Here is a 72,089-nt window from a genome sequence, read left to right as displayed (position 1 = left end):
ACCCAGAATTCCACCGAATAATCCCGGACAGACAAATGGAATTCCTCGAAAAATATAATTATCCTGATGGTACTGAGCTAACAAGGTTGTTCTGTTCAGTTATAACACATTGCCTTGCACATTACACTGCAACCTGGCAACTAAGAGTCCTGCGAGCCATAAACTGCTAGTGACCATGAAGACCCCATCCATCCACAGATATCCAATATCAGCTATTGGTACTGGTAATGGTTCCCAAGAACCTTCACTTTTTGATTGATGATTGATGAAGCATGAATAGCCCGTAAGTGGTCATTTTGGTCCGGGAGACATCTCCCGTCACGCAGGGTGCAGTCGCACCTCCACAGATCTCCAGTATCATCTATTGATACTGGTGATGGCTCAAAAGGGCCACCACTTACGAGCTATTCATGCCTGTGCCACCTTTTGGGTGGCTTCATCTTCATCTTAACACATTCACAAGGGAGACATCTCCCGTCATGCAGGGTGCATTCGCACCTCCACAGATCTCCAGTATCAGCTCCTGATACTGGTAATGGCTTAAAATGGCCACCACTTACGGGCTATTTATGCCCGTGCCACCTTTTGGGTTGCTTCATCTTCATCTTAACACATTCACAAAGGAGACATCTCCCGTCATGCAGGGTGCATTTGCACCTCCACAGATCTCCAGTATCAGCTCTTGATACTGGTAATGGCTTAAAATGGCCACCACTTACGGGCTATTTATGCCCGTGCCACCTTTTGGGTTGCTTCATCTTCATCTTAAACACATTCATAAGGGAGACATCTCCCGTCATGCAGGGTGCATTCGCACCTCCACAGATCTCCAGTATCAGCTCTTGATACTGGTAATGGCATGAAAAGGCCACCACTTACGGGCTATTCATGCCCGTGCCACCTTTTGGGTGGCTTAATCTTCATCAATCATCAATCAAACATTTACACCATCTGGTCACCACTTGGTCCGGGAGACATCTCCCGTCACGCAGGGTGCAATCGCGCCTCCACAGATCTCCAGTATCAGCTCTTGATACTGGTAATGGCTCAAAAGGGCCACCACTTACGAGCTATTCATGCCCGTGCCACCTTTTGGGTGGCTTCATCTTCATCTTAACACAATCACAAGGGAGACATCTCCCGTCACGCAGGGTGCATTCGCACCTCCACAGATCTCCAGTATCAGCTCTTGATACTGGTAATGGCTCAAAAGGGCCACCACTTACGGGCTATTCATGCCCGTGCCACCTTTTGGGTGGCTTCATCTTCATCTTAACACATTCACAAGGGAGACATCTCCCGTCACGCAGGGTGCATTCGCACCTCCACAGATCTCCAGTATCATCTATTGATACTGGTGATGGCTCAAAAGGGCCACCACTTACGGGCTATTCATGCCCGTGCCACCTTTTGGGTGGCTTAATCTTCATCAATCAATCATCAATCGTAAGTGGTGGTCCTTTTGAGCCATTACCAGTATCAAGAGCTGATACTGGAGATCTGTGGAGGTGCGACTGCACCCTGCTTGACGGGAGATGTCTCCCAAGTGGACCAAATGATTGATGAAGATTAAGCCACCCAAAAGGTGGCACGGGCATGAATAGCCTGTAAGGGACCAAATGGATTGATGATTGATGAAGATTAAGCCACCCAAAAGGTGGCAGGTTTAGCTGGGTGGCCAGAGTCGGCCACCTCGAACAGGAATTAAGCTCTCTTCAGATCTCGGTTACTAACTTTAAACCAGCAGAAACCTCTAAGAAGCAAGAAGAGATGCTACAAAAGTTAGAGAACCATTTTAACTCACTACAACAGCAACACACTGCAAACCAAGACGAATCAGACCAACTTAAGCTCCTTGATTCTGTCATCATCTTATCACATGATTTTCCCCATGAAACTGACAGAGAAGACTGTCAGTTTTCCAGGAATTGCGTACTAAGTTGAATTATTCAATCGAAGCAAGAGACATTAAGTCAGCTTATAGAGTGGGTACCAAATCATCTGGTACAAACAACAGAAAGATAAGGGTGAAGTTAGATAGCTGCTCCCGCAAGTCAGACCTTATCACTACTGCAGTCGCTAGGAAATCCAATGTTTATGTGAACGAATGTCTTAGCAGATTCAGACAAAATCTCTTATTTAAACTACGTGGAATTTGCAATAGATCCACTGCTATTAAACATTGTTTTGTGCGCGATGGTAAAATAATAGCTAGGAAGACTGACTCTGGAAAAACTTGTGTCATAACCACTGAAGCACACCTCACTTCTTTCCTGGATGACTGTGGGATATCAGCTGAATAACCAGAACATAATTTGTAGTCTCACATACAACCAAAGTGTACTTAAGCTCTGCCTTTCCTTTCCAAAGGTGTTTATTTTTATTTATATTTTATTTATTTATTTTTTTTTGTTTGTCATCTTTGCCTGTTTTATACTCTTAATTATTTGTTCTTAGTTAATCCCCTTGTCACTAAACCTAGGGCTTTTTATTACCCTGTTAATTAACCATTACTAAGCTAATTATCTTCAAGATCATTTTTTTTTATGATTATTATTTTTCTTATTATTTTTTATTTTACATTTATATTGTCAGTCTCTACTGATTTTTTGTTTTTTATTTTATGTAACTTCTGTGTCCTTCCTGGCTATCTATTGGATCTTTATTTTACTTCTAAATTGTTACTATTTTATTGTATTTGCTTTTATTCTTGTGTTTTGCTTTATCGTGTATCTTGTATCGTGATCCCTCTGCATCTCTATGCACACTGATATTGATCCTGATCAAAATCTTCTGTCTCATATCTACACCAACCAGCACATTGATCATCATTATTGCAAGTATTTCACAGCACACCAGGCTAAAAACAAACTTCAAAATAGCACCTGTCTATCAGTTTATAACCAAAATGTTAGATCACTTGGTAAACATTTTGACGATTTAAATGCATTACTCACAGCAATAGGTACTAACCTATCGTTCATTATTTTAACAGAAACTTGGCTAAATAAAGACTATACCCAACTCTACAACTTAGCTCGTTATAAAGTCATTCATAACTGTAGGCCTAATAAACAGTGTTATTAGTGACAGAGATGACTACTGTGAATATACTTTTGCTCAGTTTACAATTAAATCCCTTAAATCCTCTTTGACTATTGGAGCCATCTATAGATTTCCCAATACTAACATAGCTTCTTTCTCAGACAACCTAAGGAATCTTATTATAAACAACAATCTCAACAAAAACCACATCATTCTGGGAGGAGATTTTAATATTGACCTGGGTCAACAAAATTGCTCTCAAGTTGACTATTTCCTTAACAGCATGAACTCCTGTATGCTAATCCCCACAATCACCAAACCTACCCGAGTCACTCAAACATCAGCCACTACCTTGGACCACATATGGACAAACATAACAGCTCCCCTTGTATCTGGTATAATCTACGACAGAACAACTGACCACTATCCTACCTTTCTCATAGCGAACATGGACATAACACCACCAAAAAGCAAGAAACTTTCATTTAGGCTACTCAGTGAATCAGCTTTAGACAATCTTACAGAGGCACTTTACAATATTAACTGGGATTCTGAATTCAATAATACCCATGATATAAATTCATTAGTTAACCTCTTCCTCTCCAAAACTCTAAGCCTCTACAACCTTCATTGTCCCCTTCTTACCAAGCAAGTAACTGACAAAAGATTAAACAATCCATGGCTCACAAGTGGCATTCTCAACTCAATCAACAAGAAACATGAATATGAAAAGAAAGTTAGGATTGGCCTAGTTTCAGAGGAAGTAGCTAAAAGGTACTCATCAATGCTTACCAGTATCATAAGAAAGGCAAAACTTGCATATTATGTGAATAGATTCAATGAAGCAAAAGGCAACATGAAAAGCACTTGGAAAACTATCTCTAGTATCCTAGGAACTAAACAACACTCACATAACCAAATAAAACTCTACAAGGATGGGGATATACCGTCAACTGATTTAGAAATGGCAAATGAATTTAATAGTTTCTTTTCATCGGTTGGTGCTAATCTTGCCAGTAAAATCCCACAGACTCAGACACATATTAACACATATCTCTCAGGCAGCTATCCAAACTCTCTTCTCCTTTCACCAATCAGCCCGGCAGATGTTGTGTCCATCATACATTCTCTAAAAACCAAGGCAGGGAACACCAGTGAAATTCCGTCCATTGTGTACAAGAGAGCCTCCCATGCCCTTGCCCCACCCATAGCACTACTGTTCAACAAATCTATAGAGTATCACACCTTCCCTGATATCCTCAAAAAAGCAAGAGTAACGCCAGTCCATAAAGGAGGCAATCCGGCGGACATAAACAATTATAGACCAATATCAAATCTACCCATTCTATCAAAAATATTTGAAAAAATTATTTACAAACAGCTCTATTCCTACCTCGTAAAATTCGACATACTCAGCCCCTGCCAGTTTGGCTTCCGGTCCCAAAAGAGCACCAACGATGCAATCATTAGTCTCTTTGACATTATCTACTCAGCCCTTGACAAAAATGAGTTTCCGATTGGACTCTTCATTGACCTAAGAAAAGCCTTTGATACTGTTAATCACAAGTACCTCTTACTTAAACTCCAGCATTATGGAATCCGAGGCCTTGCCCTTGACTACATCCGATCCTATCTTAGTGACAGACACCAATATGTAACCATCAATGATACAACTTCTTCCACTCTACCAATTACCGTTGGAGTGCCACAGGGCAGCATCTTAGGACCTCTTCTATTTCTTATATATATAAACGATCTGCCTAATGTCTCTAATATTCTCAAACCTATATTGTTTGCTGACGATACTACCCTTATCTACTCAAACCTCAACCCACATACACTAAATAATGTTGTGAATAATGAATTAAAAAAAGTCCACTTATGGATGTCAACGAACAAACTAACATTAAACATCGAAAAGACTTACTACATCTTATTTGGAAGCAAATCATCAAATGCAATTCAGCTACAGATAGACAACATTAACATCAGTAATAAAAATGATGGCAAGTTTCTTGGCCTATTCCTAGACAAGAGACTCAACTTCAGCACCCACATTCAACACATAACTAAGAAAGTCTCTAAGACAGTTGGTATACTCTCCAAAATCAGATATTATGTTCCTAACTCTGCTCTCCTCTCACTATATTATGCACTAATCTACCCCTATCTTAATTATGGTATCTGTGCATGGGGGTCTACCACTGCAAACCACCTTAAGCCCATCATCACACAGCAAAAATCTGCTATCAGAATAATAACTAACTCTGCTTTCAGACAACACTCAGCTCCCTTGTTTAAATCCCTAAACTTGCTAAATATTAACTCCCTCCACACATTCTCTTGTGTCAACTACATTTACAAAACCCTGTTCTTAAATGCAAACCATGCTCTGAAACTCTCCCTGGACAGATGTAATAGGACCCATTATCACCACACCAGAAATAAATATCTCTTTGATATCCCCAGGGTCAAACTTAATCTGTGTAAACACTCTATGCAAATTAAGGGACCTAGTCTATGGAACTCACTCCCTAGTGAATTGAAAAACTGTAAAACTTTTGCCTTATTTAAAAGCAAAACCAAAAAGTACCTAACTTCATCTTCTTAGTTTCCTACACTGAGCTTTAAATTTGCTCTGTACCTAGTGTTACATAATCTCCTAATTTTTATGTAATATCAAACAACCTTATCATTGTGTTCATTGCTGTCTTCTTTTATGTGCTAGCCATATGCTGTATTGTGACTACCAATTTTTGTCAACTACCATTCAAGCTGTCATTGCAATCAATCTTATATTGTTTCTGTTGTATTGTGCCTACCAATTTGTTGTCATCTACCATTTTAAGCTGTCATTGCAATCAATCTTAGCTACTATTGTGCTTTAATATACTGTACCTACAATTTTCTCTCATCTTTTTTTTTTTTTTTCATTTCATATAATCTGTTATCATTTTTTTGTCTATAAATTTTGCAAGTATTTACCTCCTTAAAATTTTCTTAGATTAAGGACCTGCCCGAAACGCTGCGCGTGCTAGTGGCTTTACAAGACTGTAATTACCATATTTGTATCCTCACATTCCTTATGTACATTCTTGTATATGCATAAATAAATAAATAAATAAATAAATAAATAAATAAATAAATAAATAAATAAATAAATAAATAAATAAATAAATAAATAAATAAATAAATAAATGGGTCGAGGGAGGGGAAGACGTATCGTGCGCGCTCCGTTAAAATCGTGACATTAACCGGGATTTCTTAGGACTACAGTCATGGATTACTGATTATAGACATAACAAAGTGCATTGTGACCCGCTGGAAAATTGAACAATTTTAACAATTGTTCAATTTTCATTAACAATTGGAACTTTGTGTTAAATAGAGAATAAACAGTAGACCACGTGTGAGCCAGTGCACGAGGCTGTGTACAAGCGTGTATGAGGAAAAAATAGTGAACGGAGATTCGTGGAACAGTGAAGTGGAACGGGTATCACAACAACATATAAGTTGGAAGTGAAGGAAAATCGTGCATAGAATATTTTAATTATAGAATACTAGAAATATAGAATAGTGACAAGAGGCGGCATCAGTAGGCTGTGTATACACAAGCCACGAGGCCCCCGTCGAAAAGCAGAGGTGCAACAGGTACTCTGAGAGAGAACTCTATCAACATCAGAGGCCCGAGACTGTTCAACACGCTTCCACTACACATAAGGGGCATAACTGGCCGACCCCTCACAGTGTTTAAGAGAGAACTGGATAAGCACCTCCAAAGGATACCTGATCAACCAGGCTGTGACTCATACGTCAGGCTGCGAGCAGCCGCGTCCAACAGCCTGGTTGATCAGTCCAGCAACCGGGATGCCTGGTCGACGACCGGGCCGCGGGGACGCTAAGCCCCGGAAGCACCTCAAGGTAACCTCAAGGTAAGGTAACATTCTAATCGGGTAATTAATTGTTACAGATACTGCCATACTTGGAAACATCTTAATGATTATCTAACTTGTTGCATAAACTGACATGTCTCCGTCCTCCTAAGGTTTCCCAACTTCATGAAACTGTCGTACTAAAGTGTCCTAATCCTAACCTAATAGAACAGGAAATGGGATAGCATGTAAATTAAGCGATCCGTAATTATTTTCTAATTCGTCAATTTTCGCCCTTAGGAAAAGTATACGTCAAAAGGCGACGTTCTATTAGGTGGACAGTATGGACATATACCTAACAACATATTAATGATGTACTCAAGTGTTGCATAAACTTCAATTTACCAAAGAACATCCTAATGATATATTGAAGTGTTACAAATACTCCTATATATAATTAACAACATCCTAATGATATACTCAAGTGTTGCATATACAGCCCTAATGATATCCACAAACTTTACATATTCTGAATATACCTAACAGCAGCCTAATGGTATAATCAAGCGATGAAGATACTGCAATATACCTAGCAACATCCCAATGATATAACGAATTGTTGCATATACTGCCCTATACGTAACAACATCCTAATGATATACTAAAGTGTTGCATGTACTGTATATACAAAGCAACATCCTAATAATATACCCACGAGTTGCATAATTTGTCGTATACGTAGCAACATCCTAATAATATACTCAACTAGTAGCAGAAAATTATAAATAAAAAAGATAAAGTCAGCACGATTGTCCGAACAGGAATCTTAGATGAAATTTTTGCAAGCACAAAATTTTATTTTTTTGCAAAAACATGTATGACTTATTACGACGAAATAATTTGAGCAGATAATCAAAATATAGATTTCAGGATTTAAATTATTTCATGCTGATACAATACATAACATGAATAGGAAATGTTCAATATTAGATAAATATTAAAATGCAGATGAATATTAAAATGTGTCATAGCGGGAATCAAAACTTTGCAACACAAAATTTTGGATACCATGGTAATACTGTGTGTAAATCTGACACCCGATATACTTCAGTGCATCGCAGTGATTCACTGCGATGATATTCGCAGTGAATCACTGTAACAAAAATCGACATTTCTGCCCTTGTTTTTGTTGAAGAATTATACATAATAATTTGGGAAAAGATTCAGGAAAAAGACTTCACTTGTTTATAAAGTGAAATGAAGTGATTGAAATCAAGTGTTTGTTTATTTATATTCATACAAATGAAATCAAATACATTGTTTTTCACATTCAATGGATACACACACACAAAAAAAAGATTCCCAGTCTCGGAAACATACAAAACTCTCACTCAGACTATATAAGATGGCCTATAACACGTAATAACAACCATTCACCTTAAATTAATTTCTCGAAGAAAACTTTACAATATAATTTTGTCTGTTCATTAGTTATTACCAAGAAAATATACACCAAATTATTTTAAAGGGCTACTTCGCTACTTCTAGGGCTACTATCCCTACTTCGAAGGGCTGCAATAAATTTCAATTAACTAAAAATATAATATCAATTAAATGCATTGATTATATTGAGTTGCATCATAAATAACATATCCCTCTTGTATACAAACTCCTCGAGTGTGTATACAAGAGTCAGCAGTAGCAATGACAACCTTATTATTACGGTTGCCCATCTTCTTGATGTTGCCTTCATCACCCAGAATCAGTACCATCCTCTTCTTTAAAGTCAACGCTCCTGGGGGTGACCCTCATCATGTAGCTTAATGTAGGAGGAACTTTTGGACTGGTGATTAAACCTGAATTATTCTTTCCGGTACATATTGAAACCACCCAATGTTGACATGAATTCGTCTGGTAACTGCAGAAGACCTATTAGCCCATCTGAGGCAGCTCCTATTTATAACCACCCAATCCCACTCATATACATGTCCAACCCATGCTTGAAACAATCGAGGGACCCCACCTCCACCATGTTACGCGGCAATTGGTTCCACAAATCAACAACCGTTACTGAACCAGTATTTACCCAAGTCTTTCCTAAATCTAAACTTATCCAATTTATACCCATTGTTTCGTGTTCTGTCTTGTGTTGATACTTTTAATACCCTATTAATATTCCCTTTGTTATGTCCATTCACCCACTTGTAAACCTCTATCATGTCACCCCTAACTCTTCGCCTTTCCAGTGAATGCAACTTAAGCTTTGTTAATCTTTCTTCATATGAAAGATTTCTAATTTGGGGAATTAACTTAGTCATCCTACGCTGGACACGTTCAAGTGAATTTATATCCATTCTATAATATGGCGAACAAAACTAAACTGCATAATCTAAATGGGGCCTAACTAGAGCAAGATATAGCTTGAGAACCACACCAGGTGTCTTGTTACTAACGCTGCGATTAATAAATCCAAGTGTCCGATTTGCCTTATTACGAACATTTATGCATTGATCCTTTTGTTTTAAATTCTTACTAATCATAACTCCCAGATCCCCTTCGCAATTCGACTTCGCAATCTCAACACCATCTAGCTCATATCTTGTAACCCTATCATCATTACCTAACCTCAGAACTTTACATTTATCAGCATTAAACTGCATCTGCCAATCCTTCGACCATTTCAAAACCATATCTAGATCAACTTGAAGTGATAGTGAGTCCTCCTCCGAATTAATTTCCCTACCGATTTTCGTATCATCGGCAAATTTGCAAATGTTGCTACTCAAACCTGAATCTAAATCATTTATATATATTATAAACAACAGAGGTCCCAGGACAGAGCCCTGAGGCACCCCACTTACAACATTTTCCCACTCTGACTTGACTCCATTTATACTAACTCTCTGTTTCCTTTGGTATAGCCATGCCCTAATCCAGCTTAATATAGCACCCCCAATACCATGAGACTCTAACTTTTTAATCAGTCTTTCATGTGGCACTGTATCAAAAGCTTTGCTAAAGTCAAGGTACACAACATCGCAATCCTTACCACTATCAACTGCCTCAACAATGCTAGAATAAAAAGATAACAAATTTGTTAAACATGAACGGCCATTCATAAAACCATGTTGCGACTTAATTATTAATTTATGTTTTTCAAGATGAAGACGAATTTTATTTGCTATTATAGATTCGAGTAACTTTCCCACAATAGACGTTAGGCTAATTGGTCGATAGTTAGACGCAAGTGATCTATCTCCTTTCTTAAAAACTGGTATCACATTAGCAACTTTCCAAAACTCTGGCACTCTGCCTGACTCTATTGATTTATTAAATATGGTTGACAGTGGGTCACAAAACTCCTCTTTGCATTCTTTAAGCACCCTGGCAAACACTTCATCCGGCCCTGGGGATTTGTTTGGTACGAGTTTTACTATTTGTTTAAGAACATCCTCCCTGGTAACTGTTAATTTCGTCAACCTGTCCTCGTCCCCACCCACATAGACTTGCTCGGCTGAAGGCATATTGTTAAGTTCCTCTTTAGTAAATACAGATACAAAATATTTATTAAAAATACTACTCATCTCTTCATCACTATCTGTGATGAAGGTACACCAAGAAAGGTACACCATCAACGCAAAGCAAAGCCAAGAATGTTTCTGTTTTTTAACATTACACAAATATATCTGCTCGAAAAAGTAGCCAAATTATATTACCATAGTATGAATAAACTACACAATTAAATCATAATAACATGACAAATCTATGAGATCATCTTTGAACTAAAAAACTGTAGAAAAACGTGAATTAAATGAGCAAATATTTAATCTGTTTTAAAGTTTTGATGTTATGAGTGAGATCAAGATGCATACAATGTTAAATTACTTGAGGATCACCCTACTTACCATGTCACCAAACTTGTTCATCCTGAGGCTGTATGACTTACGCCTTGCTGCAAACAGCTTGTTGTGTGCATCAATCTTGTTTTTGTTCTCAATAAAGATTTTCATGCGGAATGAGTCTTCAGCATCAGTAGCATATTTCTTGCCATGTTCAAGCTAAACAAAACAGTTATCTATAAGATCATAATTAAGGCATATTGTTATCAAAGAGAACCCAAATCAGGTTCTTGTAAACCGTCTAAGAAATTGATGTAGGTATTCCAAGAGAACATGTTATATCAGACAACAGCGGTGGTGAGGACGCTGATGTAAAATATAAGCTGAGAGCACAGTCTCCCATGGCACATCACAAGAAGCATCCATCATCTTCGTCATGGCTCCTACTGAGCCATGATGGATGATGGCTATCATCCATCATCTAATCTCTCTCCATTGGGATTCGATGAATAAGTTGGGGTATGTTGACTGAATTAAGCCATCAGCATAGACAATCAAGTGACCAGTGCACAGAGAAATCACAGTAACGTGATGTATTAATGAGAAAATTAGTAGGAGTCGTGATGAGGATTCGAACCTATGCTCTGGGTGCTCACTAGCTGACGACATGGTCAAAAAGATTGCAACCTTCGAATCGACTGAGTCCCCGAGGGTTGCTGAGGCTTCCACTGACGCCAAACCAGGGCTTCACATAATCCCTATGCACTGTAGCTCTGTCTTCCAAGAATTTCACTACCACGATGTGAGAATTATTTTACCACCACGATGGTGGTGGTGAAATAATATATTTAAATTAGTGCATTTGTATCCCTTCCCCTTTAATTTACTTGCGTTACGGAACACACCCCGTGAAAGCCACTACTAACTTGCAGCCGGATACCTAAACTCTAATAAAATCAGAGAAGAACCCAGTTGCGACCCAATTGGGCCGTAACATAATTGGCATCCCCAGCGGGATCCGACCCTTTGTCAAGTATGTTTGACAGGGGTGGTGACGTAGCACAATCCCCTGTAAATAATTCCCCCTGTGTGTAACTATTAGGACGTTATACGTCCTGTGCGGTGCTCGGTGTGATTCAGTGCAATATTGTAAAGTGCGGTGCTCACTGTGATTAAGTGCAATATTGCGTAGTGCGGTGCCCGGTGTAATTACGTGCAACAGTGGCAAGTATAGTGCTCAGTGCGTTAAGTGCTAAAGTGAAGCAGTGTGTTAAGTGCTAGTGCTCCATCTCAGTGACAATGGCAGAAAAAGCGACCATCGACGATCTGGACGATGTTCAGGCCTTTCTGAACAAGGACTGTCTTGCCAGATTAAAATATCTGGGGAAACAGGAACTTGTACTAGTGAGTGCCTATCTGGAGATAAAGATACGTGCCAGTGATTCCCGTGTGGAGATCTTGTCAAAGGTTCACAAACTTACTTACAAACGAGACTTACTCGCATCTGGAACTTGTTCGCTCAACAAATTGATACACGGGAGATCAGGTCAACTGTTCACATGAAGACTCTGGCACACAGCTGGCTACAAGCTCATCCTGTTCCTTATATGATTGTTACTTAATGTTTTTTAATGAATAAAGGCTATTCCTTCTAAAGCAAATAATACCAGGCTCATGAAATAAATGGGCATCTAGGAGTAGGTTTCAACTTAGCTTACATAAGATAAATATATGATAGTTCCCAATGTGTTAGTTTCAAAGTATACTCTTATGTAATAAATGAGTTTCTAGGTGTAGGCTTCAGATGAGCTGAGGTAGGATAACAGCTCTTGCTTGCAGTTTCAGTAGGTATGTTATTAGGCATCCCTTATGAATCCTAGTCTTAGTTTAAAAAAAAAAACACTTGAAGGCCGAGGAGAAAAAGGAAAGCAAGGCACATAGTATAAAGGAAGGTGAGGAGATAGCTTCCACTGAAAAGGAAGGTAAGGGTAGTGATGTCGAGAGTGATGAGAGTGAACTGGATATAAGTTTACTTACTGTGAAAATACGTGAACTAGAGATCCACCATGAAATAGAATGGGAAAAGCTAGAAATCGCTAAAGAGAGAGAAGAGAAAGCGAGAGAGAGAGAGAGAAGATAAGAAATTAGAAATGGAAAGAGAGAGACTAGAAAAGAAATTGGAGATGAGGCGTTTAGAATTAGAAGAAAGGAAAGAAGAGCGAGAAAGAGAAGAAAGAAGAGAAGAGCGAGAAAGAGAAGAGAAACGAGAAAGAGAAGAACGAGAAAGAGAGAGAGAAGAGCGAGACAGGCAAGAACGACGAGACAGATAGGAAAAAGAGAAACAACATGAGTTAGAAGTATTGCGATTAGGTGGTCGGAGACAAACAACGGACACAAGTAATTTCGATCCGGTAAGGAACATCAAAATGGTCCCGAAGTTCAACGAGAAGGAAGTTTCGAAGTTCTTCGCGGCCTTCGAGAAAGTCGCAGCCTCTTTGGAGTGACCAAAGGAGAATTGGGCCATCATGATACAGTCCGTCTTGACTGGGAAGGCCCAAATCGCCTACTCCATGTTGTCCCTTGATGACTCCGGCGATTACGACAAGGTGAAGAAGGTCGTGCTCATGGCGTACCAATTGGTACCTGAGGCGTACAGGCAGAAGTTTAGAAACCTGAAAAATACCTCGGAGCACACTTTCACCGAATTCGCGACCATCAAGGAGCGGCTTTTCCAAGAATGGTGTGCTTCTCGGAAGGTGGAGACCAAAGAAGACCTCGAGCAGCTCATACTGTTAGAGGACTTCAAAGACTGTTTGTCTGGAGATCTGAAGACGTACCTAGAAGAGCAGCAGGTGGAGACCTTAAGTGCGGCAGCCACCATGGCTGAGGAATACATCTTGACACATAGGTCTTCCACTAGGTATGTCCCGAGGAATTACCCACGTCTGTTTGGCAAGCTTCGTCAGGAAGAGGAGAGACCCGTCCCACAAAGCGCTGCGAAGACGCCTCCAAGTAGCCCTCGAAGGACGAGTCCTAACAGTCCGAAACACCGTAGTCCGAGGAGGAATATGGTGTGCTGGACTTGTGGGCAGAAAGGGCATGTAGCTGCTATGTGCCGAGGCAGAAGAGGTAGCGGCCCACGTAGGGAGGTGATGTTGATGAGCTGTGTGACACCACCAGTAGGAAGCCAGTCTATGACTAGTCAGGAAGAACCAAGATTGTTTGCCCCACACACTTCAGGCGGGTATGTATCGAGTGATCAAACTGGTAGGTCAGTTGTAGTGCTCAGAGATAGTGGAGCAGCCCAGTCCCTGATCGTGAAAAACTCTTTACCCGAGGGAGTGAGTGTGGATGGGAGACAAAAGGTTGTCCTGGTCGGGTTTCCTAGGACGCGGTATGTTGCCCCCTTAGTGCCGGTACATCTAGACTCGCCTTACTTCAGCGGCACATGTGCGTTGGCAGTAGTTAATACCCTACCTATAGCTGGGATTGACGTGATACTAGCCAACGACTTGGTGACAGGTTGGGACTACAAACATCTCAAGGTTGTGGACGAGCCAGCCGGATCAGCAAGGTCCGAGGTAACAGCTGGAAATGGTAATACCCAGGTACAGACAGACACGGAATTAGATGACATGTTTAATCCTTCCTCTCACCTACAGATTGATAGCATTCTAGCAGTCTCCTGATTCTTCTCCCGACGAGGAACATGAGGTAAAGGAGGCAGAAGCGACTGAGCAAGAAGAGAGGCCTCATGTACAAACACCCACGGATACCAAAGAGTCTGGAGCGAAGGCGGATGAGTACTTGCGGTATGGCAAGGTACAGCGTTCATTGAACCGGCCAGAGATTCCCCAGATGTCAGAGGTATGTGAGGTATGTGCGAAAGTTCTAGTGCCCTCTTCGGTCCAAACCCGGCTAATGGATATAGCCGGCTATGGACATTACAGGCTCATGAAGCTTATCCCTCAGTTAACCAAATGTTTCCTAGCGGTATTTTTTGTTCTTATGTGTGTTCTCAGTAAGGACCAGTGGACGACCCGACAGATGATGGCTCCATGAACATTGTGAAGAGATCCCAGGGATTAGAGACGTGCACTGTGAGTGTTACAGTCAAAGAAGGGACCTGGAAGGTGATGGTAGATACAGGAGGTACGAGATGTGATATTATGAGTGACTGTTTCCGACAGGTTGACACCCCCCGCGTGATTGCTGAGCCTAGATGCAGCGTTATACGGAACGTTGGTCGACCTGACGGTGGCAGAGCAGACACCATCTGCGGTGTACAAGCAGCTCTGTTGGAACTAGGTGTGGGCCTAGTAGGCGAGTATGCAGTAAGTATTGACTTACCCACTGTCGCTGTCACTCTAAATTATCAGACCCCTGTATTCCAGGTTCCCGTCTCCCTGAAGGACTACCGGACCGGTACCAGAAATGCCGTCTGTGACCAGCCATCATCGGTGCCACGACACAGGGAAGTGTCGATTCACCCCAGATCGAGTCTATACCAATCCTTACTCGGGACACGCAAGATTATGCCCCTGCTTGACATCTTAGTGGAGGTGTGGAAGATCACATCAGGCAGGTCATTGCCTTACATCTTCTCATTAGAACAGTTCTGCGGACAAGACATCCTCGCGACTCTAGTTCGTAATGTACGTGAGTCCATTTGGAAGAGTACCTATGTACTAATTTGGTTTGTTTTTTTCTTTTATAGAAACCCAAACCAAATTCTTTTTGGTGGGGAGGTGTTACGGACCCGAGTCCAGCGTCCGAGCACGGAGCAGTGACGACATCGTTATCTGTGAGTCAGCTCCCGAAACCCCCTCCAAATGGACGACGCCATCTAGTGAGGACGAGATATACCGGCCACAGGGGGTGGTTTCCCATCTTAATCAGCTCGTGACATAGTGTTGTAATCCACAAGTTAGTAGGAATTATTAGCTAGAGGATCATTACTACAACACTTAACGAATGATGATTGGAAGTACATGTAAGTAGACAGACTATGGATCACGTATCTAAGAAAGGTCAATGGATTAAGACCGAAGCTGTTTAGCCAAATTAATAATTCCTGGAAAGAGGAATTATTCTTCGTCAGGCTTCTAGGATCAAGGTTACCGCTCTAGGGATAAGGTTAATCGGATTATACCTTCCTTGAGAGGCGGGGTGAAATGTTTGAGGCCATGGCTGACTGGAGTCAGTCAGTCTTGTTGTGGGAGTTGAACTGGCAAGTTCTCCGAGGTCTCCGTTTGTGGCAGCAGCGAAGTGTAGCAGATAGCTAGGCGAGAACCTGATGTGATCTTAGTGACCAAGTTAAGTCTGCAGTATGTGAGTATTGAATGAAAAACTAACTGGGTGTGGAGCGTTGTAGTAATCATTCCGTATTAGGGACTTAGGCGGAAGTTACGAGTGTGGGTGGTGATCGCGGAGGTCAAGTGGTCTATGGGTATTGGAAGTGTATTGACCTAATAGAGTATGTTAATTAATATAGTATGATTTGTCAGAGTCTATTCTTTGTAATTAAATGACAAAACCCGACGGCCTTTAAATACCTTCCATATGTTCATTCATTGTGTTCCAGTACAAACCTAGTGGTACGCCTCAAGGGTCTGGTGTGTGTAGGAGTATAGGTGGTAGTAACGATTGCTGAGGCAAGGTGTTATGTGTTGTGTAATCGCTGTGTTCGGAATGAACCGGGGTTCAGCGTCACGACAATAGCCGCTGCTGACCTCTGGTGAGGTTGCTTAGACAGCAACGCCATCTATGGAGTGGATAGGTGAACGTTTGTGTCTAAGCCTGTAAGTGAGGTGCCCTAGAGTGTAACCAGTACTAATGACGTGTCTGATTACAGAGTCGACCTGGGACTGCTGTAATGGATGATGAGGCAGTCTACCCAAGGCAGCCAAAGTCTCTCCACGTGTTTGCTGAAGAAGCTGTGAGTTGCCCCCGGACGAACACTGCTGAGAGTGTTAGTCTGCCTGTGACGTGGCAGAGTTGAGGAATCGTCGTACCCAGGGGTTGGCTGGTGGAAGAGACTAGCCACTGTGGTGCTATAGAGAGGAGAGTGATCAGCGGGATCACACGAGGCTCCTGCCTAGGGCTCGCAACCCTAGTATCGGTCGTGGAGTGGCCTACACAGCGGAGCTGATTGGAACCTGCCAGCTACAGGCTGGATTTGTGGTTGAAGGCGTCCACGACGGTGCACCCAGTGGGACTGTGATTTGGCTGGCCTGTGGCCAGGGTAGATTCGCCAAAGAAGAGAACCAGGGCTACTCATCGTGAGCACCGTGGAACATCCTATGTCTTCAGAGGAAGACAATGCTGTACATTAGAGTGTATTTATAACCCCGTGTGACTGACTGTTATTTATTTATTGTGGTGGTGAAACAATATATTTAAATTAGTGCATTTGTATCCCTTCCCCTTTAATATACTTGCATTACGGAACACACCCCTTGAAAGCCACTACTAACTTGGGGCCGGATACCTAAACTCTAATAACATCAGAGAAGAACCCAGTTGCTACCCAATAGGGCAGTAACAACCCCCTGTTGTGTCCATTCATCCACTTGTAAACCTCTATCATGTCACCCCTAACTCTTCGCCTTTCCAATGAATGCAACTTAAGCTTTGTTAATCTTCCTTCATATGAAAGATTTCTAATTTGGGGAATTAACTTCGTCATCCTATGTTGGACACGTTCAAGTGAATTTATATCCATTCTATAATACGGCGACCAAAACTGAACTGCATAATCTAAATGGGGCCTAACCAGAGCAAGATATAGCTTAAGAACCACACCAGGTGTCTTGTTACTAACGCTTCGATTAATAAATCCCAGTGTCCTATTCACCTTATTACGAACATTCATCCATTGATCCTTTTGTTTTAAATTCTTACTAATCATAACTCCCAGATCCCTTTCGCAATCCGACTTCGCAATCTCAACACCATCTAGCTCATATCTTGTAACTCTATCATCATTACCTAGCCTCAGAACTTTACATTTATCAGCATTAAACTGCATTTGCCAATCCTTTGACCATTTCAAAACCCTATCTAGATCAACTTGAAGTGATAGTGAGTCCTCCTCCGAATTAATTTCCCTACCGATTTTCTTATCATCGGCAAATTTGCAAATGTTGCTACTCAAACCTGAATCTAAATCATTTATATATATTATAAACAACAGAGGTCCCAGGACAGAGCCTTGAGGCACTCCACTTACAACATTTTCCCACTCTGACTTGATTCCATTTATACTAACTCTGTTTCCTTTGGAATAGCCATGCCCTAATCCAGCTTAATATAGCACCCCCAATACCATGAGACTATCTTTTTAATCAGTCTTTCATGTGGCACTGTATCAAAAGCTTTGCTAAAGTCAAGGTACACAACATCACAATCCTTACCACTATCAACTGCCTCAACTATGCTGGAATAAAAAGTTAGCAAATTTGATAAACATGAACGGCCATTTGTAAAACCATGTTGCGACTCATTTATTAATTTAAGTTTTTCAAGATGGAGACGAATTGTATTTGCAATTATTGATTCAAGTAACTTTCCCACAATAGAAGTTAAGCTAATTGGCCGATAGTTTGACGCAAGTGATCTATCTCCTTTCTTAAAAATTGGTACCACATTAGCTACCTTCCATGACTCTGGCACTCTGCCTGACTCTATTGATTTATTAAATATGGTAGACAGTGGCTCGGAAAGCTCTTCTTTGCATTCTTTAAGCACCCTGGCAAACACTTCATCCGGCCCTGGGGATTTGTTTGGTTTTAGTTTTTCTAATTGTTTAATTACATCCTCCCTGGTAACTACTAAACTAGTCAACCTGTCTTCATCCCCCACCCACACAGACTTGTTCGGCTGAAAGCATATTGTTTAGTTCTTCTTTAGTAAATACAGATATAAAATATTTGTTAAAAATACTACTCATCTCCTTGTCATTATCCATTATTTGACCTGTCTCAGATTTTAATGGACCTATCCTTTTCCTAGTCTTAGTTCGATATAACTGAAAAAAACCCTTTAGGATTTGACTTTGCTTGCTCTGCTATGCAAACTTCATAGTTTCTTTTTGCTTTCCTAATCTCTTTTTATCATTTCTAACCAGTTGTGTGAATTCCTCTTCTAAACTGGCTTCCCCATTCTTAATCCTTTTGTACCAAGCTCTCTTTTTACCTATAAGGTTCTTTAAATTATTTGTTATCCACTTTGGGTCATTAGTATTCGATCTATTCAATTTGTATGGTATACTACGTTTCTGTGCTTTGTTTAGAATATTCTTAAATAAGTTATATATTAAATCCACATCGAAATCCCCTTTTACGTCACCTATCGCTGGGTTCATGTCTCGCTCCAAGACCGGCCCACACCCCATACCCAAGACTTTCCAATCTATTTGACCCAAAAAATTTCTTAGGCTATTAAAATCAGCTTTTCGAAAATCTGGCACTCTAACAGAATTTTCTCCTACAGGTCTATTCCATTCTATGCTAAATCTGATTACTTTGTGATCACTGTTCCCTAGCTCACTCCCTATTTCGATGTCATTAATTTGTGTTTCCCTGTTAGTTAACACTAAATCTAAAATATTATTTTCCCTCGTTGGTTCCTTAATGTGTTGCGTAAGAAAGCAATCGTCAATTAATTCTAGAAAATCTTCTGCTTCACTATTCCCTGTTTTGTTCACCCAGTTTATTCCACTAAAATTAAAGTCACCCATGACATAAATACTGTTAGATCTAGATGCTCTAGATATTTCATCCCATAGATGCTTTGCTTCCATTCTGTCTAAATTTGGTGGCCTATATATAACTCCTATTATAATATTATTTGTTTTTTCGTTTAATTCTATCCAAATAGTGTCTGTGTGTGGCTCAGTTTTGATTTCCCTCTTTGAGACTACATTTCAAATTGTCCCTAACATATATGGCTACTCCCCCTCCTCGTCTAATATATCTATCTGTGTGAATTAGTTTAAATCTATTTATTTGATATTCAGCTAATAGTTCTCTATTTTCTACATTCATGCACGTTTCGGTAAGTGTAATAATATCTATTTTTTCTGTGCAGACAAGAGCTTTTAATTCGTTAATTTTATTTCGTAGACTTCTACTGTTAGTGTAATATACCCTAAGTGAATTGTTATTTTGAGGCTCTTTTCTTTCCCTGATCATTTTGCCAATTCTTTTCTCCCACGAACACATACTTTTATTACCTCCTTCCTCCAAATCAATTCCCATACCACTATCTACTAACAGTTTAAACCCAAACAAACACCTCTAACCACTGGTTCCAACGAATTTGCAACAGCAACAACCCCAGCCCTCGATAGATGCACCCCATCACGAGCATACATTTCATTTCTTCCATAGAAGTGTTCCCAGTTGTCTATGAAAGATATTGCATTTGATTTGCAATATCTTTCTAGCCGGCAATTGACACCAAGTGCCCTCGACATCCATTCATTTCCCACTCCCTTTCTTGGAAGAATGCCACATATGATCGAGATTCCTCCCTTGCTCCTAACTAATTCAATGGCTGTCCTGAATCTCTGTATTAGTTCCTCACTCCTAACTCGCCCAACATCATTACCCCCTGCACTAATACAAATAATGGGTTTGTTCCCATTTCCCGTCATAATATCATTCATGTTTCCAACAATGTCACCAATTCCAGCTCCCGGATAGCAAACCCTTAATCTGTTCCCCCTATCTCTGGCACCAAACGTTCTGTCTAAATACCTCACCTGGGAATCTCCCACAACCAAAATTCGCTTCGGTACCTTCTTAACTTTCTGAGCAACCTGAGGGGCCTGCGCTCCGCCGCTCCTCGCAGGTTTCCGTTCCGATTAGACTGGTAAGGAAACTACAGGCACATGGAATAAATGTCAGAATACTGAAATCGACAAAACAATGGTTAAAACAGAAAACAACGGGTCTTGCTAAATGGGAATGAATTTGACTGGGAAAATGTGCTAACTGGGATCCCAGGGGGTCCATTTTTGGGCTAACCCTGTTTGTCATATACATCAATGACATAGATGAGAATATTATAAATCACATCATCAAAGTTGCAGATGACACTAAGATCTGTGGTATAGTGGTTAGTGAGAGTGATATTGAAACCTTACAAAGAGATCTGCATGAATTCCATAAATAATCAGATGACTGATAAATGCTCTTTAATGTCGATAAATGCAAGATCTTACTTGTAGGGCATAACAATCCACGTCACAATTACCAACTTGACAACACTTCCTTACAGCAGATAGATGAAGAAAAGAACCTTGGAGTCAGAATCCATCACTCACTAAAAGTTGCACAACAAGTGGGAGCGATAGTAAAAAAAAGCAAACCAAACCCTGGGAATATTCAAGCATACCTTTACCTTCATGGAAAATAAAGTTGTCGTTCAATTGTATAAGTCTCTGGTGCGTCCACACCTGGATTATTGCATCCAGGTATGAAGACCTCATCTTCAGAAAAACATCGCTGCTCTGAAGAAGGTGCAACACCTGGCAACAAAAACCATACCAGAGCTTAATCATCTTTCGTATCAGGAACGGTTGAGGGTCACTGGGCTAACACCACTGCAGACCAGGCATGACAGGGCGGATCTCATAGAAACCTTCAAAATACTAAACAATTTGGACGATGTCGATCATGATACTTTCTGCAAAGGGTCAGACGAAAAACGAACGAGAATGCTGTGTCACCCATAGGGTTATAAACCATTGGAACCGCCTTTCCACCGAAGTCGTAAACGCCAAAACTCTACTGGGTTTTAAAATATAGATTGAAAAGATCATCAGGGCAAATAGGGGGATCTTTGACAAGCCGCCAGCTTCCTGTCTTCGTCGAGGCCACTAGTATTTGTGGCCATCAGGTAAATTCAGGTAAATACTGGCATAAACCATGCCATATCCTAATGATGTAGTCAAATGGTGCAAATACTGAAATAAAACTTGCAATATCCTAATGATGTAGTCAACTGGTGCAAATACTGGTATAAAACTTGCAACATCCTAAAGGTGTAGTCAACTGGTGCATAAATACTGGCATAAACCTTGCAAAACCCTAATGGTGTTTTAACTGACGCAGATACTTGCACAAACCTTGCAACATCCTAAAGGTGTAGTCAACTGGTACATATGCTGGTATAAACCTTACAATATCCTAATGGTGTAGTCAACTGGTGCATATACTGGCATAAACGTGCAACATCCTAATGGTGTAGTTAACTGGTGCATAAATACTGGCACAAACCTTGCAATTAGAGGGGCTGGTCCCAAACCTGCACACAGAAATAACATCACATGAGACCAGAAGACATGGCAGGATGTGCAGAATACCCCCGTTGAAAAACAAAGGTGCAACTGGTACTCTGAGAGAGAACTCTATCAACATCAGAGGCCCGAGACTGTTCAACACGCTTCCGCTACACATAAGGGGCATAACTGGCCGACCCCTCACAGTGTTCAAGAGAGAACTGGATAAGCACCTCCAAAGGATACCTGATCAACCAGGCTGTGACTCATACGTCAGGCTGCAAGCAGCCGCGTCCAACAGCCTGGTTGATCAGTTCGGCAACCAGGAGGCCTGGTCGACGACCGGGCCGCGGGGACGCTAAGCCCCGGAAGCACCTCAAGGTAACCTCAAGGTAAGGTAACATTCTAATCGGGTAATTAATTGTTACAGATACTGCCATACTTGGAAACATCTTAATGATTATCTAACTTGTTGCATAAACTGACATGTCTCCGTCCTCCTAAGGTTTCCCAACTTCATGAAACTGTCGTACTAAAGTGTCCTAATCCTAACCTACTAGAACAGGAAATGGGATAGCATGTAAATTAAGCGATCCGTAATTATTTTCTAATTCGTCAATTTTCGCCCTTAGGAAAAGTATACGTCAAAAGGCGACGTTCTATTAGGTGGACAGTATGGACATATACCTAACAACATATTAATGATGCTTTCGCTTTCCGCTTTGATGTCCAAAGAGCTTGGAAAGGATGAGGGAGGAAGAAGGATGGGGCGATGAAATTCTTGGAAGAGGATTTGGATGTGGAGAGAGGAGGCTTGAAAGTTCGGTGGCCCGTCCACCTTGGATTGGAGATGTTTTTTCAGTCAAAGCCTGTAGCTTAAGTTCTTCTTGGGCGGCAGGAGGCTAGTGGTGGGGCAGGGTGATGTCGTCCTGGTTCACTTGAGGTGGTCTGTCTGGCTTGGAGGAGGCGTCTTCCTTATTGAGGTGGTGAGAGGTAAGTTCACTGTTGCTTGGTGGTGTCTTTCTTGGCCAGGAGGTATTCGCATGTACTTCCCAAATGATAGCGGTGGTATTGGTGTTCCTGTCGGGTCTTCATCTTCTTCCAGTAAGGTCACTTGTCCCCTCTTGAAGTCGAATTTAGGGTCGATGTATTCACTCTCCAGAGCGCAGAGGTCAACATAATGTTCCACGGTCTCGTGGTGGACAAACACAGGGTAAGGAATGCAGGTCCTGAGCTGGTTGATGATCATGTTGCATTCTAAGGCAATGACCATTCTTGTGCTTCGATTGCCATTGAAAGTGCCACCGTGATTGAGGTAAAGTCCATAGCAGGGCTTTTTCTTGCTTGATTTGCTTGGGTTTAGGTCGAAGTCTGGGGCCTCATATGTGAAGGTCTCAGCCGAGGCTTCTAGGAACTCTGGTGCTGGTTCTGGTTCTGAATCTGATTCCACTTGCTGACTTTTTGCTCTCCTTTTCTTCCGTCTCCGGCTGGTGGGGGCAGGTGATGAGGTTGACTGGTCTGCTGTGGAGGTAGTCTGGGTGGATGCTGTTGCCTGGGTGACTTGTGCTGGGTTCGACTCCGGTGGTGGTGGTTGCGGTATGACTGCGGTTACTGTTGGTGTTGGAATTTCGTCTGTTTGGGTTGAAGCAGCGTTGTGATGTTGAAATAGGTCTGCTGGTATCAACATTGTAGGCAGGTTATTCTGGGCGAGCAGCCTGTTCAGTACTCTCACGTATTTTGCGTTGTCTGTTCCCGCCTCTCTCTCAGCTACACTGATCAGGCATGGGACGAGAGTGGTGTTGGTCGAGGCCGCTGATTGGTTGACAGTCAAATTGGTTGGCTGAGCTGCAGTCGCCTGTGTCCTGGGTCTCCATTGGGGGGTGGTCTGGCCTGGTGTGGACGTCTGTGTAGCAGGAGCAGAAGCGTTGGGAAGCACTGGAAACGATGTAGCTTGGATATTGAAGCTCGCCGGCTGATTGGTTGTTGGGTTGGCAGTTACTGTTTTATTTATTTCATCTAGTCGTACTTGGCAGTCCATGGAGACGGCGATGTGAGCTCCTCCACAATTGAGGCACAGTTTGGTGGTTGACCGGCAGGTTTTGAAGTGATGATCCTGGGTACAAATGCTGCATTTAACCTCTGCTTGTTGGCAGTTCTTGGTATCATGATCGTACATGTAGCACTTAAAGCACTGGCGAATGTTGTAGTAACGTTCCTTCTTTATAGTGTCAGGTGTGATGGAAATATCCAGACATCTAAATCCATTTTCCACAGCTTGGGTCGCTGCAGCAGCTGTTGTGAAGGTGACCTTGAGAGTAGGCCTAGGGTTGTCGTTGTTCTTGATGACCTTGACTGTAGCAGCAGTCAGAGCCGGGTTTCTGGTGTTGATACTATCAAGTATGGTACCAGGGTCCTGGGTGGCGATGTAGACACTCGTGTGGCTGACGAAGATGGTTCGTTCAGCCAAGTAGCGACGGTTAGGAGTGATGATCAGGTTGGAGTTTCGTAGGGCGTCCTGGTGTTCTGGTGCAAACAGTTGCTCCAGAGCTTGCTCGCTTGAATAAAGAAGTACAGCGCCGTCAGCATCGTCACGGATGTCCAACGGGGCTGCATTCGTGATGTCGACGATTTTCCTTAGTAATTGGGGTCCGGTGTAAGTGGTTTCGTCACGAAACCGGACCTTTATGCGGTAAATCATGGCTCTAAAAGTTGCTGCCCAATGTTTACCCACCCGGCAGTGCTGGGTGCAGAGAGCCTGATCTAGGTTTTCGGTCTTGGTTGTGGTCTTTTATCTGTCTTGTGGTCTTGTGGTCTATTAATGATGTACTCAAGTGTTGCATAAACTTCAATTTACCAAAGAACATCCTAATGATATATTGAAGTGTTGCAAATACTCCTATATATAATTAACAACATCCTAATGATATACTCAAGTGTTGCATATACCTAATAACATACTAATGATACACTCAAGTGTTACATATACTGTCATATACATAACAACATCCTAATGATATACTCAAGTGTTGCATATACAGCCCTAATGATATGCACAAATGTTACATATTCTGAATATACCTAACAGCAGCCTAATGGTATAATCAAGTGATGAAGATACTGCAATATACCTAGCAACATCCAAATGATATAACGAAGTGTTGCATATACTGCCCTATACGTAACAACATCCTAATGATATACTAAAGTGTTGCATGTACTGTATATACCAAGCAACATCCTAATAATATACTCAACTAGTAGCAGAAAATTATAAATAAAAAAGATAAAGTCAGCACGTTTGTCTGAACAGGAAACTTAGATGAAATTTTTGCAAGCACAAAATTTTATTTTGCTTGCAAAAACATGTATGACTTTACGACGAAATAATTTGAGCAGATAATCAAAATATAGATTTCAGGATTTAAATTATTTCATGCTGATACAATACATAACATGAATAGGAAATGTTCAATATTAGATAAATATTAAAATGCAGATGAATATTAAAATGTGTTATAGCGGGAATCAAAATTTTGCAACACAGAAATTTGGATACCATGGTAATACTGTGTGTAAATCTGACACCCGATATACTTCAGTGCATCGCAGTGATTCACTGCGATGATATTCGCAGTGAATCACTGTAACAAAAATCGATATATCTGCCCTTGTTTTTGTTGGGAATTATACATAATAATTTGGGAAAAGACTCAGGAAAAGGACTTCACTTGTTTATAAAGTGAAATCAAGTGATTGAAATTAAGTGTTTGTTTATTTTTATTCAGACAAATGAAAAAAAAATACATTATTTTTCACATTCCAAGGATATGAAGAAAAGATTCCCTGTCTCGGAATCATATAAAACTCTCACTCAGATTACATATGATGGTCTATAACACATATTCATCTCCTGCCCGAAACGCTTTGCGTAATAGTGGCTTTAGGCATTGTATGTACTAGCTCCTATCTATAAAGCCAACAAACTTTGTAAAATCTCTTTATGTATGTACCTTTGCCTAAATAAAAATTATTATTATTATTATAAATTATTACATAATAACAACCATTCACCTTAATTTCTCGAAGAAAACTTAACATTATAATTGGCTTATATTGGACATATATCCCCGTCCTCCTAAGGTTTCTCGACTTCATGAAACTGGTGACCTAACCTAACAGTGGATCCAGAACAGGAAACGTGATAGTAAATAAATTACGCGATCCGTAATTATTTTCTAGATCGTCAATTTTTGTCCTCAGGAAAATTATGTCAAAAGGCGACGTTCTATTAGGAGGACTTTATGGGCATATACCTAGCAACATACTAATGATGTTCTCAAGTGTTGTATAAACTGCAATGAACAACTGCAAGAACATCCTAATGATATATTCAAGAGTTGCATATATTCCTATATATAACTAACAACTTCCTAATGATATACTCAAGTGTTGCATATACTGCTATATACCTAATAACATACTAGTGTAACACTCAAGTGTTACATATACTGTCATATACATAACATTCTAATGATATACTCAAGTGTTGCATATACTGCCCTAATGATACACACAAATGTTACATATTCTGCAATATACATAGCAACAGCCTAATGGTATAATCAAGCGATGCAGATACTGCAATATACCTAGCAACATCCTAATGATATAACGAAGTGTTGCATATACTGCCATATACGTAGCAACATCCTAATGATATAGTAGAGTGTTGCATATACCAAACAACATCCTAATAATTTACTCAAGTGTTGCATAATTTGTCGTATACGTAGCAACATCCTAATAATATACTCAAATTGTAGCAGAAAATTATACATAAAAAAGATAAACTCAGCACATTTGTCTGAACAGGAAAGTAGATAAAATTTTTGCAAGCACAAAATTTTATTGGGCTTACAAAAACATGTATGACTTAAAGACGAAATAATATGAGCAGAAAATCAAAATATAGATTTTTGGATTTAAATTATTTCATGATACAATACTTAACATGAAAAGGAAATGTGTAGTCTCCGTGGTGTAGTGGTAAGACACTCGCCTGGCGTTCCGCGAGCGCTATGTCATGGGTTCGTATCCTGGCCGGGGAGGATTTACTGGGCACAATTCCTTAACTGTAGCCTCTGTTTAACGCAACAGTAAAATGTGTACTTGGATGAAAAAACGATTCTTCGCGGCAGGGGATCGTATTCCAGGGACCATAGGATTAAGGACTTGCCCGAAACGCTACGCGTACTAGTGGCTGTACAAGAATGTAACAACTCTTGTATATATCTCAAAAAAAAAAAAAAAAAAAAAAAAAATGTTCAATATCAGATAAATATTAAAATGCAGATGAATATTAAAATGTGTCATATTGGGAATCAAAACTTAGCAACACAAAAATGCCTATTTGGATTCCATCGTAACACAATGTGTAAATCTGATACCTGTCGATGATATTCGCAGAGAATCACACTGTAACAAAAATCGACATTTCTGCCCTTGTTTTTGTTGAAGAATTATACATAATAATTTGGGAAAAGATTCAGGAAAAAGACTTCACTTGTTTATAAAGTGAAATGAAGTGATTGAAATCAAGTGTTTTTTTTTTTTTATTCAGACAAATGAAATCAAATACATTATTTTTCACATTCAAAGGATACACACACACACACACACAAAAAAAAGATTCCCAGTCTCGGAATCATACAAAACTCTCACTCAGACTATATATGATGGCAATAAATTTCAATTAACTAAAAATATCATATCAATTAAATGCATTGATTATATTGAGTTGCATCATAAATAACATGTCCCTCTTATATACAAACTCCTCGAGTGTGTATACAAGAGTCAGCAGTAGCAATGACAACCTTATTATTATGGTTGCCCATCTTCTTGATGTTGCCTTCATCACCCAGAGTCAGTACCATCCTCCTCTTTAAAGTCAACGCTCCTGGGGGTGACCCTCATCATGTGGCTTAATGTAGGAGAAACTTTTGGACTGGTGATTAAACCTGAATTATTCTTTCTTGTACATATTGAAACCACCCAATGTTGACATGAATTCGTCTGGTAGCTGCAAGAAATAATTTACATTATAATACACCGCATCTATCACAATACAACATCGCTGTATCGATGATTACATAAATTGAATAATGAATTATAACTTCCGATATATTAGGCACATTTAATAGCAATTTAAATAACTGAAGATATCTTCAATACAATATAATATAGCATTTTTAATTAATGCTTAAACAAATATTATTTTCAGGACAAGAAAGTTACACCATCAACGCAAAGCAAAATAGCAAAGCAAAGCCAAGAATGTTTCTGTTTGTTAACATTACACAAATATATCTGCTCGAAAAAGTAGCGCATTATATTACCATTGTATGAATAAACTACACAAATAAATCATAATAACATGACAAATCTATGAGATCATCTTTGAACTAAATAAACTGTAGAAAAACGTGCATTTAATGAGCAAATATTTAATCTGTTTTAAAGTTTTGATGTTATGAGTGAGATCAAGATGCATACAATGTTAAATTACTTGAGGATGCCCCTACTTACCATGTCACCAAACTTGTTCATCCTGAGGCTGTATGACTTACGCCTTGCTGCAAACAGCTTGTTGTGTGCATCAATCCTGTTTTTGTTCTCAATAAAGATTTTCATGCGGAATAAGTCTTCAGCATCAGTAGCATATTTCTTGCCATGTTCAAGCTAAACAAAAAAGTTATCGATAAGAACATAATTAAGGCATATTATTATCAAAGAGAACCTAAATCAGGTTCTTGTAAACTGTCTAAAAATTAATGTAGGTATTCCAAGAGAACATGTTATAACAGACAACAGCGGTGGTGAGGACGCTGATGTAAAATATAAGCTGAGAGCACACTCTCCCATGGCACATCACAAGAAGCATCCATCATCCTCGTCATGGCTCCTACTGAGCCTGTCATCCATCATCTCGTCTCTCTCCGCTGGGATTGGATGGATAGGTTGGGGTATGTCGATTAACTCTGATTTAAGTCATCTGCTTATTAAGCCGTCAGCGACATAGATAATCAAGTGACCAGTGCACAGAGAAATCACAGTAACGTGATGTATCAATGAGAAAATCAGTAGAGTCTTGATGAGGATTCGAACCTATGTTCTGGGAGTTCACAAGCTCACGACATGGTCAAAAGGATTGCAACCTTGGAATCGACTGAATCCCCGAGGGTTGCTGAGGGTTCCACTGACGCCAAACCAGGGCTTTACACAATCCTTATGCACTGTAGTTCTGTCTTCCAAAAATTCAACCTCTAACACTTCCTCTTTCAATGCAAAGACATCACATTAACATGATTTATCAATAAGAAAATCAGTTGGAGCTGTGATGAGGCTTCAGTTGAAGACTCAGAAACCTTCGTAGCTTCGGTAGAATCCCATTTTGCAATCCTTTTAACCATGTAGTGGCTTAGTTGTCTAAAGCGTTTGCTTGGGAGTAGAATCCTCAGCCGAGATGAGGTTCGAATCCTCATCTCGGCCTCTACTGATTTCCTTATTCAAGTGACCAGTGATGTCAGCGATGTTTGTGAAGCAGATAAAATAGAAATCCTGAGCTGGCTACAAATACGTAGAAGCAAACTACAATGTATATGTTTAGCATTCAATAATTTTAACCTTATATAACCTCAAAATACGCTAAAAAGAAAGCTGATACCCTATCATAATTGCCTCAAATTTTCTGTGTTAAGTGACGGCAACGCGTTCTCTCAATTAACTTCCAAAAGTAAATAACGTTCAATACTTCAGCAAAACCTAACCGAAGATATTGATTATGGTTCTTACCTTAAAAGCTTCCCACTCATCCAACACAGAACTTATCGGTAGTGCAGATATTACAGCAAGAACGGCCACAAACACTGATGCTGTTAAGTACTTCATCTGGTTAAAAGGAGAATGATTTATTATATTAAGGAAAATTTATTAAAACATTTGCAAACATTATTTCTTAATAAATTAGGTTTTCGTGGGTTAGTATTCTAACCCACGACTCTACTGATTTATTAAATAAAGTATTCGTTAGTATGTTAGTATTCTAACTCACGACCCACGGTTTACAGCTTTTGTTCTCAGCCCACGACCCACGATTCGGTTTTTGTGGGTTAGGCTCAGCAAGTTATATAACTTTCATAGTAATTACTTATAACTTTCACAAGCTGCATATATTAAGTTAATAACAATGACATGTTAGTTATTAGACTATAAATAGTGAAGGTTATTAACAGTGAAGCTTACGGGCTATTCATGCCCGTGCCACCTCTTGGGTGGCTTAATCTTTATCAATCAATCAACAGTGAAGGTTAATACAAACTTTGGCAGTTAAGGTTATTAACAGTTAGGATTATTAACAGTTAAATGAACAAATCCACAAGGGCCGTGACCATTTGATGCATCAGGCTATTGTGATTTCTGTGTGTATCAACAGTTAGGGTTATTAACAGTTAAGGTTATGATCAGTTAAGGTTATTAACAGATTAAATTTAATTTGGTCTATCCAGTCATCGCTAATAAATGACTGAAGTATAAAACTAACACAAACAAATATCGATGCATCTCACCTTGCTTCGAATATTTTTTTCTGCTCACGGATACAGATGACTACACAAACACAACACACAAGTAGCGAAGATTCGTCCACATCAGCTCTGGACCTCACCTGCAATACACTCACACATACACCCACCCACTCACACATATATATATGCAAAATGAGGACGCGCAAGTATGGATCGAGGTGAGATGGATGCAGCAGAAGAACTGGGAAGTAAAGTTTCACACTCTTGGAATAATTTCGTATAACGGAATCTTCTGATACGGTGACATGCGAGTGACTCATTAGAAAGACAGAGGTTCACAGTACTGGCGGTGTTATCAACAGGCATTGTTGTATCAAAAGAAACAAAGAGTTAGTACATATGGAGTTAAGTAAATGTAAAGAGGAGCTTTGCATTGTCTGTCATATTTAATAAATCATTAGAGTCAGACAAAGTAAATGTAAAGTTTTGAGGCGAAAGGGATCTGGGAGTTATGATTAGAAAGAATTTAAAACCAAAAGATCAATGAATGAATGTTCGTAATAAGGCAAATAGGACACTGGGATTTATTAATCGAAGCGTTAGTAACAAGACACCTGGTGTGGTTCTTCAGCTATACAAGCTGTTCTACCTCTTCGCCCTCACTTCAATACACACAGACGAATATGCATCAAATGAATAAATCCACAAGGGCCGTGATGAGGGTTCGAACTCACGTCCGGGATGATCCCAGACGCTGCCTTAGTCGACCAGGCCACAGCTTGGTCAGGAATATCCCGGACTTGAGTTCGAACCCTCATCACGGCCATTGTGGATTTATTCATTTGATGCATCATGCTATTGTGATTTCTGTGTGTATTGAAGTGAGGGCGAAGAGGTAGAACAGCTTCTTGACAAAGCCCAAGCGCATGGGGGAATTGTTTAAAACCCTGGTTTGTGTCTCGGAGAGGCTGCTGGATCCGTGTGAATTCAGTAGAATTCCCGGTTGCAATTCTCTTCACCGTGTCGTGGCCTAGTCGACCTAAGACAGTAACTGGGAACATCCCGGACGTGAGTTCGAACCCTCATCACGGCTCTTTTGGATTTATTCATTTAGTGTGTCACGCTATTGTGATTTCTGTGTGTATCTTATGTTCCACCTTCCACGACTATGGCAATCTGCCTGACTCTAATGATTTATTAAATATGGTAGACGATGGCTCGCAAAGTTCCACTTTGCATTCGTTAAGCACCCTGGCAAGCACTTTGACAGACCCTGGGGATTTGTTTGGCTTGAATTTCACAATTAGTTGAATAACATCCTCCCTGGTAACTGTTAAACTAGTCAACCTATCCTCTTCCCCACCCACATAGACTTGTTTGACTGAAGGCATAATGTTAGGTTCCTCTTTAGTAAATACAGAGATAAAATATTATTATAAATACTACTCATCTCTTCGTTATTATCCGTTATCTGACCTGTCTCAGTTTTTAATGGACCTATCCTTTCTCTTATCTTTGTTCGATATAACTGAAAAAAAAACTTTAGGGTCTGCCTTCGCTCGCCCTGCTATTCGAATTTCATAGATTATTTTTGCCCTCATTATATCTTTTTTTTAACATTTCTAAAAAGTTGTCCGAATTCTTGTCCTGACATTCCCATTCTTAATCCTTTTGTACCAAGCTCTCTCTTTCTACCTTATAAGGTTCTTCAGATCCTTTGTTATCCATTTCAGGTCATTACTATTCGATCTATTCAATTTGTATGGTATACTACGTTCCTGTGCTTTGCTTTTAATATTTTTAAATAAGTCATATTTTGAATCCATATCGAAATCCCTTTTTACATCACCCATCGCTGGGTTCACATCTCGCTCCAAGATTGGCACACCCCCTATGCCCGAGAATTTCTAATCTATTTGCCCCCCACCCCCCAAAAAATTCTTAGGCTATTAAAATCAGCTTTTCGAAAATCTGGCAATTTAACAGAATTTTCTCGTACAGGTTTATTCCATTCTATGCTAAACCTGATTTTTTTTGTGATCACTGTTCCCTAGCTCACTCCCTATTTCGATGTAATTAATTTGTGAAACGCAAATCTAAAATATTTTTTCCCGTGTTAGTTCCTTAATATGTTGCGTAAGAAAGCAATCGTCAATTAATTCTAGAAAATATTCTGCTTGGTTATTCCTTTTTCTGTTAATCCAGTTTATTCCACTATAATTAAAGTCACCCATGACACGAATGCTGTTAGACCTAGATGCTCTAGATATTTCATCTCATAGATGCTTTGTTCCATTTTGTTTAAATTTGGTGGCCTGTATATAACTACTATTATAAGATTTTTTCTTTTTCCGTTTAATTTTAGCCAAATAGTTTATATGTGTGGCTCAGTTTTGATTACCTCTTTGAGACGACATTTCAAATTTTCCCTGACATATATGGCTACTCCTCCTCCTCGTCTAATACAGCTATCTGTGTGAAATAGTTTAAATCCGTTTATTTGATAATCAGCTTGTAGTTCTCTTTTTCTATATTAATCCACGTTTCAGTAAGTGCAATAATATTTATATTCTGTGCTTACATGAGTATTTAAATCGTATATTTTGTTTTGTTTTGTGTTTTAAACTCTTTAAAAGGTTTTGAGGCTAGGTAACGATGATAAAATTACAAGATACATGCTAGATGGTATTGAGATTGCCAATATTTATTTACACTTTCCCCCGCGATAGCAGCCTGACGATTTAAATGCGACCTCAGCGCACAGAATACACTCACTGAAAATAAAAATCTTCCACTTATGGGCTATTCATGCCCAAGCCACCTACTGCTTGGCTTAATCTTTCCAATCAATCACTCCAAATAGCTCACTTACGGGCTCACCATAGCCCGTGCTACTTGGAATTTTTTGTTCTGAGTAGCTCAATCTAAAACAGCAAAAATCGGCCAAGTCGAACACGTCGAGTGATGGGTTTTCGTTCTCGATGTTGTGAATGATCTTACTTTCTTTTTGGTCAGCAGTTATCCATTCGCTGACCCTGCTTATAAGAACTGTTCTTTCAGCTGGAACTGTTTTGTGTAGTTTAGATAGAGGTGCTGCTCCGTGTGAAGTGGGAGTGCGTAGGCCAGGAGTTTTTCCAAGTCCCCGCACATGAAAAGAAGAGCACGACATCCTCATCTTTATGACTAATGTCAATGGGTGTGATGCTGACCCTATCTTTTTTTATCTTAAGAATGTCACTCTTTCCAAAGGCGTGTCCATCTAGGTTGGTAGTCTTATCTTTATACCGTTTGGGACGCAGTTTGTCCACCTAGGGATTCAACTGATGGTGAGAAGTGATGCCGTTCTGCCGTCAGCTCGGTGGATGTGTCTCTCGATCACAGGAGATGGAGTCAGCATGTGGAGGGAGAGAAATGGGTTCTGCCTGTCTTTGTAATATAGAGAGAGGAGTCACAGGTTAAAGATATTTTCAATATTCATGCAGTTGATGGAAAAGTTTGAACATCTGTTCCACCGTATTAGAACGGGTGGTTAATGAAGACAAAACTAAGATTGAATGTAGAAATCGGAAATAAACGGGATAATTATAGAAAGAGTAAAAATAATATTACTATTTAATATCCAAATATAATCGATATACCCAAGATATAATCGAGCTTGAAGGCTGAGTTGAACCGTTCATTGGGTATTTGTCTGAAGTTATTACAAACCTTGAAAGCTTGATATATTGTAAAAACGGAGTGGAAGTTTCTGTGCTACGCATGGTGTACACAAGTCCCTTGAGATCTCTTATCGATTATTCTGAACCTTCAATTTCTCGATTTGGTAAAGGGGATTAAACAAATTGGAGAAGGTACAAAACGAAGCAATGCAAATAACTTTAGGATGACCTTGGAGTACAAGGACTGAGTTAATGAGGATGGAATTGAACTTACAGAGTATTGGGGATATAATTTCTGGGATAATCTTGGCTTCGGTGATTAGATTACTGAGAGGCGGGGGAGCTTATGAATTAATCGATAAATTGATTGATAAAGATCAAGTCACCCAAAAAGTGAACACGGGAGACATCTCCCGTCACGCAGGGTGCAGTCGCACCTCCACAGGTCTCCAGTATCAGCTCTTGATACTGGTAATGGCTCAAAAGGGCCACCACTTACGGGCTATTCATGCCCGTGCCACCTTTTAGGTGGCTTAATCTTCATCAATCCATTTGGTCCCTTACGGGCTATTCATGCCCGTGCCACCTTTTGGGTGGCTTAATCATCATCAATCATCAATCAAAAAGTGAAGGTTCTTGGAACCATTACCAGTCCCAATAGCTGATATTGGATATCTGTGGATGGATGGGGTCTTCATGATCACTAGCAGTTTATGGCTCGCAGGACTCAGGTTGTCAGGTTGCAGTTTAATGTGCAAGGCAATGTGGTACTGTACAGAACAACCTTGTTAGCTTAGTACCATCAGGATAATCATCTTTTTCGAGGAATTGCATTTGTCTGTCCGGGATTTTGCGGTTGAATTCTGGGTAGCGGAATTCTTTCTTCAGTAAGATGAGGTTATTGTAAAAGTTTATGGTGATGGCATGGACATTCATAGGGTGCGGGTATTTGTTGTTACAGATTATCTTGTTACATTTGTTGGCCAATGGTCGTCTGATGTTTGTGATGCCACTGAACTCGCTAGGCGGAATGAAGAGAACATATCAAGTACTTTTGTCATCGTCGGTGGCAAGGCGATTCTCGTCGAAGTCGGTGGAGGCTCTGGAGAGCCTCTTGGTGTCGGTTGTGGGAGTTTAGGATGGTCCGTCGTCGTCTTCTTAATGAATTAATCCTCTCAGCTCAAATGGTGGGAAAAAAGATCTTGGGGTGTTGATTTGGTTGGAAGAAATGAATAATGTGTTTTTAGGTATTACACGAGAGGATATTTGATAACTTTATTTTAAATTGTTACAAAATATAATGTCTTACAAGAATGTATTTCATTACCTTCTGATGTAAAGATTGTTCTCCCTGCAAAAGGATAAGAGTATGTACGAGTCAGGACAGTTGAAAGTAATATATGATTGAAAAGTAGAACAACCAAATTAAAAACTCTCGATGTTTGTTGTGATGGCTCGGTAACTAAGGACGGAAAGGCAGGATGTGGAGTCTTCATTAAGGAGTACACTGAAATCTTCACTGTAGATGTTATTGGACACAGCCTAATTGTGTCATTTAAGTTGTGTCAACTAAATTAAGCCTATTTTTTTATTTATAGTAGATGATCTTTGGCGTTATTATATAAGAACATAAGAACAAAGGTAACTGCAGAAGGCCTATTGGCCCATACGAGGCAGCTCCTATTCTATAACCACCCAATCCCACTCATATACTTGTCCAACCCGTGCTTGAAACAATCGAGGGACCCCACCTCCACAATGTTACGCGGCAATTGGTTCCACAAATCAACAACCCTGTTACTGAACCAGTATTTACCCAAGTCTTTCCTAAATCTAAACTTATCCAATTTATATCCATTGTTTCGTGTTCTGTCCTGTGATGATACTTTTAATACCCTATTAATATCCCCCCGGTTATGTCCATTCATCCACTTGTAAACCTCTATCATGTCACCCCTAACTCTTCGCCTTTCCAGTGAATGCAACTTAAGCTTTGTTAATCTTTCTTCATATGAAAGATTTCTAATTTGGGGAATTAACTTAGTCATCCTACGCTGGACACGTTCAAGTGAATTTATATCCATTCTATAATATGGCGACCAAAACTGAACTGCATAATCTAAATGGGGCCTAACTAGAGCAAGATATAGCTTGAGAACCACACCAGGTGTCTTGTTACTAACGCTGCGATTAATAAATCCAAGTGTCCGATTTGCCTTATTACGAACATTTATGCATTGATCCTTTTGTTTTAAATTCTTACTAATCATAACTCCCAGATCCCTTTCGCAATCCGACTTCGCAATCACAACACCATCTAGCTCGTATCTTGTAACTCTATCATCATTACCTAACCTCAGAACTTTACATTTATCAGCATTAAACTGCATCTGCCAATCCTTTGACCATTTCAAAACCCTATCTAGATCAACTTGAAGTGATAGTGAGTCCTCCTCCGAATTAATTTCCCTACCGATTTTCGTATCATCGGCAAATTTGCAAATGTTGCTACTCAAACCTGAATCTAAATCATTTATATATATTATAAACAACAGAGGTCCCAGGACAGCCTTGAGGCACTCCACTTACAACATTTTCCCACTCTGACTTGATTCCATTTATACTAACTCTCTGTTTCCTTTGGTATAGCCATGCCCTAATCCAGCTTAATATAGCACCCCCAATACCATGAGACTCTATTTTTTTAATCAGTCTTTCATGTGGCACTGTATCAAAAGCTTTGCTAAAGTCAAGGTATACAACATCGCAATCCTTACCACTATCAACTGCCTCAACAATGCTAGAATAAAAAGATAACAAATTTGTTAAACATGAACGGCCATTTATAAAACCATGTTGCGACTCAATTATTAATTTATGTTTTTCAAGATGAAGACGAATTTTATTTGCTATTATAGATTCGAGTAACTTTCCCACAATAGACGTTAGGCTAATTGGTCGATAGTTAGACGCAAGTGATCTATCTCCTTTCTTAAAAACTGGTATCACATTAGCAACTTTCCAAAACTCTGGCACTCTGCCTGACTCTATTGATTTATTAAATATGGTTGACAGTGGGTCACAAAGCTCCTCTTTGCATTCTTTAAGCACCCTAGCAAACACTTCATCCGGCCCTGGGGTTTTGTTTGGTTTGAGTTTTACTATTTGTTTAAGAACATCCTCCCTGGTAACTGCTAAACTCGTCAACCTGTCCTCGTCCCCACCCACATAGACTTGTTCGGCTGAAGGCATATTGTTAAGTTCCTCTTTAGTAAATACAGATACAAAATATTTATTAAAAATACTACTCATCTCTTCATCACTATCTGTTATTTGACCTGTCTCAGTTTTTAATGGACCTATCCTTTCCCTAGTCTTAGTACGATATAACTGAAAAAACCCTTTAGGATTTGTCTTTGCTTGCCCTGCTATGCGAACTTCATAGTTTCTTTTTGCTTTCCTTATCTCTTTTTTAACATTTCTAACCAGTTGTACGAATTCCTGTTCTAAAGTGACCTCCCCATTTTTAATCCTTTTGTACCAAGCTCTCTTTTTACCTATAAGGTTCTTCAAATTCTTTGTTATCCACTTTGGGTCATTAGTATACGATCTATTCAATTTGTATGGTATACTACGTTCCTGTGCTTTGTTTAGAATATTCTTAAATAAGTTATATATTGAATCCACATCGAAATCCCCATTTAAGTCACCTATCGCTGGGTTCATGTCTCGCTCCAAGACCGGCCCACACCCCATACCCAAGCCTTTCCAATCAATTTGACCCAAAAAATTTCTTAGGCTATTAAAATCGGCTTTTCGAAAATCTGGCACTTTAACAGAATTTTCTCCTACTGGTCTATTCCATTCTATGCTAAATCTGATTTCTTTGTGATCACTGCTCCCTAGCTCACTCCCTATTTCGATGTCATTAATTTGCGTTTCCCTGTTAGTTAACACTAAATCTAAAATATTATTTTCCCGTGTTGGTTCCTTAATGTGTTGCGTAAGAAAGCAATCGTCAATTAATTCTAGAAAATCTTCTGCTTCACTATTCCCTGTTTTGTTCAACCAGTTTATTCCGCTAAAATTAAAGTCACCCATGACATAAATACTGTTAGATCTAGATGCTCTAGATATTTCATCCCATAGATGCTTTGCTTCCATTCTGTCTAAATTTGGTGGCCTATATATTACTCCTATTATAATATTATTAGCTTTTTCGTTTAATTCAATCCAAATAGTTTCTGTGTGTGGCTCTGTTTTGATTCCCTCTTTGAGACTACATTTCAAATTGTCCCTAACATATATGGCTACTCCACCTCCTCGTCTAATATATCTATCTGTGTGAAATAGTTTAAATCCATATATTTGATATTCAGCTAATAGTTCTCTATTTTCTACATTCATCCACGTTTCGGTAAGTGCAATAATATCTATTTTTTCTGTGCAGACAAGAGCATTTAATTCGTTAATTTTATTTCTTAGACTTCTACTGTTAGTGTAATATACCCTAAGTGAATTGTTATTTTGCGGACCTTCTCTTTCCCTGATCGTTTTGCCAATTCCTTTCTCCCACAAACACATACTTTTATTACCTCCTTCCTCCAAATCAATTCCCATACCTCTATCTACTAACAGTTTAAACCCAAACAAACACCTCTAACCACTTCTTCTAGCGAGTTCGCAACAGCAACAACCCCAGCTCTCGATAGATGCACCCCATCACGAGCATACATTTCATTTCTTCCATAGAAGTGTTCCCAGTTGTCTATGAAAGATATTGCATTTGATTTGCAATATCTTTCCAGCCGGCAATTGACACCAAGTGCCCTCGATATCCATTCATTTCCCACTCCCTTTCTTGGAAGAATGCCACATATGATCGGGATTCCTCCCTTGCTCCTAACTAACTCTATGGCTGTTTTATACCTCTGAATCAGTTCCTCACTCCTGACTCGACCAACATCATTTCCTCCCACGCTAATGCAAATAATGGGATTGTTCCCATTATCAGCCATAATATCATTCATGTTGTTTATAATATCACCAATGCCAGCTCCGGGATAGCAAACCCTTAACCTGTTCCCCCTATCTCTAGCACAAAACGTTCTATCCAAATACCTTATCTGGGAATCTCCCACAACTAATGTTTGCTTAGGTACTTCCTTTACTTTCTGAGGGGCCTGCGCTTCCTTTCTCTTCGTTGCTTTCCCTTTTGCGCGATCCACAGTCTCTCCACAGCACTCGTCCTCCAAAACGTCAAATGAATTTGAAGTTGCTATGGCGTTTGAAGGCGGCTTTAGCAGAAGACCAGTATATCAGTATTTTCTGGACTAATTAAGAGGGAACATTAAGCAACTAAAGAAAAATGGCTAAAAATAAGATTCATGACCCCATTTATGTAGGAATCTTTGTAAATCTGGCAGTTGATGTAATAGAGAAGAGGGCCACGGGAGAACTCTTGTCGATGTAATATGTTAAATAAGGATATTGTAATATCAAGGCAAGTAAAGAATTGGTATCAATGGAGGTAAGACAAAAAGAATAATGTAATTCATGTTTATATGTGTCTTGCATTATAAGTAAATCCGTTGTTTCGAGCACAGTAGCTGATTTGTGGTCATTTGCTAATGTGGTACCGATTTTTAAGAAGGGAGAGTGATCACTTGCATAGTCATATTAGCTGAACTTCTTAATTGATCCACAACATAGGTGTAATAAGAGTTGCTCTTGTTTGGCAAATTTACTTTCATTCTTTTCTAGCATACCTGACGTAGTTGATTGTGAAAAGACTGATTAGCAAAATAGAGACTCAAGGTATTAGGGTGATATCTTCATCTGGAAAATATCATGATTGTATTAAAGGAAGCAAAGAGTTATTGTAAATGGAGTTATGTTTAAGTGGAAAACTTGTAGGTGGGGTGTCTGGAGTGGAGTGAAGGCTGTGTCCTGGGACTTCAATTATCTTTCATATATATAAAATAATTAGATAGGATGTTGCACAAAAATTTACAAATATGCAGACGAAACGAAAATTGGGCGGAAGATAAACCCAGAAGACTCCAAATCGCATTGCTTCAATTGATTTTCTTATTGGTATATGACGTTAGTGTGATTTTCTTGTGTAAAACGCAAAATCGCTTCAAGACGATCCAGACAGGTTTTTGAAATGGTCTAAAGACTGGCAGATGCAGCTTAATGCAGAGAAATGTAAGTTTCTGAGGCTAGGTAGTGAGTTACAAGATTTCAGCTAGAGGTCATAATTAATAGGAACTTAAAGCCAATTTAAATTTAAAGTCCAATAAACCATTTTCATTTTCTTTCATTCTTAAATTATTATGTACAACTGATTGGCCAATTATAATTATAGTCCCATTCTTTGCATCTTTAATAGATGTAAAGTAATATATCTTAGAAGCAAACATGAAATGGCAAACTACTTATAAACATGAGAATTGATGACTGAAAATGAAGAAAACTACCTGTGAGAGTGATTGATGATCTGCAGCAGAGTAAAGCACTGCACTGATGCTATAATAATACCAATATGTGTGTGTGAGAGTGATTGATGATCTGTAGCAAAGTATAGCACTACATTGATGCTTTAATAATACCAATATAATGTTATTTTTCACTTGGTACCGCTCTTATTTTTCGTCCTCTGGGTACCACTTTTATTTTTTCTTCACTGGGTACTGTAACGGGGGGTGGGGGAAATGGCTCTATCTTGTCCGTTATTCCACCCCCCAGTTAACTAACGAGGCCGGGGGAAACAGCTCTCTCTAGTCCGTTATCCCGTCCCCAGTTAGCTAACTATTCTAGAGCACCTCCAGAGTTCCTAAGGCAACCTCTCTCGTTCAACACCTTGTAACCTAGGTATTTGACTACCTAGGTGCTAAGACTACAAGGCGCCGTAACTTGATCAGTTACCCGAAACTCTAGAGAGAACTCTAGAATACAGAATCATTGCCACAAACGTATAAGTGAAAACGAAAGGAAAGAAATGAATAGTGAAGTAATTAGTGAGGGTTTGGGGTGAGAGGTAGGGAGGTGGGAGGAGCGAGGAGGGTCATTAGTTGAAAGTGAGAGTTTAGAGAAGGGTGGAGGGAGAGGAGTAGATAGGTAGAAGGCGAAGAGTAGATAGTAGAAGTAGAAGAGTAGATAGTAGAAGACGAAATGCTGCCACCATCCATTCATGATCATTACATACAAGACAAGGAATGGAACTTGCCTGTATCACAAAATTCTCAAAGGATGTTATCATGAGTTCATTATTAGTATGTTCCCTCTGTACCATGTACTCAGTCTAAACCATGAAAACAGTAACCACAGAGGCTTTCTCACCTCAACTCAAAGCTCTAGGGAACAAAGTTAAACACAATTTAAATAATAAATTCATAATTATATTTCACATGAAGTATCATAATTTAGCAATTCAATTAAAATGTTAAAGAGAGTCATCATCCAAGAATTCGAGAACCCTACAACTTGACTGCCCCTGATCATCACACAACATATGTAAACACGACCAAGTCACCTTAACGTTCACTCACCGAGGACTGAGTCTAAGTTGAATAGAGAGGGGGGGGGGGGGTCTGTAGCTTGACAGAGACTGTCTCGCCCCTGCCGGCCGACAGCCTCCCTGCTAGGGACGTCTTCTCTCTTTGCTGTCTGCTGTTCTGTCTGTTAATCCTTACTGCTGGATAGCTCTCCGAGTTTATATTGGGGAACCTAGTAGCTAACTCCGCCCACAAGTAGATAGCCTCCGGCACTCTACCAAGCCACTCCTTAAACGTCGGCATGTTTGAAGGCTACCCGGCTCCAATTATACGCTTAGCGGAAGCAAGGTGAAATTCTCATGATCTGACCTCAGGTCACTTGAGGTCATTAACGCTTTGAGGTGTGAGATCTCAGGCAGACAACTGGCGCCTCTCAGATCCTTGTCTGTGACTCATGTACTCTATATATATTTTAAATAAACTAACTCAAACACTTTTACAGTGTTACAGTACCACTATTACTTTTCTTTCACTGGGTACCACTGTTAATTTTTCTTCACTGGGTACCACTATTATTTTTCTTCACTGGGTACCGCTATTATTTTTCTTTCACTGGGTACCACTGTTATTTTTTGTTTCTTGGTTCGATCTGAAAAAGTCAATTCGTGCACATTTGTTAGTGGCTTATTCTAAAGTGTACCATACACTTTGGTTCCATTCACTTGGGTAACATTCACTAGTGTACCATTCAACAGTGTACCATTAACTTGGGTACCATTCACTAGTGTTCCATTCAACAGTATCATTAACATGGATACCTTTCACTAGTGTTCCATTCAACAGTGTGTTTTTTACTTAAGTATCATTCACTAGTATACCATTCATTAGTGAACCATTCTCTAGTACAGCCACAAGTAAACCATTCTTCAGTGTACACCTCAAAAGTGTACCACTAAATATTGTAACATACTGTACACGAATATTACATTCCGAATTGAGAACAAATATATTACTAAATTAGATCGTATTCAAAGTCCAACAGCAAAAATAACGCCACGAGAGCAATAAATTCTTCGAAGGTTTCAAAGAGCGAGAAACACTACTTTGCAGTTCTTGAACAACATCCATCTCACCTCTGCCTCGCCTGCGCGTCCTCACTAAGTGTATATGTTTGCCATCATCGAGCAGCAGTGTTAGTCAGTCAGTCAGCGTCGACCAGACTTCCAGGCAAGGTGAGTGGAGGAATGTGTATTAACATGTTCCCAGATAAAATATCATTAATGGGATTTATGTTCTCACTTTTAAATCATTATACTGATCTATGGTCTATATGGAATATGGATTAAAGTTATAATTGTTTAACATCAAATTCCATTAAAAGAAAAATTGAAAATTAGAAAAAAAAATTGTTTCTGAAATCAAAAAATTGAAATCTAGAATAAATTATTATTCTAGATTTCTTACTTGCAGTTGGAGAAAATTTACATGACGTAACCAATGTGTTACAGTCGCATCAGTCTGTTACGAGACTAAAGGGATTACACACAGAAATAATAATTGCGTGATGCATCAAATGAACAAATCCACGAGGGTTCGAACCTACGTCCGAGAGGATCCCAGACGCTGCCTTATTCGTCGAAATGAACAACTTGAACAAAGGAACAAACCTTGTGGATTTGTTCATTTAATGGATCACGCTGTTGTGATTTCTGTGTGTAATGAAGTAAGGGCGAAGAGGGAGAATGGGTTATTGACAGAGCTCGGGTGCATGGGGGGAATTGTGTAAAATCCTGGTTTGTGTCACGGAGAGGCTGCAGGATCCGAGTAAGGTCAGTAGAACTTCCGGTTGCAATTCTTCTACCATGTCGCAGCTCAGTCGATTAAGGCCGCATCTGGGATCCTCTCGGACGTAGGTTCGAACCCTCGTCACGGCCCTTGTGGATTTGTTTACTAAAGTGATGTTAAGTATTATGGAAATGTTTACTCTTATGATATTTATTTTGTCTTTCCCACCAGATGAAGTACTTGGCAGCATCAGTGTTGTTGGCCGCTCTTGCCGCAATATCTGCAGTACCTTACTCTTCTGTTGTGCAGGAAGAGTGGGAGACATTTAAGGTAAGAACGTTAACAACCTTAATTATTTGAAGTGTTCTTTAAGAAGAGAGCTTTAGCATGTTTTAGGATATAATAGTGTAACAGTTGCCATCATTTTACATTAGGTTTAAAATTAGTGTGAGAGAACACTGTGATAGCGTACCAGGTCTCATGTATAGATTTCTCTTGCAAAAATTTGTTTTAACTGCAAACTCGCTGGCAGCACTGGTCACTTCAGTGTCGAGGTCGGTGAAGAAATTTTTTGAGTGCAGTCAGTAAAGTCGGAGGTGATGGATGCTACTTGTGGTGAACTAAAGCGTTCCTTGCCAACTTCTTTTCATTGTTGATATCATCAACAACCGTTGCTGTTGTACTGATCTGAAAAAAACTATTGTGCTTGTAGCAACTATATTACATCTGCATATACTCATCTTCATATATTCTTAAAACCATTTGTCTTAATTCTATTCGTATTCTAGCCTCCCGAGACGGCTAGAAGAAATAGTGTAATTATGAAAAAATATTTTTTAGATTGAACATGACAAGAAATACGCCACTGATGTTGAAGACTCGTTCCGCATGAACATCTATATGGAGAACAGACACAAGATTGCTGCACACAATAAGCTGTTTGCAACAGGACACAAGTCATACAGGCTCAGGATGAACAAGTTTGGTGACATGGTAAGTAGGATAAACTTCTAATTAGTTAGCATTGTTTGCATGATAAAATCAGAAGAAGCAATGAAATTGAAATAAGTTTATTGAGGTCAAATACACACAAAGGGATGAGGTATCTCAAGCTATTCTCACTCCGTTCAGTACATCGTGTTAATACATACATATGTATGTGTTTGGGACACACATCACAAACAATAAACATTACCAAACATTCCGAGAGATAAACATATACATTTCCTCCTTTACACAAGTAGTATGGTATCAGACGTACACATAAATACTTTTATGACCTAGGTATACTGTATAGACAATTTGCAAGAGACATGCAGATAATTCAACAAAAGATTACAATCTTGGTGCAAAATTCTTATATCTCTCAAGAATATCATCAACCTTTCCGTTGTGACACATCCAGGCTATTTGTTCAGGAACAGTCCTTATCTCAGTGTTTCTATATACATTAATCAACAGACAATCAAGAACATATTGGGCAAGGGTGTGATACCTTAACATACCACATAGCTTACACTTCGTGTCGTTATCATGAACACCTATCCCATATTCCCAGTAATATTTTTGTACCCAAGCCTGAGCCGCATGTACACAATCACTCCAAACATTTCTCCTTTTACCATAAGTGAAATGGTTTGACTTCTCTCATACATTATACCTCTCTCTACTTCTGCCTGTGCCTAAATAATTCTGATTTTGCTTCGTATTTTTCTTATTGTGAATTCACATTCAATGTCAACTTGTGGTTTTGATGTGGCACGTTTGGCCAAGTCATCCGCCACCTCGTTGAGCACTATTCCAACATGAGATGGAATCCACATGAATTTCACACTATGACCTTTCAGCTGTTATCTTTTTCTTACAATCCTCAACTATGGACATGAAGATTGGGTTTCGACTGTTAAGAAGCCATGAGGAGGATTCTATCCAATGCAATGGATCCTCACAGCCTCGCCTCTAGGCCACTACACCGCGACATGGCAACTTGGGATTCAACTGAATCATCTGAGGTTCAGAGGATTGAAACCCTGTATTCGAACCAATACTGAGCATTGGTTCAAGTCCTCTTGGCTCCTACTGATTTTTTTTCTCATTGAGGCATCACGTTAATGTGATCACATTGTGTATTATCTGTATCCTGATCTCATTCAGAACCACAAAACTCGTATGTTCAATTACACCCTAATGCCCAGTAATTTATGTGATGTAATAAAATAAAATATTTCTTACAGCTGCAGGATGAGTTTTTGTCAACTATGGCAGGTTTCCATTCGAACCACACAGAAAGATACAGATTAAACAGCATGTACAATGGTTCCACTTACATTGAGCCAGATGATGATGTTGTCCTTCCCAAGACTGTTGACTGGAGAGAGAAGGGAGCAGTCACCCCGGTAAAGGACCAGGGAAAATGTGGATCATGCTGGGCCTTCTCAGCTGTGAGTATTATCATCTAACTCATCTTGTTTGTAGTGTTATTTATATAGAATATTAATGACATCTTTGACATGTGAAGTTAATTTGTAATGGGTTTATTGTTATTATTTTATGCAAATAAAATAGTTGAATATTTAGGAAAATTATTAAGTAAATTATGCAGACTTAAGGTTGATAATTAGTGTCATTATTATCCTAGATAATTACTTAATGAGTTGCGTGCTATTAAATCCTTAGATATTAAATAATATTAATATGAGCAAATATTAAAATTTTCTCATATATTAATAATGATCATATAAAGAACTTACAAGTTCTGATGATGTTTTACAAAGTTTGTGTGGTCCACAGACCGGGTCACTGGAAGGTCAACACTTCCGCCAGACGGGTAAGCTGGTGAGCCTTTCTGAGCAGAACTTGATTGACTGTTCCACCAAGTACGGCAATGGTGGCTGTGACGGTGGACTGATGACCGCTGCCTTCAAGTACATTGAGGACAATGGTGGGATTGACACTGAAGATTCTTATCCTTACAAGAAGAAGGTAAATGCACTTTTCATTATAATTATATTTTACCTGGGATGTGGTCTTAAACTTTTAAACAGTGAGTAGTTTGCAGATGAGGAGTCTGCAAATATTGCAGTCTGTGTGTGGTTTGGTCAACAGAGTTCGTAATATTTCCTTTTTTGTGATTGACACTGAAGATTTTTATCCATATATCAGGATAAATACTTTTATTGATAATTATATTTTACATATTTAAAACTGGCTTTAAACTTTTTAACAGAGAATAATAAGCATTTGCATAACATATTTGCCTATAATATAAGCAAATATTTCGAACTTATATATAAGTATATATATGTTTTTCATATTTTTGTACATAATAATATTGTAACCTTACTCTATTAGGAAGGAAAGTGTCAATATAAACAGCAAGAATCTGGTGCTAAAGTGACTGGCTTTGTTCATATTCGCGAGGGAAGTGAAGATGCACTGAAAAAAGCTGTTGCCACAGTTGGACCAGTATCTGTTGCCATTGATGCCTCACACGGGTCAATCCAGTTTTACCATCATGGTAAGTTTTTTTTATTGTAAGTGTATACATAGATCACATTTTACTGAAGGTGATCAGTATATTTCTGCATGCTCATATAAACGTGAAATGTGCATCATGTGTGTATATAAATTGTTTTTATTGTATGGGACCTTTATTGATCAACGATTCTCAGGTCTTTCTTAGATCTGCTGCGTTTTCTAAAGTCTTTGAATATATATCATACTTTCTTTCTCATAGTGCGTTAAGTATTCAATATGTTTTCTACCAGTAAGTGTCATGTTCACACACACACTGTGTGTCCACGTATACACACAATCATGTCAATGGGGTGGCGTGTCTCACTCACCATATCGACAATTCCCACGTTGTAACACAGTATTTATTCTTCCATTTAATTTAATGCCTTTAAATTCGGAATCTTATTTATTTTGTAGGAATTATGAGTTTCTGAACAAATAATTTGTTAAATATTGTATTATTGAAGGATGAATATATATATATTACAGGTGTTTATGACGAGCCAGAATGTAGTTCAAAGAATCTTGGCCACGGTGTTCTGGTTGTGGGTTATGGCACTACGGAGGACGGAACTGACTACTGGCTGGTGAAGAACTCTTGGGGCACAACTCTGGGTGATGAAGGCTACATCAAGATGATGAGGAACCGTAGTAACCAGTGTGGCATTGCTACTGAGGCCTCTTTCCCCCTTGTATAAACTCGTGGGGGAACCAGCGTGGCATTGTTACTGCTGCCTCCTTCCCTCTTGTATCGTGGGGACCGAGCGTGGCATGACTACTGCTGCCTCCTTGTAACACTCGAGAAGACCCAGTTTGCCAGTCTTGCTGCTCACTACTAACTTCCAACATTAATTACGTGTCCACTTAGACCTGACATTTTATATGCTGTCTAATTTTGTTGTTTTTCATCTGATTAATTTGAGAGATGTAATAAATTGAATCACTTTTGCCTCATGAAGGCAGGCAAAATAATTAGTTTCTCTGACATAATGGAGTCTTCAATGAATATAGGAAATTAGGTAATTTAACTCAGAGGACTCAGTTGGTGAAGTGAAATTTTCTGAGGTCATGTATTACTTTATATTCTTTCGTAATAAAAATAAGCCAAACATTTTTTATCATTATGAACCAATTCCTAAATCAATTATCGGAAATTCTGACACCAATTACTACTAACATTGATTTGCAATAGTTAGCCATACAAAATGGCTATTGTAAATGGTTACAATTATCTTGAGATGATTTCGTGGCTTTAGTGTCCCCGCGGCCTGGTCCTCGACCAGGCCTCCACCCCCAGGAAGCAGCCCGTGATAGCTGACTAACACCCAGGTACCTATTTTACTGCTAGGTAACAGGGGCATAGGGTGAAAGAAACTCTGCCCATTGTTTATCGCCGGTGCCTGAGATCGAACCCAGGACCACAGGATCACAAGGCCAGCGTGCTGTCCGCTTGACCGACCGGCTCCCGAAGTACTGAAATGAGGTCTTAACTATTGAAATGTTCCTACGTCACCTAATTTCTCTATCCCTGTAAAATTTATATCCAATAATTTTCAAAACCAAAATAGTCATGAGACCAAAATGGATAAAAAATGATTCTCCAGGACTGAATATAATTAAATCACAAATAAACCCAAGGTCTCCTTCACATTGTTGATAAAAGACAGTCAAAACCATTTCTTAGCGACGCATCCCCTGGAGCGTGAGAGAAGAGACTCCTTTAGCTTTGATGTCCATAGGGATTGGAAAGGATGGGGAAGGTAGAGGGATGGGGAGTTGAAATTCAGGAAGAGGATGCGGGTGTAGAGAGAGAGGAGGTTTGAAAGTTCGGTGGCCTGTCCACCATGGGTTGACATTTGTGTATGTGTTTGCGTATGTGTTATGTAGGGTTGTCAGTACATTGGCTGGGGGGCTAGTGTTTGTGACCTTGTTGGTGTCCAAAAGCACTAGAGCCGATGAAACTGGCTGAAGGAGGTTAATCTTAGCAACATCAGGGTAGTTACACTTCTGATGCCACGACAAACGGTTTTTTGGTTTTGTATTTTTTTTGTAGGAGTTTTATTTTTTTTATATTTTTTTTATTTTTTTTTTATTTATTTAGTTTTTATTTATTTATTTATTTATTTATTTTTTCTTTATTCTTCATTTGGTGTAGATCGGGTCCGGGATGGGCCACTCATCTGGGTCGTCTGGCAGGCCGCTTAGTATTTGAGGTCTTGGGAAGGCCTCATCATGGATGTGTCTGATCACTTTTTGTAGGAGAGTGATTCTTCTGGTTCTGTGTGGTGGTTCGTGGATCTCGTAGCCGCTGGTGGTGCTTTCTGCTACGTAGGTATCTTCGGGGTCTGGGACATACATGTTCTTTATGCGGTACAGCTGTCTTCTAGCCAGGTAGCTGAGCCTGATGTTCATTGGCTTCATGTTGAGCGTCTCATGGATTTGGTCAGTTCTTACCCTGTCCATCAGAGTCGGGCCCTCCGCAAAGCGAAGTGCTTTGTTTTGTACTCGTTGGATCTTCAGCATGTTGGATTTGTTGGTGAGGTTCAGGGGGACATAAGGGTATTCCAGGCTAAGAGACTCTGTTAATTATGGACATCAAGTGTTCTATGTCTGTTATATACTATAATGCTATATACTCAAATATAGACTATATTTATTATAAATGGCTTTATTTAGTATATTATGTCAAGTGGTTAGTGTGGGAACCGACCTGTGAGATTTATATTTATTTATTTATATGAATTTATATTTACGTTAATTTATATACTTCGATAGCAATTTGTATAATAATGAGTGGACTGTATTTCTGCAATAATCTCTTAATCTCACAAATCGATCCTCTACACATTAGGGGGGTTTATTAAATTAATATATGCAGCCAATCAAACTAAAGGAATAGACTACATACATTGAAAAGGTTCCTTATCTTATAGTACAGCAGGTTAGTCCACCAGGTATAACTAGGGTGTAGACACCAAATTATCCTCTTTGAGGTAGCTTCCATCACCCAGTAACTGGTGCACAAAATCTTGCATCCTCGTCTTGACCTGTCAAAAGTGCGCTAGCTGTGAAGCCAGAATCCTATATATGACAAGCTATATCAGAGAAAACTGTACATGGAACATTAAAGACCTGGCTTAATTACCTTTAGTTTGAGGCTTCCACGTGATCTAACCGGGTCACCCTATATCCTGACATTAATGGCCATAAATGAATGATAAACGGGTTTCGGATAGACACTTAACTTGAATTTGTAGACAGCGTGTTGACAATGGTACACCTTTGGTTTCCATAACACTACGTCCAAGTAAATTTAACAGGAGCCGAATTTGCTCCCGTGTGAGCCTCTGGTCTCAATAAACAACAATGGCTGCCCTCCTTCCCCACTGACGCCTGGCCTACTTTGTCCAGATTTCAGAAAGTGATAGAAGGGTCACATTTACTCTACTTTAATATTGATAATTAAGTTAATTTATATAAGAGGTTTTATGATGGTAAAGTCCAAAGACTAATGTATTTAAGAATAATTCCCAGCAGAATAGCTGGTGAATTATAATAGTATGTGGTGATGATATCCCGTTTTCTATAGACGGTAATTCCACTACAAGTTACGTTTTCTATGGGTAACTTGTTTATACAACACAGCTATTATCTGTATGATATATTAAATGGTGTCGGATTTTCCGACAGTTAGAACGCATGGCAAGCCACCTGGAACGGATAAACTTTAATAACTAAATGAATTCTCTATAGTATCTTGTCTTAACTATAGCCGTTATATACTGGTCGCAGTTTATTACAGCCGTCATATATTGGTTGCAGTTTATTACCATTTAACTCGTATCTTGTAACTCTATTATCACTACCTAACATTAAAACTTAACTAAACTAACATTAAAAAACTACATTTGTCTGCAGTAAACTGCATCTACCAGTCTTTTGACCACTTCAAACGCTGTGTAGATCGTCATGAAGTGATAGTGAATCTTCTTCCGTGTTTATTTTGCCGATGAATAAAAAATCCAAATTTTTTTATTCATCAGCAAATTTGCAAATATTGCTGCTCAAACCTAAATCTAAATCATTTATATATATTATGAATAATAGAGGTCCCAGACCTCTCCCCAGAGGTACTCCACTTATGTGGGAACCGACCTGTGAGATTTATATTTGTTTAATTTATATGAATTTATATTTACGTTAATTTATATACTTCGATAGCAATTTGTATAATGATAAGTGGACTGTATTTCTGCAATAATCTCATAATCTCACAAATCGATCCTCTACACATTAGGGGGGGTTTATATTACACATATGCAGCCAATCAAATTACAGTAATAGCTACATACATTGATGAGGTTCCTTATCTTATAGTACAGCAGGTTAGTCCACCAGGTATAACTAGGGTGTAGACACCTAATTATCCTCTTTGAGGTAGCTTCCATCACCCAGTAACTGGTGCACATAATCTTGCATCCTCGTCTTGACCTGTCAAAAGTGCGCTAGCTGTGAAGCCAGAAACCTATATATGACAAGTATTTCAGAGAAAACTGTATACAGTACATGGAACATGAAAGACCTGGCTTAATTACCTTTAGTTTGAGGCGATTTCGCGTTCTAACCGGCTAACCCTATATCCTGACATTAATGGCCATAAATGAATGATAAACGGGTTTCGGATAGACACTTAACTTGTATTTGTAGACAGCGTGTTGACAATGTTACACCTTTGGGTTCCATAACACTACGTCCAAGTAAATTTAACAGGAGCCGAATTTGCTCCCGTGTGAGCCTCTGGTCTCAATAAACAATAATGGCTGCCCCCCTTCCCCACTGACGCCTGGCCTACTTTGTCCAGATTTCAGAAAGTGATAGAAGGGTCACATTTACTCTACTTTAATATTGATAATTAAGTTAATTTATATAAGATGTTTTTATGATGGTAAAGTCCAAAGACTAATGTATTTAAGAACAATTCCCAGCAGAATAGCTGGTGAATTATAATAGTATGTGGTGATGATATCCCGTTTTCTATAGACGGTAATTCCACTACAAGTTACGTTTTCTATGGGTAACTTGTTTATACAACACAGCTCTTATCTGTCTGTATGATATTATTATTAAATGGTGTCGGATTTTCCGACAACTTACAACAATTTCCCACTCTGACAAAAATAACTCCAATTATAATTACTTTATTTCCTTTGGTATAGCCATGCTGTGATCCAACTTAATAGAACCCCCAATACCGTGAACCTCTATCTTTTTAATCAGTATTTCATGTGGCACTGTATCAAAAGCTTTGCTAAAGTCAAGTTACTCAACATCTCAAACTTTACTATAATCAACTGGTCAACTATGCTGGAATAAAATGATAGCAATTTGTTTGCTATCATTAGAAACATTAACTGCAAATTGCAAAACCATGTTGTGGATCATTTAATAATTTATATTTTTCAAGATGAAGATGAATGGTATTTGCAATTCAATTAACTTTCCCAAAAGACATTAAGCTAATTAGCCGATAGGATCACACTATCGTTTATAGTTTGTTTATTGTCTATAGTCTATAGTTATTCTATATAGTTAGACTATATATTATAGTCTATTGATTATTGACACTTTGACACAAGTGATCTATCTCCTCCCTTAAAAATTGGTAATACATTAGCAACCTTCTACGGCTCTGGCACTCTGCCTGACTCTAATGATCTATTAAATATGGTAGAAAATGGTTCGCAATACTCCTCTTTGCATTCCTCAAGCACTTCGTTAGGCTTGAAGACATTACAAACAACGAGTAGTTTGTAATATTTGCTGATGAGGAGTCTGCAAATATTGCAGTCTGTGTGTGGTTTGGTCAACAGAGTTCGTAATATTTGCTTTTTTGTGATTGACACTGAAGATTTTTATCCATATATCAAGGTGAATACACATTTAATGATAATTATATTTTACATATTTAAAACTGGTTTTAAACTTTTTAACAGATAGAATAATAAGCATTTGCATAACATATTTGCCTATAATATAAGCAAATATTACACATTTATATATAATGTACATATGTGTTTTTTATATTTTTGTACATAATAATATTGTAACCTTACTCTATTAGGAAGGAAAGTGTCAATATAAACAACAAGAATCTGGTGCTAAAGTGACTGGTTTTGTTCATATTCGCGAGGGAAGTGAAGATGCACTGAAAAAAGCTGTTGCCACAGTTGGACCAGTATCTGTTGCCATTGATGCCTCACACGGGTCAATCCAGTTTTACCATCATGGTAAGTTTTTTTATTGTAAATGTATACATAGATCACATTTTACTGAAGGTGATCAGTATATTTCTGCATGCTCATATAAACGTGAAATGTGCATCATTTGTGTATATAAATTGTTTTTATTGTATGAGACCTTTATTGTTCAACGATTCTCAGGTCTTTCTTAGATCTGCTGTGTTTTCTAAAGTCTTTGAATATATATCATACTTTCTTTCTCATTGTGCGTTAAGTATTCATCATGTTTTCTACCAGAAAGTGTCATGTTCACACACACTGTGTGTGTCCACGTATACACACAATCATGTCAATGGGGTGGCGCGTCTCACTCACCATATCGACAATTCCCACGTTGTAACAGTATTTATTCTTCCATTTAATTTAATGCCTTTAAATTCGGAATCTCATTTATTTTGTAGGAATTATGAGTTTCTGAACAAATAATTTGTTAAATATTGTATTATTGAAGGATGAATATATATATTACAGGTGTTTATGACGAGCCAGAATGTAGTTCAACGAATCTTGGCCACGGTGTTCTGGTTGTGGGTTATGGCACTACGGAGGACGGAACTGACTACTGGCTGGTGAAGAACTCTTGGGGCACAACTCTGGGTGATGAAGGCTACATCAAGATGATGAGGAACCGTAGTAACCAGTGTGGCATTGCTACTGAGGCCTCTTTCCCCCTTGTATAAACTCGTGGGGGAACCAGCGTGGCATTGTTACTGCTGCCTCCTTCCCTCTTGTATCGTGGGGACCCAGCGTAGCATGACTATTGTTGCCTCCTTGTAACACTCGAGGAGACCCAGTGTTCCAGTCTTGCTGCTCACTACTAACTTCCAGCATTAATTACGTGTCCACTTAGAACTGACATTTTATCTGCTGTCTAATTTTGTTGTTTTTCATCTGATTAATTTGAGAGATGTAATAAATTGAATCACTTTTGCCTCATGAAGGCAGGCAAAATAATTAGGTTCTCTGCCATAATGGAGTCTTCGATGAATATAGGAAATTAGGTAATTTAACTCAGAGGACTCAGTTGGTGAAGTGAAATTTTCTGAGGTCATGTATTACTTTATATTCTTTCGTAATAAAAATAAGCCAAACATTTTTTATCATTATGAACCAATTCCTAAATCAATTATCGGAAATTCTGACACCAATTACTAACATTGATTTGCAATAGTTAGCCATACAAAATGGATATTGTAAATGGTTACAATTATCTTGAGATGATTTCGGGGCTTTAGTGTCCCCGCGGCCTGGTCCTCGACCAGGCCTTCACCCCCAGGAAGCAGCCCGTGATAGCCGTGATAAAATAGGTACCCAGGTACCTATTTTACTGCTAGGTAACAGGGGCATAGGGTGAAAGAAACTCTGCCCATTGTTTGTCGCCGGTGCCTGGAATCGAACCCAGGACCACAGGATCACAAGCCCAGCGTGCTGTCCGCTCGACCGACCGGCTCCCGAAGTACTGAAATGACGTCTTTACTATTGAAATGTTCTTACGTCACCTAATTTCTCTATCCCTGTAAAATTTATATATTTAAAAATGGTCAGGAGACCAAAATGGATAAAAAATGATTCTCCAGGACTGAATATAATTAAATCACAAATAAACCCAAGGTCTCCTTCACATTGTTGATAAAAGACAGTCAAAACCATTTCTTAGCGACGCATCCCCTGGAGCGTGAGAGAAGAGACTCCTTTAGCTTTGATGTCCATAGGGATTGGAAAGGATGGGGAAGGTAGAGGGATGGGGAGTTGAAATTCAGGAAGAGGATGCGGGTGTAGAGAGAGAGGAGGTTTGAAAGTTCGGTGGCCTGTCCACCATGGGTTGACATTTGTGTATGTTTGTTTGCGTATGTGTTATGTAGGGTTGTCAGTACATTGGCTGGGGGGCTAGTGTTTGTGACCTTGTTGGTGTCCTAAAGCACTAGAGCCGATGGAGCTGGCTGAAGGAGGTTAATCTTAGCAACATCAGGGTAGTTACACTTCTGATGCCACGACAAACGGTTTTTTGGTTTTGTATTTTTTTTGTAGGAGTTTTATTTATTTATATTGTTTTTATTTTTTTTATTTATTTATTTTTTATTTATTTTTTTATTTTTATTTATTTATTTATTTTTTTATTTTTATTTATTTATTTATTTTTTTCTTTATTCTTCATTTGGTGTAGATCGGGTCCGGGATGGGCCACTCATCTGGGTCGTCTGGCAGGCCGCTTAGTATTTGAGGTCTTGGGAAGGCCTCATCATGGATGTGTCTGATCACTTTTTGTAGGAGAGTGATTCTTCTGGTTCTGTGTGGTGGTTCGTGGATCTCGTAGCCGCTGGTGGTGTTTTCTGCTACGTAGGGATCTTCGGGGTCTGGGACATACATGTTCTTCATTCGGTACAGCTGTCTTCTGGCCAGGTAGCTGAGCCTGATGTTCATTGGCTTCATGTTGAGCGTCTCATGGATTTGGTCAGTTCTTACCCTGTCCATCAGAGTCGGGCCCTCCGCAAAGCGAAGTGCTTTGTTTTGTACTCGTTGGATCTTCAGCATGTTGGATTTGTTGGTGAGGTTCAGGGGGACATAAGGGTATTCCAGGCTAAGAGACTCCGTTAATTATGGACATCAAGTGTTCTGTGTCTGTTATATACTATTATGCTATATACTCAAATATAGACTATATTTATTATAAATGGCTTTATTTAGTATATTATGTCAAGTGGTTAGAACGCATGGCAAGCCACCTGGAACGGATAAACTTTTATAACTAAATGAATTCTCCATAATATCTTGTCTTAACTATAGCCGTTATATACTGGTCGCAGTTTATTACTGTTTATTTCAGTCGTTATATATTGGTTGCAGTTTATTACCATTTTACTCGTATCTTGTAACTCTATCATCACTACCTAACATTAAAACTTAACTAAACTAACTTTAAAGAAGTACATTTGTCTGCAGTAAACTGCATCTACCAGTCTTTTGACCACTTCAAACGCTGTGTAGATCGTCATGAAGTGATAGTGAATCTTCTTCCGTGTTTATTTTGCCGATGAATAAAAAATCCAGATTTTTTTATTCATTAGCAAATATGCAAATATTGCTGCTCAAACCTAAATCTAAATCATTTATATATATTATGAATAATAGAGGTCCCAGACCAAAGTCTTAAGGTACTCCACTTACAACAATTTCCCATTCTGACAAAAATGACTCCAATTATAATTACTTTATTTCCTTTGGTATAGCCATGCTGTGATCCAACTTAATAGAACCCCCAATACCGTGAACCTCTATCTTTTTAATCAGTATTTCATGTGGCACTGTATCAAAAGCTTTGCTAAAGTCAAGTTACTCAACATCTCAAACTTTACTATAATCAACTGGTCAACTATGCTGGAATAAAATGATAGCAATTTGTTTGCTATCATTAAAAACATTAACTGCAATTTGCAAAACCATGTTGTGGATCATTTAATAATTTATATTTTTCAAGATGAAGATGAATGGTATTTGCAATTCAATTAACTTTCCCAAAAGACATTAAGCTAATTAGCCGATAGGATCACACTATCGTTTATAGTTTGTTTATTGTCTATAGTCTATAGTTATTCTATATAGTTAGACTATGTATTATATTCTATTGATTATTGACACTTTGACACAAGTGATCTATCTCCTCCCTTAAAAATTGGTAATACATTAGCAACCTTCTACGGCTCTGGCACTCTGCCTGACTCTAATGATCTATTAAATATGGTAGATAATGGTTCGCAATACTCCTCTTTGCATTCCTCAAGCACTCTGGCAAGCACTTCGTCAGGCCCTGGGGATTTGTTTGGCTTGAGTTTCACTAGTAGTAGGCATTTTTCAGTCTATTGACTATGGAGTCAATAGCCAGGGTGGGTAGGTATGGAGGAGAAGCTGTTACCCATGCAGCAGGTCCTCCCTCTCCACGTTCCTGAAATTATCCAATAGAAAGGCAAATGCTAATACACATGGTTCCAGCAACGTCGCAGGAGCTGCCAGAACGAGGTCGACGTCAACAACGAACTGCCTTAGGGGCTCCAACTCCGGATTTTTCCTCGAGGTTGACTCCTGAAGCCTTTCCCCAAAAAAGGAGTTTCACTATTTATTTAATAACATTCATCCTGGTAAAAACTATACTAGTCAACCTGTCCTTTTCTCTACCCACACAGACCTATTCAGCTGAAGGCATAATGTCCTCTTTAGTATGTACAGAAATAAAATATTGATTCAAAATTCTACTCATCTCTTTGCCATTATCAGTTATCTGACCTGTCTCAGTTTTTACTGGACCTATTTTTCCATAATACTTGTTCGATATAGCTGAAAAAAAACTTTAGGATTTGTCTTTGCTTGCCCTGCCATGAAAACTTCATAGTTTCTTTTTGCACTCTTTAACTCTTTTTTTAACATTGCCTATGAGTTAAACGAATTCCTGTTCTAAACTGACTTCCCCCTATTCCTAAACCTTTTGTACGAAGCTCCCTTTTTGCTTGTAAGGTTCTTCAGATCCTTTGTTATACATTTCCGGTCATTATCATTCGATCTATTTAATTTATATTTCTACGTTCCTGCCATTTGCTTAAAATATTTTATAATAAGTTATATGTTTAATCCACATCAAAATCCCTTTTCACACCACCCATTGCTGGGTTCATGTATCACTCCAATTCCGGTTCCCCTCCCCCCCCCCACCCTCAACGCCTAGGACTTTCCAATCTATTTCAAAGAGATTAGGCCATTAAAATCAGTTTTTAAAAAATCTGGTACAGAATTTTCTTCTACAATTCTATTCCATTCTATGTTAAATCTGATTTCATTGTGATCACTGTTCCCTAGCTCATTTCCTATTTCGATGTTATTACTTTGCGTAACACTAAGTTTAAAATAATTTTTTCACGCGTTGGTTCCTTAATGTTATCCATTATTATCAATTGTTATCAATTATTGTGCATTGTTATCCATCCAGTACAGAAATAATATACAACTCATTATAGAAATCCAACATATATGACAAGAAGCACACAATTTAGGGCTGTCAATCTCCCTAAATTGGATACCAAATCACACTGGCATGAATGCATGATTGGATTAATGCATGAATGTTCGTAATAAGGCAAATAGGACACAGGGATTTACTAATTGAAGTGGATGAATGAACATAACATAGGGGATATTAATAGGATATTAAAAGTATCAATACAAGACAACACGAAACAATGGATATAAATCGGATAAGTTTAGATTTAGGAAAGACTTGGGTAATAACTAGTTCGGTAACAGGGTTGTTGATTTGTGGAACCAATTACCGCATAACGTGGTGGAAGTAGGGTCCCTCGATTGTTTCAAGCGTGGGTAGGACATGTATATGAGTGGGATTGGGTGGTTATAAATGGGAGCTGCCTCGTATGGGCCAATAGGCCTTCTGCATTTACCTTATTTCCCATATTCTTATATCTTGCTCTGGTTAGGCCCCATTTAGATTATGCCGTGCTATAGAATGGATATAAATTCACTTGAACGTGTCCAGCGTAAGATGACAAAGTTAATTCCCCAGATTAGAATTTTTTTATATGAAGAAAGATTAAGGAAGCTGATATTGCATTCACTGTAAAGGCGAAGCTAGACGTGACATGATAGAGGTTTACAAGAGGATGGATAGATATAACAAAGGATATTAATAAGGTATTAAAAGTATCAACACAAGACAGATCACGAAACAATGGGTATAAACTGGATAAGTTTAGATTTAGGAAAGACTTGGGGTAAATACTGGTTCGGTAACAGGGTTGTTGATTTGTGGAACCAATTACCGCTTAACGTGGTGGAAGTGGGGTCCCTGGATTGTTTCAAACGTGGGTTGGACATGTATCTGAGTAGGATTTGGTGGATATAAATAGCGGCTGCCTCGTATGGGCCAATAGACCTTCTGCAGTTTCCTTTGTTCTAATGTTCTTAAGTATGTATTTCATTAGCGTGTGATATGAACATTGCTCCCCTTGTAAAAGGAAGAAAGTATATACGAGTCCGGATAGATGAAAGTAATGTATGATTGATAAGTAGAAGAATACCCAAATTAAAACTTTCGATGTTTGTTGTGATGGCTCGGTAACAAAGGACGGAAAGCCAGGATGTGGAGTCATGATTAAGGAGTACACTGATATTTTCACCGTAGTGGAAACAACATAATGGTGGACGATGTTAGTGGACACAACATAATTGTGTCAATTAAGTTTTGTGTAAATTAGATTCAGGACAGCCATTGAATTAGTTAGGAGCAAGGGAGGAATCCCGATCATATGTGGCATTCTTCCAAGAAAGGGAGTGGGAAATGAATGGATGTCGAGGGCAATTGGTGTCAATTGCCGGCTGGAAAGATATTGCAAATCAAATGCGAACTCGTTGGAAGAAGTGGTTAGAAGTGTTTGTTTGGGTTTAAACTGTTAGTAGATAGAGGTATGGGAATTGATTTGGAGGAAGGAGGTAATAAAAGTATGTGTTTGTGGGAGAAAGGAATTGGCAAAATGATCAAGGATGAAGTGTTTGCCAGGGTGCTTAAAGAATGCAAAGAGGAGCTTTGTGACCCACTGTCAACCATATTTAATAAATCAAGTCAATAGAGTCAGGCAGAGTGCCAGAGTTTTGGAAAGTTGCTAATGTGATACCAGTTTTTAAGAAAGGAGATAGATCACTTGCGTCTAACTATCGACCAATTAGCCTACGTCTATTGTGGGAAAGTTACTCGAATCTATAAAAGCAAATAAAATTCGTCTTCATCTTGAAAAACATAAATTAATAATTGAGTAGTCGCACCATGGTTTTATAAATGGCCGTTCATGTTTAAAGGATATTAATAAGGTTTAACAAATTTGTTATCTTTTTATTCTAGCATAGTTGATAGTGGTAAGGATTGTGATGTTGTGTACCTTTTAGCAAAGCTTTTGATACAGTGCCACATGAAAGACTGATTAAAAAGATAGAGGCTCATGGTATTGGGGGTGCTATATTAAGCTGGATTAGGGCATGGCTATACCAAAGGGAACAGAGAGTTAGTATAAATGGAGTCTAGTCCATGAGTCGCAACATAGCCATTTGCGACCATGTAAAACCATGTTGCGACTCATTTATTAATTTATGTTTTTCAAGATGGAGACGAATTGTATTTGCAATTATTGATTCAAGTAACTTTCCCACAATAGACGTTAGGCTAATTGGCCGATAGTGTGACGCAAGTGATCTATCTCCTTTCTTAAAAATTGGTACCACATTAGCTACCTTCCATGACTCTGGCACTCTGCCTGACTTTATTGATTTATTAAATATGGTAGACAGTGGCTCGGAAAGCTCCTCTTTGCATTCTTTAAGCACTCTGGTAAACACTTCATCCGGCCCTAGGGAATTGTTTGGTTTTAGTTTTTCTAATTGTTTAATTATATGAAGAAAGATTAACAAAGCTTAAGTTGCATTCACTGGAAAGGCGAAGAGTTAGGGGTGACATGATAGAGGTTTACAAGTAGGTGAATGGACATAACAAAGGGGATATTAATAGGGTATTAAAAGTATCAACACAAGACAGAACACGAAACAATGGGTATAAATTGGAACATAAGAACATAAGAACAAAGGCAACTGCAGAAGGCCTGTTGGCCCATACGAGGCAGCTCCTATTCTATAACCACCCAATCCCACTCATATACTTGTCCAACCCGTGCTTGAAACAATCGAGGGACCCCACCTCCACAATGTTACGCGGCAATTGGTTCCACAAATCAACAACCCTGTTACTGAACCAGTATTTACCCAAGTCTTTCCTAAATCTAAACTTATCCAATTTATACCCATTGTTTCGTGTTCTGTCCTGTGTTGATACTTTTAATACCCTATTAATATCCCCCCGGTTATGTCCATTCATCCACTTGTAAACCTCTATCATGTCACCCCTAACTCTTCGCCTTTCCAGTGAATGCAACTTAAGCTTTGTTAATCTTTCTTCATATGAAAGATTTCTAATTTGGGGAATTAACTTAGTCATCCTACGCTGGACACGTTCAAGTGAATTTATATCCATTCTATAATATGGCGACCAAAACTGAACTGCATAATCTAAATGGGGCCTAACTAGAGCAAGATATAGCTTGAGAACCACACCAGGTGTCTTGTTACTAACGCTGCGATTAATAAATCCAAGTGTCCGATTTGCCTTATTACGAACATTTATGCATTGATCCTTTTGTTTTAAATTCTTACTAATCATAACTCCCAGATCCCTTTCGCAATCACAACACCATCTAGCTCGTATCTTGTAACTCTATCATCATTACCTAACCTCAGAACTTTACATTTATCAGCATTAAACTGCATCTGCCAATCCTTTGACCATTTCAAAACCCTATCTAGATCAACTTGAAGTGATAGTGAGTCCTCCTCCGAATTAATTTCCCTACCGATTTTCGTATCATCGGCAAATTTGCAAATGTTGCTACTCAAACCTGAATCTAAATCATTTATATATATTATAAACAACAGAGGTCCCAGGACAGAGCCTTGAGGCATTCCACTTACAACATTTTCCCACTCTGACTTGATTCCATTTATACTAACTCTCTGTTTCCTTTGGTATAGCCATGCCCTAATCCAGCTTAATATAGCACCCCCAATACCATGAGACTCTATCTTTTTAATCAGTCTTTCATGTGGCACTGTATCAAAAGCTTTGCTAAAGTCAAGGTATACAACATCGCAATCCTTACCACTATCAACTGCCTCAACAATGCTAGAATAAAAAGATAACAAATTTGTTAAACATGAACGGCCATTTATAAAACCATGTTGCGACTCAATTATTAATTTATGTTTTTCAAGATGAAGACGAATTTTATTTGCTATTATAGATTCGAGTAACTTTCCCACAATAGACGTTAGGCTAATTGGTCGATAGTTAGACGCAAGTGATCTATCTCCTTTCTTAAAAACTGGTATCACATTAGCAACTTTCCAAAACTCTGGCACTCTGCCTGTCTCTATTGATTTATTAAATATGGTTGACAGTGGGTCACAAAGCTCCTCTTTGCATTCTTTAAGCACCCTGGCAAACACTTCATCCGGCCCTGGGGATTTGTTTGGTTTGAGTTTTACTATTTGTTTAAGAACATCCTCCCTGGTAACTGCTAAACTCGTCAACCTGTCCTGGTCCCCACCCACATAGACTTGTTCGGCTGAAGGCATATTGTTAAGTTCCTCTTTAGTAAATACAGATACAAAATATTTATTAAAAATACTACTCATCTCTTCATCACTATCTGTTATTTGACCTGTCTCAGTTTTTAATGGACCTATCCTTTCCCTAGTCTTGGTACGATATAACTGAAAAAACCCTTTAGGATTTGTCTTTGCTTGCCCTGCTATACGAACTTCATAGTTTCTTTTTGCTTTCCTTATCTCTTTTTTAACATTTCTAACCAGTTGTACGAATTCCTGTTCTAAAGTGACCTCCCCATTTTTAATCCTTTTGTACCAAGCTCTCTTTTTACCTATAAGGTTCTTCAAATTCTTTGTTATCCACTTTGGGTCATTAGTATTCGATCTATTCAATTTGTATGGTATACTACGTTCCTGTGCTTTGTTTAGAATATTCTTAAATAAGTTATATATTGAATCCACATCGAAATCCCCATTTAAGTCACCTTGTAACGGGGGGTGGGGGAAATAGCTCTATCTTGTCCATTATTCCACCCCCCAGTTAACTAACGAGGCCGGGGGAAACAGCTCTCTCTAGTCCGTTATCCCGTCCCCAGTTAGCTAACTATTCTAAAGCACCCTCCAGAGTTCCTAAGGCAACCTCTCTCGTTCAACACCTTGTAACCTAGGTATTCGACTACCTAGGTGCTAAGACTACAAGGCGCCGTCACTTGATCAGTTACCAGAAACTCCAGAGAGAACTCTAGAATACATAATCATTGCCACAAACGTATAAGAGAAAACGAAAGGAAAGAAATTAATAGTGAAGTAATTAGTGAGGGTTTGGGGTGAGAGGCAGAGAGGTCGGAGGAGCGAGGAGGGTCATTAGTTGAAAGTGAGAGTTTAGAGAGGGGTGGAGGGGGAGGTGTAGATAGGTAGAAGGAGAAGAGTAGATAGTAGAAGTAGAAGAGTAGATAGTAGAAGTAGAAGAGTAGATAGTAGAAGACGAAATGCTGCCACCATCCATTCATGATCATTACATACAAGACAAGGAATGGAACTTGTCTGTATCACAATATTCACCAAAGATGTTATCATGAGATCATTATTAGTATGGTCCCATCTTTATCATGTACTCATTCTAAACCATGAAACCAGTAACTACAGAGGCTTTCTCATCTCCACTCAAAATCTCTAGGGAACAAAGTTAAACACAATTTAAATAATAAATTCATAATTATATTTCACATGAAGTATCATAATTTAGCAATTCAATTAAAATGTTCCAGTTTAATATGCAAAGTGAGTCATCATCCAAGAATTCGAGAACCCTACAACTTGACTGCCCCTGATCATCACACAACATATGTAACACACAACCAAGTCACCTAAATGTTCAACTCACCGAGGACTGAGTCTAAGTTGAATAGAGAGGGGGGGGGGGTCTGTAGCTTGACAGAGACTGTCTCGCCCCCTGCCGGCCGACAGCCTCCCTGTTAGGGACGTCTTCTCTGTTCTCGTCTGCTGCTCTGTCTGTTAATGCTTTCTGCTGGATAGCTCTCCGAGTTTATATTGGGGAACCTAGTAGCTAACTCCGCCCACAAGTAGATAGCCTCCGGCACTACCAAGCCACTCCTTAAACGTCGGCATGTTTGAAGGCTACCCGGCTCCAATTATACGCTTAGCGGAAGCAAGGTGAAATTATCATGATCTGACCTCAGGTCACTTGGGGTCATTAACGGTTAGAGGTGTGAGATCTCAGGCAGACAACTGGCGCCTCTCCGATCCTTGTCTGTGACTCATGTACTCTATGTATGTATTAACCTAAACCAAACACTTTTACAGTGTTACATCTCCCCTTCTCCCCGAAAATAAAGTTTTTGCAACACTGCTAAAGCAAGCTAGCTGTGTGCGACAACTTTATTAACGAAAAGAATACATCCTAGCTAAACAAATATACATCATCCTACTCTAAAAAATGAAATATGTAGACAGACGTCCATTGTCTCTGGCTGGGCGACGTCACTGCTTGGTCTTGTAGATAATCCTGTACCACATTTCTTCAACACAACTGCCTCCGTCGCTTCTCCGTCGTTAACGCACAACAACCCTTGGTCAACCCGAAAGCCGTTACTACTTGAACTGCGCACAGGACCGTGGAATTCGGTTGTCCCAGCTGATCTGTAATTGGCCCTACGTCAGTCACCATGAGAGACGTATATTGGGGTTCTTCACAGCTATAGGGACTACAAGTTTCGAGACCTTCATATAGTTGCCAACAGTAGAAATCCCATCCTACTCTTCTTCCTCCCTGTTGCTCCAGCACGCCTCCTTCAGAGAGCTACTTCTGACAGCCACATCAAGTCCGCACGACACAGGATGAATCACTCAACAGAGCAACATGCTTGCAGGAGGGGCGGCCAGTTAAGGCAAACGATCCTGTCTTGCAATTACGCTCCCTGCAATGATGCTGACACCAGCAAGGGACACGAGGCATCGTGTCTCACTCAGCTTGTCTTATCTTCTTCTTCTTTCTTCTTTCTTCTCTCTTCCTTCTTCTCTCTTCTTTCTTCTCTCTTCCTCCTCCCATGGGTCTTTGACAAGCGACCTGGGGTCCATTGGGGTCCGTCCGTCCTGGGGTCCATCCTGGGTAGACCGATGTTGGTGGGACAGACTGGAGTCGTTGTTGCTCCTCTTCCATTTTTACTGGGTCGTCTGGGGTCGTCTGCAGAACGACCTGGGGTCCACTGGGGGTCCGCTGGGGTCCGTCCGTCTTGGGGTCCAATGGGTAGACCAATGTTGACCGACCGAGAGGGCTGCATCTTGGGGTCCCCTGGGGTGGTGATGGTGGTGGAGCCATGACCTCCAGGTAGTGGGCTGGTCGTGGTGGTGGTGATAAACGCCCCTGAGTGTGGTACACAGCAGCCGTCTCCCTCTTCTGTATATGCGTCGCGCCTCTCCTCTGGCTCCCACCTGTGAATTGAACATAAAGGCGACAATACCCGTGTTCCATGCTGTTGTGTGACCCTGTAGTTTGTATAGGGTTTACACAGTCCAGTTATACCGCTCTCCTCCTGGCAACAACTACACTTAAATTTTTTTTTAAATAATCCAATTAACTCTGAATGATACTGACTTGGTGGAACATAAGACAGTAACAGAGGAAAGTTAGAGAAGAGAGAATAAGGTCATCACTACTTTTAACTTGTCACAAAAAAAATCAAAACTAATAGACAAAACACTAGCCTAAACTTAACTATACCTTTCCTAATCTTAAGTACATAATTAACCGTTACTCCCACCCTTAACCTACAGCCACCTACGTGACCCAGAGTGTTTCCCTAGCATCTCCGCCGGTAAACAACTCCAAACTGTTGCCACCCCTGTGACCAGACTTCAAACGCCAGGCGTCCCTAGACGTGAGTCAACTGACACACTAGTCCCCACTAGCATGCTGTACAATACCAGTACACCTCGGGTTATTGCGTTCAAATGGAGTAAAACAGTCGATCGCAATAATCTGAGCAGAACCACACTTAAACTACTTAACTACACCTGCCACTCCCCACTGACCTGGAGACCAGCGGTGGCTGGGTGTCCCCGTGGGACATGCGAGGTCACCTGTCACACTCAGCTGACCTGCACTACCAACACCGCTAAGTTCCCAAATCGCCAAATCTTATTAACTACATAAATCACTACACACGCAAGTTCTGGTGAACATTCCCTGAATACCACAAAACTCACAAAATCACTAAACACAACACCAGAGAATCACCATCTCCTAGCCTGAAAAAACTCGCTAAATCGCGAAAGTAAAACACCTGTCAAGATCTCCCTGATAGCGCCTGAGCGGCAAAAGACACGTGGGACTGAACAATGTTAAAATAACACCAACTACCTACAACATTGTTCAACACCGCTGCCAACATTGTAACGGGGGGTGGGGGAAATAGCTCTATCTTGTCCATTATTCCACCCCCCAGTTAACTAACGAGGCCGGGGGAAACAGCTCTCTCTAGTCCGTTATCCCGTCCCCAGTTAGCTAACTATTCTAAAGCACCCTCCAGAGTTCCTAAGGCAACCTCTCTCGTTCAACACCTTGTAACCTAGGTATTCGACTACCTAGGTGCTAAGACTACAAGGCGCCGTCACTTGATCAGTTACCAGAAACTCCAGAGAGAACTCTAGAATACATAATCATTGCCACAAACGTATAAGAGAAAACGAAAGGAAAGAAATTAATAGTGAAGTAATTAGTGAGGGTTTGGGGTGAGAGGCAGAGAGGTCGGAGGAGCGAGGAGGGTCATTAGTTGAAAGTGAGAGTTTAGAGAGGGGTGGAGGGGGAGGTGTAGATAGGTAGAAGGAGAAGAGTAGATAGTAGAAGTAGAAGAGTAGATAGTAGAAGTAGAAGAGTAGATAGTAGAAGACGAAATGCTGCCACCATCCATTCATGATCATTACATACAAGACAAGGAATGGAACTTGTCTGTATCACAATATTCACCAAAGATGTTATCATGAGATCATTATTAGTATGGTCCCATCTTTATCATGTACTCATTCTAAACCATGAAACCAGTAACTACAGAGGCTTTCTCATCTCCACTCAAAATCTCTAGGGAACAAAGTTAAACACAATTTAAATAATAAATTCATAATTATATTTCACATGAAGTATCATAATTTAGCAATTCAATTAAAATGTTCCAGTTTAATATGCAAAGTGAGTCATCATCCAAGAATTCGAGAACCCTACAACTTGACTGCCCCTGATCATCACACAACATATGTAACACACAACCAAGTCACCTAAATGTTCAACTCACCGAGGACTGAGTCTAAGTTGAATAGAGAGGGGGGGGGGGTCTGTAGCTTGACAGAGACTGTCTCGCCCCCTGCCGGCCGACAGCCTCCCTGTTAGGGACGTCTTCTCTGTTCTCGTCTGCTGCTCTGTCTGTTAATGCTTTCTGCTGGATAGCTCTCCGAGTTTATATTGGGGAACCTAGTAGCTAACTCCGCCCACAAGTAGATAGCCTCCGGCACTACCAAGCCACTCCTTAAACGTCGGCATGTTTGAAGGCTACCCGGCTCCAATTATACGCTTAGCGGAAGCAAGGTGAAATTATCATGATCTGACCTCAGGTCACTTGGGGTCATTAACGGTTAGAGGTGTGAGATCTCAGGCAGACAACTGGCGCCTCTCCGATCCTTGTCTGTGACTCATGTACTCTATGTATGTATTAACCTAAACCAAACACTTTTACAGTGTTACAACCTATCGCTGGGTTCATGTCTCGCTCCAAGACCGGCCCCCACCCCATACCCAAGACTTTCCAATCAATTTGACCCAAAAAATTTCTTAGGCTATTAAAATCAGCTTTTCGAAAATCTGGCACTTTAACAGAATTTTCTCCTACTGGTCTATTCCATTCTATGCTAAATCTGATTTCTTTGTGATCACTGCTCCCTAGCTCACTCCCTATTTCGATGTCATTAATTTGCGTTTCCCTGTTAGTTAACACTAAATCTAAAATATTATTTTCCCGTGTTGGTTCCTTAATGTGTTGCGTAAGAAAGCAATCGTCAATTAATTCTAGAAAATCTTCTGCTTCACTATTCCCTGTTTTGTTCAACCAGTTTATTCCGCTAAAATTAAAGTCACCCATGACATAAATACTGTTAGATCTAGATGCTCTAGATATTTCATCCCATAGATGCTTTGCTTCCATTCTGTCTAAATTTGGTGGCCTATATATTACTCCTATTATAATATTATTAGCTTTTTCGTTTAATTCAATCCAAATAGTTTCTGTGTGTGGCTCTGTTTTGATTCCCTCTTTGAGACTACATTTCAAATTGTCCCTAACATATATGGCTACTCCACCTCCTCGTCTAATATATCTATCTGTGTGAAATAGTTTAAATCCATATATTTGATATTCAGCTAATAGTTCTCTATTTTCTACATTCATCCACGTTTCGGTAAGTGCAATAATATCTATTCTTTCTGTGCAGACAAGAGCATTTAATTCGTTAATTTTATTTCTTAGACTTCTACTGTTAGTGTAATATACCCTAAGTGAATTGTTATTTTGCGGACCTTCTCTTTCCCTGATCGTTTTGCCAATTCCTTTCTCCCACAAACACATACTTTTATTACCTCCTTCCTCCAAATCAATTCCCATACCTCTATCTACTAACAGTTTAAACCCAAACAAACACCTCTAACCACTTCTTCTAACGAGTTCGCAACAGCAACAACCCCAGCTCTCGATAGATGCACCCCATCACGAGCATACATTTCATTTCTTCCATAGAAGTGTTCCCAGTTGTCTATGAAAGATATTGCATTTGATTTGCAATATCTTTCCAGCCGGCAATTGACACCAAGTGCCCTCGATATCCATTCATTTCCCACTCCCTTTCTTGGAAGAATGCCACATATGATCGGGATTCCTCCCTTGCTCCTAACTAACTCTATGGCTGTTTTATACCTCTGAATCAGTTCCTCACTCCTAACTCGACCAACATCATTTCCTCCCACGCTAATGCAAATAATGGGATTGTTCCCATTACCAGCCATAATATCATTCATGTTGTTTATAATATCACCAATGCCAGCTCCGGGATAGCAAACCCTTAACCTGTTCCCCCTATCTCTAGCACAAAACGTTCTATCCAAATACCTTATCTGGGAATCTCCCACAACTAATGTTTGCTTAGGTACTTCCTTTACTTTCTGAGGGGCCTGCGCTTCCTTTCTCTTCGTTGCTTTCCCTTTTGCGCGATCCACAGTCTCTCCACAGCACTCGTCCTCCAAAACGTCAAATGAATTAGAAGTTGCTATGGCGTTTGAAGGCGGCTTTATCAAAGTCTTCTTAAGACCCCTGTCTTTCACAACTCTCCAAGACGAGGTCCCTTTACTACTGGTCTCCTCCTTCGTTACTTCTCGTTGTTCTTTCAGCTGACGCACCTCCTCCCGCAGAAAGTCCAACTCTGTCCTCAGGGCTCCCACTAGAGTCACCAGGTCCTTAACTACAACTTCCATATTGCAATGATAATATAACAACACTCAGGAGCTCCGGTTAACACAACCTCTCACTGTGACTTCACCTGACCGACTGGAATGTCACCCCTAACTCTTCGCCTTTTTGGATAAGTTTAGATTTAGGAAAAACTTGGGTAAATACTGGTTCAGTAACAGGTTGTTGATTTGTGGAACCAATTACCGCGTAACATTGTGGAGGTGGGGTCCCTCGATTGTTTCAAGCGCGGGTTGGACAAGTATATGAGTGGGATTGGGTGGTTATAAATAGGAGCTGCCTCGTATGGGCCAATAAGCCTTCTGCAGTTGCCTTTGTTCTTATGTTCTTATTGTGGAGGTGGGGTCCCTCGATTGTTTCAAGCATGGGTTGGACATGTATATGAGTAGGATTGGGTGGTTATAAATAGGAGCTGCCTCGTATGGGCCAATATGCCTTCTGCAGTTGCCTTTGTTCTTATGTTCTTATGTTCTTAAGATATAGCTTAAGAACCACACCAGGTGACTTGTTACTAACGCTTCGATTAATAAATCCCAGTGTCCTATTCGCCTTATTACGAACATTCATGCATTGATCCTTTTGTTTTAAATAACATTTTCCCTTTCTGGTGAGTGGAAACTTAACTCTCTGTTTCCTTTGGTATAGCTATACCCTATTCCAACTTAATATAGCACCCCAACACCATGAGTCTCTATCTTTTTAATTAGTCTTTCATGTGGCACTGTATCAAAAACTTTGCTAAAGTTAAGGTACACAACATCACTACTATCAACCACTTACCACTATCAACTGCCTCGACTGTGCTGGAATAAAATGATAGCAAATTTTTTAAACATGAACGGTAATTAGTAAAACCATGTTGCTAATCATTTATTAATTTATGTTTTTATAGATGAAGACTGAGTTGTATTTGCAATTATCGATTTATGTAACTTTCCCACAATAGACGTTACACTTTTATTAGTGGGAACCGCTATTATATACTTATATTAGTGTTAATATATTATTTTTCTTTATCTGGGTGTCACTTTTATTTTTCCTTCACTGGGTACCACCAATATTTTTTCCTTTACTGGGTACCGCTATTATTTTTTGTTTCTTGGTTGGAACTGAGAAAATCATTCACTAGTGTACGCTTCTACAGTGTACCATTCAATTGGATACCATTCACTTGGATACCTTTCACTATTGTACTATTCTACAGTATAGAATACAATTGGGTACCATTCACTTGGGTACCATTCACTAGTGTACCATTCATTAGTGAACCATTCTCTTGTACATTCACTAGTGTACCATACATTAGTGAACCATTCTCTACTACAGTCACTAGTAAACCATTTAACAGCGTACAACTAAAGAGTATACCCACTACATATTGTACCATCCTGTACAAGAATATTACATTCCATATTGAGAAAAAATATATTGATAAATTAGAACGTATTCAAAGTCCAGCAGCAAAACTAACGCCACGAGAGCAATAAATTCTGCGAAGGTTTCAAAGAGCGAGAAACACCATTTTTCAGTTGCTCACCTCTGACCCTGATCCATCTCACCTCTGCCCCGCCTGCGCGTCCTCACTAAGTGTATATGTTTGTCATTATCGAGCAGCAGTGTTAGTCATTCAATCAACGTCGGCCAGAATTCCAGGCAAGGTAAGTGGAGGATTGAGTATTAACATGTTAATACTCAATAACACATTGAGTATTATCATTAATGGGATTTATGTTCTCACATTTAAATTATGATACTGATTTATGGTCTATATCATAGCAATTATAATAATAATTACAATTGTTTAACATCAAATTGCATTCAAAACAAAATCGAAAATTAGAAAACGTGCTTCTGTTGAAAAAAATTATTAATATTTTTGGTTCTAGATTACTATTCACTTGTGAAAATTACTATTCACTTGTGAAAGTCTTTGAAAATTGTTCTGTCATTTCCAACGTGTTACAGTCGCATCAGTCTGTTATGAGACTAAAGTGATGTTAATTATTATTGAAATTGTTACTATTATGATACTTATTTTTTCTTTCCCACTAGATGAAGTACTTGGCAGCATCAGTGTTGGTGGCCGCTCTTGCCGCAATATCTGCAGTACCTTACTCTTCTGTTGTGCAGGAAGAGTGGGAGACATTTAAGGTAAGAACGTTACCAACATTAATTATTTTTAAGAGTTCTTTAAGAAGAAAGCTTTAACATGTTTTAGGGGATAATAGTGTAACAGTTGCCATCATTTTACATTAGGTTAAAAATTAATGAGCGAACAATATGACAGCGTACCAGGTTTCATGTAAAGACTATTGCAAATAAAGAAGTTATATTTGTTTTGACTTCAAATTCGCTGGTATCACTGGTCACTTCAGTGTCGAGGTCGGTGAAGAGATTTATTGAGTGCAGTCAGTAAAGTCAGGGGTGATGGATGCTACTAGTGGTGAACTAAAGCGTTCCTTGCCAACTTCTTG

At 39.4% G+C, this 72,089-nt stretch overlaps 1 protein-coding gene across 1 annotated transcript; it reads left to right on the top strand.

Moving 5' to 3' along the window:
* Positions 1-43,802: 43,802 nt before the first annotated feature.
* On the top strand, positions 43,803-54,066 carry LOC138352284 (procathepsin L-like). The gene is made up of 6 exons (XM_069304661.1): positions 43,803-43,901; positions 44,412-44,564; positions 45,806-46,012; positions 46,362-46,553; positions 46,923-47,088; positions 53,858-54,066. Exons 1-6 carry the CDS (start codon positions 43,803-43,805, stop codon positions 54,064-54,066), a joined length of 1,026 nt encoding a protein of 341 aa, XP_069160762.1.
* The last annotated feature ends 18,023 nt before the right edge of the window (positions 54,067-72,089 follow it).

This window comes from Procambarus clarkii, chromosome 53 (assembly GCF_040958095.1).
Source record: "Procambarus clarkii isolate CNS0578487 chromosome 53, FALCON_Pclarkii_2.0, whole genome shotgun sequence".
Taxonomy (NCBI): Eukaryota; Metazoa; Arthropoda; class Malacostraca; order Decapoda; family Cambaridae; genus Procambarus; species Procambarus clarkii.
Note: the sequence above shows the minus strand (reverse complement) of the source record. Positions and strands in the feature narration are given on the sequence as shown.

Excerpts from the sequence above, each read along its gene's own strand:
- LOC138352284 (XM_069304661.1), top strand. The coding sequence starts at position 43,803 with ATGAAGTACTTGGCAGCATCAGTGTTGTTGGCCGCTCTTGCCGCAATA. Across the intron at positions 46,013-46,361 it reads CATGCTGGGCCTTCTCAGCT|ACCGGGTCACTGGAAGGTCA; the intron begins GTGAGTATTATC and ends TGTGGTCCACAG. Across the intron at positions 46,554-46,922 it reads CTTATCCTTACAAGAAGAAG|GAAGGAAAGTGTCAATATAA; the intron begins GTAAATGCACTT and ends TTACTCTATTAG.